Source organism: Vipera berus (assembly GCF_964194415.1).
Source record: "Vipera berus genome assembly, chromosome: 3".
NCBI lineage: Eukaryota > Metazoa > Chordata > Lepidosauria > Squamata > Viperidae > Vipera > Vipera berus.
Window position 1 is genome coordinate 192,729,482 of NC_138204.1, and position 71,933 is coordinate 192,801,414.

General features: G+C 39.6%; 3 protein-coding genes across 4 annotated transcripts; 2 read left to right on the forward strand and 1 right to left on the reverse strand.

The window, feature by feature from the left end:
- The first annotated feature begins 8,614 nt into the window (after window positions 1–8,614).
- On the forward strand, window positions 8,615–19,328 carry ERICH5 (glutamate rich 5). 2 transcript variants are annotated; one of them, XM_081324874.1, is made up of 5 exons: window positions 8,615–8,719; window positions 8,827–9,038; window positions 11,453–11,941; window positions 13,106–13,222; window positions 16,230–19,328. In XM_081324874.1, the coding sequence occupies exons 2-5, from the start codon at window positions 8,948–8,950 to the stop codon at window positions 16,250–16,252; spliced, it is 720 nt and encodes a 239-aa protein (XP_081181000.1). In that variant the 5' UTR covers window positions 8,615–8,719; window positions 8,827–8,947; the 3' UTR covers window positions 16,253–19,328. The 2 variants fall into 2 exon arrangements, with proteins under 2 accessions (XP_081181000.1, XP_081180999.1); XM_081324873.1 differs by having other exon boundaries at window positions 8,617–8,719; window positions 8,830–9,038.
- Window positions 19,329–19,586: 258 nt separating this feature from the next.
- RIDA (reactive intermediate imine deaminase A) lies at window positions 19,587–30,973 on the reverse strand. The gene is made up of 6 exons (XM_081324879.1): window positions 30,831–30,973; window positions 26,021–26,126; window positions 24,305–24,359; window positions 23,381–23,449; window positions 22,543–22,598; window positions 19,587–20,444 (listed from the first exon to the last, which is right to left on the reverse strand). Exons 1-6 carry the CDS (start codon window positions 30,893–30,895, stop codon window positions 20,373–20,375), a joined length of 423 nt encoding a protein of 140 aa, XP_081181005.1. The 5' UTR covers window positions 30,896–30,973; the 3' UTR covers window positions 19,587–20,372.
- Window positions 30,974–31,196: 223 nt separating this feature from the next.
- Window positions 31,197–57,165, forward strand: POP1 (POP1 homolog, ribonuclease P/MRP subunit). Its single transcript, XM_081325344.1, has 16 exons — window positions 31,197–31,295; window positions 32,280–32,426; window positions 33,655–33,726; window positions 34,339–34,514; window positions 35,007–35,255; window positions 36,318–36,405; window positions 36,852–37,039; window positions 38,288–38,538; window positions 38,634–38,727; window positions 45,165–45,276; window positions 45,787–45,903; window positions 49,357–49,469; window positions 51,117–51,308; window positions 52,104–52,258; window positions 53,491–53,826; window positions 55,782–57,165. The coding sequence occupies exons 2-16, from the start codon at window positions 32,282–32,284 to the stop codon at window positions 56,434–56,436; spliced, it is 2,943 nt and encodes a 980-aa protein (XP_081181470.1). The 5' UTR covers window positions 31,197–31,295; window positions 32,280–32,281; the 3' UTR covers window positions 56,437–57,165.
- The last annotated feature ends 14,768 nt before the right edge of the window (window positions 57,166–71,933 follow it).

Below are 71,933 nucleotides of genomic sequence, written 5' to 3' on the forward strand. Positions count from 1 at the left end.
ACTAAAAGCATCTTTTTACCTACTATCAGCAACTCTATCATAACATATCTTCCATGCTTATCTGCTTCAATTAAGTCCGCTGTTAAAGCACTTTTAAGATAAACAACCACTCCATTTTTCTTATTCATTGCAGAAGCAACAAATTGCGTGCCCAACCTTGAGTTCGATAAATACTTTTGGTCCACAACCCTAATATGCGTTTCTTGCAACCATATAACATCTATCTTGAATTGTTTTAAATATTAAAAAACTTTCTTCCTCTTCTGTGGTGAATTTAGTCCATTAACGTTCCAAGTTAAAAATTTAGTTGCCATGCATATCATCCCAAAGCTCTTGGAGCACTGCTTAAACAGGACTATCTTTTTTTTAGGCCGTGCTCCTCCCACTACTTGGCTGTAAGTACATTTTGGAAATTCCATAGACTTCTGCTGATCTTGTTCTTTTATTTTTATTTTTTGATCGTTTTAAAGCAGCACACGTCACCCTCTGCTCTCTAGAATCATCCAAAGAAGTTGTAGCTTGATCTCCTCCAACACCATTCTCCTCTGTCTGTCCATCTTCAGCCTCTTGGTGTTCTCCTTCTCCAGATCCCTTTGCAGCTTCCAGAAGTGATAGTGGGGTTGCTTTTAAAACGTTATTGTAAAAATCACGCGCCTGCATCACAGTGGTCAAACGGTACCTTTTACCTTCATACATCACCATCAACCCAACTGGAATCTCCCATCTGAACCTTATATCTCGTTGCTTGAGCTCTTGCACTAAAAATGTAAAATCCTTCCTTCTCCTTAAAATCTTTGGAGGAATTTCTTTTAGAACCAAAACTTCTTGGTCAGCAATCACCACTTTAGTACCATAAGCAGCTTGAATAACTTCGTCTCTAATTTCCCTCTTTACAAAATAAACCACCACATCTCTAGGTAACTTTCTCTGTCTGGCAATCCATGAATTCACACGAAACACTTTATCCATGCCTCCCTTTATTTCAGATGCTGGCTGACTCAATACTACTTCCAGAGCCTCAGAAATCAGCTGCTTTAGATCTTCCTTAATATTCTCTTTTAAACCTCTGATTCTAACAGCATACTGCATCTGGTAATATTGAGCAAGACTTAATTCTTTGTCCATTTTGTCTCTTAAATCTTCATTTTCCAGTACTTTTGCTTCTAATATGGCATTTTTTGAGTCAAATCTTCCACTTTTTCATCCAAATCTTCCACACATTCAGCCACTCTATACACTGAAGACAAAATGTCTACCTTCATCACTCTGAACTTCTCTTCCATCCTCTCTTCTATTCTCTCCTCCAGTTTCTCCAACTTCTCCTCCATCTTTGCAAATTTATCACCCATTGCTTCCAGAATTACCTGGGCATATTTTCCAAGAGCATCTTGTAAATCCTTCGGTGTCAATACATCAGGAAGAAGCAACGCTTGCAATGATGACTGTTGCACCGGAGAAGTTCCAGTACTCCAAAGAGCTTTTGGAGGAGGTTTAGCCGCCATCTTTACTTTCACTTACTACGCACTTTCACTTTTAAATTTATAAAATCCATTAAGCTAGAAAGCAGCAATAAAAGTCCTCTTCACCTTTTCCTCCTGTACCGCTCTGCCTGCTCCTTTTATTCCATAGTCTTTCCTTCTGGCAGGGGTGGTCGCAAACGCCTGGCTCCGCTCCAGAAATCACGGAGCAGAGGCGCTGACCAGCTGGGAGCAACCCAGGCTACGGGGGAGTTCGATCCTTCAGCCGCCCAAGCTTTAAGCTCAGGCGGCCCCGGAGAACTCAACCCCTACCTGGGGGCTCACCCCCTCCTCTTCTCCCGAGGAGGGGGCTTCAAATCCACCCGAACAGCTGATCGGCGCTGTTTCGGGTGGAAATAACACAGCTGAGCCGCGGGCAGCCCGAAAGGGCTGTCTCCGGCGCCGCGCCGCCACCGGAAGTCCCAATCCAGTCAACTTTTATATATAAAGGAGGTAGAATCTTACTTTTTTTTAAATTTCAGGCCACAACATGTCTTCATCTATTAAAACAGTTGCATGTGCACTGAGAAGATGATGCTATCAAGTTATTTTTTTCAAGTCTATGAGACTCTGAAGTCTGTTAGTTTGCAAATGGACAACAAGGGCCATTTAAGTTAGCTGTATTGTCTGTTCATTTGATCTACAGGTAGTCCTTGACATTTAACCATTTAATCATTTATTTAGTACCCATTCAAGGTTACTATGACACTGAAAAAAATGGCCTATGACCAATACTCATCCTTATGGTTGTTGCAGCATCCCCACATTCATATGAATTTGGACACTTGGCAATCATCATGTATTTACAATAGTTGCAGTGTCCTGGGGTCATGGGAACCCCATTAGCAGCCTTCCCAGTCAGCTTCCAACAAGCAAAGTCAATGGGGGAAGCAGAATTTGTTTAACAACTGCATGATTCACTTAACAACTGCCTTGCTTAGTAACAGAAAGTCTGGTTCCAATTGTGATTGTAAGTACAGGGCTACCTGTACAGTTTACCTTACTACTGCTACCTTTCAACTCAGTTTGGTACTTTATCACTATGAACATTGTTGATCCTAATACCATATTCTGAACCTCCCAAACACTGTAAAATTAGCAGATATTGGACATTTCTTTCATGTGTTTCTCTCATCAAACAAGCTAAAGGGCTTTGTTAAAATTACATTTTGGCAACCACACTAATTAGTTTCCATCCTATGGGATTAAAAGTGGCAGACTGAGGTTCATGATAAATTATCATGTATAAAGGAAGTGTAAACATGCTCATTCAATTACCTCTGATGCATGTACTGTCCTATTCATTTGGTGTCTAGGAACAAAATAAACCTCATTGTTCCAAATCCAACACGAGAATTTTGGAAGGTTGCAGTCTGCTGAATCAACACTGACATTTTTGTCTTTCTATCACCAATCAGAAAACAGATTTTAAAAATCTAGGAAAACAAAGAGCACAGAAGTATAGATAAAACCTAGAAAATAATAATCAACTCCTACTGCACATCTCAAAACATAATATAAAATTTGATATAGTATTAATTTGATATAGTATTTCGTCGCGATCTCAAGACGTTTTTGTTTGTTCAAGCCGGCCTAGCCTGATGGGGATTGGTGGGGTTTTTATTTTTTTGTACTCTTAATTTTATTTTTGGGGTTTTATTATTGTATTAATTGTTTTAACTTGGGCAATTATTTAATCTCTTTTTAATGTTTGTACTTTGTATTTGACTTTTGCCCTGTGAACCGCCCTGAGTCCTCAGGGAGAAGGGCGGTATATAAATATTATTAAATTAAATTAAATTAAAGTGTTGGACTCAAAACTAACAGATTATGAGTTCCTGTTCTTCCTTTGGCATTGAAACCAGCTGGTGACTTTGGATCAGTCACTCTCAGCCCAACCCATCTAACAGGATTGTTGTGAGGAAAATAGGAGTCAGCATTATGTACATTGCAAAAAAAAGGTAAAATACAAATCAAAAATATAAAATACAGCCAATAGATGGATAATATAACCTAACAAATACATTTGTTCATTTATTTAGAGTATATTACACCTCCTTTAATGGCTTGTAGTGACTGATAGAAATACAGTTAAAGAATTATTAAAACATTATTAAACTAAAACAATGTATATTTTCAAATAATTAAATTGTTTTGAAAATTAAAAAGTTAAAACAAAAGGCCTGGATTAACATATGTTTTGAGCCAATTACTCAGCTCTAATAAGGAAGGGACTTGTTCCAACTCCAATGCCAGTTTGTTCCACAGTATGACCTACATAATGAATCAAGCAGAATTAACAACTGGTGTCAGATGTATCCAAGGGAAGGATCAGCAAAATGTGTTCCATTGAATTAAAGGTGCAGAGTGGACACTGAGATTGGGTGGTCTGGTACCCATGAAAAACCTATTATGAACAACTTGAAATAGGCTTCACACTCAACGGGCAACATAGGAAGGCCTTCAGGAAGTATTACTCACAACCCATACTGTTGCATTCTGGGCCAGCTGCCATTTCTGAATTTCAAGAGCTGTTGCTGTCCCACAAAGAACACACTACTGTACAATAACCCAACCTTCAGGTTATCACTGTATAAGCCACCAAAGTCAAGTTTCTTTCCTCCCAACTGGATGTAGTTAAAGAACAGAACCTAATAAATTATCCTCCTTGCTACTTATATGATAAGGCTGTCCAGCATTAAGGATGGATCCCAAAATACCCACCAAATGTAAACCTGATCATTAAGAAGGAATGCATCCCATCCAGAATAGGTATTTCTTTTCAATTCCCAAGTCCAGCCCTTTCAATCAATAACAACTTGTATTATCTGCACTGAGTGTCAATTTATTTTTCCTTACTGTCTGGAGGCAATCAGAAGTCTTGTGGAATCTAATCCAGAGCCTGTAGGAAAGAAATATAACTGACATCACCAGCATATTAATAACAACTAGCTATAAACCTTCCCAGTGGCTTCATACAGATGTTAAATAGCATGGGAAACCAGATGCAAACTAACAACCAATCCATATGTACCTGAACTGAACTACTAAACCAAGCCTATTTATCCACAGTCCATAGGTATATTTGCAGGTCACAGCTTCATTTATTTCTCCCATCAATGTTCATCCAGAGATGGTTTATAATATGACCTGCAATCAGTCCCAGGCTTTCGGTCAGGAATAGCCCAATTATCTATACTAATATCCATATCACTTCCTGGCAAAAAAGAGAAAGCCATTTTCCCAAGACTTCTCAAAGGAGTAACCTCCAAGACAAGCTCCCTTGGATAGCTGGATATCTAAAGCGAACAGGGAGTGGGACACCATATGCTCTAAGTCAGAGCCTCTAAATATCCATCCATCTTTGGAAAGGTGTTCAGAGCAGGTGCCAAAAATATCCAAGGTATGCTGATGCAATGCAGGCTGTTGGCGGTGATAGAGCTGTAACAAAGGAGGTAGAACTGCTGGTGCTGAAAGACCTCCTTGAAAACTGCCACAAACCACCTTGCCAGGTGGCATAAATTTTGAGGAGAAACTTTTTAAAGATGTTCTAATATGCCAGACTTCATCCTTGTAAATGTCCATTCTTCATTTTGATCATGGCATAGATCATTGATTTTGATAAAACTGGATTCAATTGTGGACCACTAAATGCCTGATACAGATATTTTTTGTTCCTCAAATAAAATACAAATAAGATATGACAAAGTATTAAAGAGAAATGCATTACTCTGATATATTATTTAAACATAGTGACATACAGATGCTCTATAGCAGGCATGTCAATCTCACAACATCATGTGATGTCGCGCGACATATCGGGACTTTTTCCCCATTGCTGGCAATGGGGTGGGTCCGGTTTTGGCATGACGCATGCGGCCCGCGGCCCAGCAATTTGACATGCCTATTCTATAGGTAGCCGTCAATTTATGACCATTTGATTAGTGGCTGTTCAAACTCACAGTGGCATTAAAAAAAGTGATCTATGACCAGATTTATGACATTTATGATATCACAGATCCCTCCAGTCACATGATCGCAATTTGAGTGCTTGGTAACAGCATGTATTTTACAATGTTTGCTGGGTCCTGGGATCATGTCATCACCATTTGCAACTTTCCCAGCTGGCTACCAACAACCAAAGTCAAAGGGGAAGCTGGATTTGCTTAACGACCATGGAAATCACTTAATAGCTTTGATGATTCACTTAATGACTGTCTTAGTTGGCAGTGGAAATTACAGTGATTGTAAAAGCAGATGCAATTTTATCCATTTAGCTATAGCTATCTTTTCACAATAGTAGCTCTCAATTAGTACTGATAAGGAATCCCCCAAAATAATTGCATATTCATATTTACACTACTGATACAACACTACTACTATTACTACTATTACTACTACTACTACTACTACAATAATAATAATAATAATAATAATAATAATAATAATAATAATAATAATAATAATAATAATAATAATAGAAGAAGAAGAAGAAGAAGAAGCAGCCTTACTAGGAACTGCTTCCATCCATCAAACATCCATATCTGCCTATCCCAGGTCCTTGGTAAGGACTCAATAGGTAGACAAAAATGCCAAATCCAGTCTGAACATCTGGCTGACTGTGCGATGATTAATAATAATAATAATAATAATAATAATAATAATAATAATAATAATAATAATAATAATAATAATAATAATAATATAATAGAGTTGTAAGGGACCTTGGGGGTCTTCTAGTCCAATCCACTGCTCAGGCAAGAAACCCTATACCATTTCAGACAAATGGTTGTCCAGTTTCTTCTTAAAAAGTTCCAGTGTTGGAGCATTCACCGCTTCTGGAGACAAGTTGTTCCATTGATTAATTGTTCTGACTGTCAGGAAATTTCTCCTTACTTCTAGGTTGCTTCTCTTTGATTAGTTTCCATCTACTGCTTCTTGTCCTGCCCTCAGTTGCTTTGGAGACTAGCTCGACTCCCTCTTCTTTGAAGAATCCCTGAGATATTGGAACACTGCTATGTCACCCCCAGCCTAGTCCTTCTTTTCATTAAACTAGACATATCCAATTCCAGCAACCGTTCCTTATATGTTTTAGTCTTCAGTCCCCTAATCATCTTTGTTGCTCTTTGTTGATTGATTTGATTTGATTTATATTCTACCTTTATTTTGTACAATTCAGGGTGGCATACATAATGCTCCTACCTGTTTCCCACAATAAGAATCCTACCAGTATGAGTTGAGCTGAGAGAAACTGGCCCAAAGTCACCCAGTCATTTCTGAGTCTAAGGGAGGACTAGAACTCATGATCTCCTGGTTTCTAGTGGTTTACCACTGTCTCCTTCAAGGATATTTTTTTCAATTTCCGTTTAGTCTACTGGAATACTTTAGGGGTCTCCCATCCAAGTACTTACTCAATCAATCCCTGGTTAGCTTGTTAGATCTGTCAGTTTTTCAGAAGTGGTTTGCCATTGTCTGAAGGTTAGAGAAAGTGACTGGTCCAAGGTCCTCCAGATGGCTCTGGGTCTAAGGTAGAACTAGAGTTTCTAGACTGGTACCTTAACTATTATTTCAAACTGGTTCTAATAGTTACTATACCATAGCTGGACCTAATAGTTATTCCTGATATGAATAATGTTTACAGAATCTGTTTGATAATTTCAATGGAAAATTAGGTAGTTGGTTCCAGCTCTACAAAAACAGGTAATAAAATTTTTAAACATAAACTTTGATGTTTCTTAATGAAACACAAGAGTAAAAGATTAAGAGTGGATGGTAATGCTGGAAGTGGTAGCAAGATTGTTACCTAGACCACCCTTCTGCTTTTTTACATGGTTTTGGTGTTTAATACTTACTACTTTTTATTACATTCTAATGTGTGTGTGTACACACACAATAGAAAGTAATAAAAAGTAAAACAGAAATTTAACGAATTATACCAGTCAACTTGTAGAACCCAACAGATATCCAATAAATATTCAATAACTTCTGTTACTTTTTATGTTTATGACTACATCTGAAAGCACATGCCATGTACTTTGTCCGGTATTCACTAATGTTTGCGTTGCATGTGAGTATTTTCTAATCGAACAAAAGCTGTTTGCTTTGGATTACCTGTTTTGTGCAAACTTGCCTCCAGCTTATATGCTCCATACTTCCCATGTCTGGCTGTTTGTTGCAAATGTTCAGAAGGTTAAACAATTACTAGCTGCATCACCCACATGCACCACCTGATGCAACAGCTATTTAAGATAATTAAAGAACCTGCAATATTTGTTTTGCTTTTCTTTTACCAGGAAATAAACTAGTTTTCAAAACATAAATCATTATGGTTACCGTACCTGAGCACTGCAAACCAAGTCACCGAACAACCAAGTAAATGAGTAACTGTTTAATACAATAGTGCTGTTGTCTGTCAAGACCATATGGCATCCCACCATGGGCACACAACACCCACGCTCACAAAGCTAAGCTGCTCAATGCCCGTTATCAAAATATTATGGGGGGGGGGGAAATTACAAAAGAGAAGAAAAGTAATAATCAAAGGTAGTATTGGCTTTGTCAAACATAAATTTTAGGGGCGCCCTAAGTGTCCTTTATTGAGGACTGCACTGCCCATCTGCAGGTCAGCCCCAAATAATCTGAGGCCTTGTTTTTTGAATTGCATTCACCACCACGGCAGTCATACCAAGAAAGACGTTTGGCACTTCGGGATGTGCCCTTCCTGGCTGAGGAATTGCAGGCCCACATATCTGGCGGAAAGTTGGTTGTAGCTATGGATGCTCTTAGCACACTGAAGTGCGGTTACTTCAGATGATTCGCGGCGTTGTGAAAAAGCCGCGAAGAGTTGTTGAAAACGATCACTGTCGGGTCAAAAAGGATTTGGGGATTGTGCATCCTTGGAATCAACAATGACGGCAAGTTGGCGGGTGGGGAGGAAGGGGGGGGGTCGCTTGGCGAAACGTCCCAGGCAGACTAGGCTGCCTTCAGCCCATTTAGCAGAATCGCCGCGCGTGGCTTCCATTAACTCCCTGGCTCTCCTGCTGTCCCGGCTCTGGCCCGCCGCAGATGCGCCTGCGCCTCGCACCAAGACCAGGCATGCCAAAAGTCTGAGAGGAGGCATGTTGGAAACTACCCCTGACTGAGCCGTTCTTATGGCAACCGAGCCGGAGCGATAAACACTCTCCCGCGCGAGCGTCCAAGGGGTGAGTTTCTCTGCCAGCCCAACGCGGGAGTGGGTGTGGGTGTGTGTGCTTTGCTTGGGCTTTTTCCCCTGTCCGAGGAGGAACCACCTGTGCGTATTCCTTTCTAGCAGGAAGCGGAGAGCGGACTCGCCGGGGAGGGGTCTCACCTGCGGCCACAGCCGAGAAGACTCAGCTAGGTGCCTGGCGCCCTTGGGACCTCTGCGCCCCGGAGCCGGTGCTAACCACGCCATGGGGTGCTCGAGCAGCGCTCAGACCAAAGTCAAGGAGCTCGGCCGACAAACTCCCAAATCCCCGGAGGCCAACGGACTGCCCCAGTGCGGTGAGTTCTCGGCGGTTTTTAACGTGCGCCAAAGCGGAGGAATCGCCCTCGCAAGAGGTGTCGCTTCAAAGAAGCGGAGTTTGGGGGAAGAGGCTGTAAGATATTCAAGGCTGGGGGAAAAAAACGGGCTGATAAGAGGGCTAAATCAACGCGGAGAAGGAGTAACAATTTTAGGAAAGGCAGCTTCCCCCCCCCACACACACACACGATCTGAAGAGCTGCTTACGTTGTCTTTATTACTTCAGGACAGCCTGTACTTTGAGAGCTGTGTGCAACGAAATCTCATTTTAATGTATGCTGATTAGTGTACATTTAAATGACAATAAAGTATTCTATTCTATTCTATTCTATTCTATTCTATTCTATTCTATTCTATTCTATTCTATTCTATTCTATTCTATTCTATTCTATTCTATTCTCTGCCTTAGTTGACTTCTCCTTTGTGTATCCCATTACAGTATCCGAGGGCAGGTCATTTCCAGCCTCCAGCTGCAAAGGTTAAGCTTTGCTCTTGTCTTGCCCCCATTCATACCATTGTCCATTCTCTATGGCACTGAGAAGAAATCTGAGGACCCAGATTGTTGGGGGCAATAAGCTGACTTTGTAATAATGCCGCTTGGGGGGGCGAAAGCCCTAATAAGCAGGCATATACATAGGATGAAGGCTATTGCTAGGCACATTGATTTGTACCTTAGATTGTAAGCCGCCCTGAGTCTTCGGAGAAGGGCGGGATATAAATGGGATTTTAAAAAAAAAGAGGAAACCACAATCATTTGTTATGGATTGACCTAGTCATAAATTCTATTCTAGAAACAGGCAGTAGATCCTGGGGAATAAATTCTCACTTGGTTGAATGATTCTCTTTTAACAAATTAACATAGGACCGTTATCCTTATTTATAACTAATAAATAAGGACGTATTGCTCTCTCGGCAAGTTGGTTTGTCCTTAATGTTTATTTTCAACATTTTCTGGCAAATGAAGAAAAACCGTGGTTGAACTGGAACTGCTAAAATTCTGAGATGAATTGTACTGAAACTAATGAAGATTATTCATCAGTTTTAAAGAAAGCTATGTAAAGATATGCTTTCTTCAAAATCAACTCAGGTAGAAAATGTTGATAAAAATTGCATTTTTGTGTGCACTTTGATGTGATAAATTTTAAGTATGGCAAACCTTATTTCTGACTAATTTTACGATTGTATTTTAAAATAAGCATTCTCTACTTTTGTAATTTAAAGTCTTAAATCAGTTTTCTCATTTCTGTTTTTGAGGAACTATACAACTGCTAATATATGACAATTTTAGAAAAGTTTTTAAATGATTTTCTAACTCTTCTGAATTATCTCTTAATCCATTTGACATGCTTTGATAATACATTACGTGAAAGGCCAGTGTTACATACAATATATGATGTTAGGTCTAACCATTTTTTTATAATTGTACTGTCAGGAAAACAGCATTGAAATGTGAAGGAAAATTGCTAAAATCTGGTGGTTTTTAATGTTCAGAATGGTGGCTACGCTACAAACGACTCTGGGCAGCTTACAAGCCAATAATCATTATAATGATAAATAACAATAATAATAGTATCTGAAGTAGTATATATATTTATTCAGAATAATATAATTACAAATATTGCAGAAAATAAACCTGTTCACATGGGACCTGCAATAAAATGTTGGGTTATAAGTGATTTTGATCAGCTTTCAGATGCTTTAAGCATGTCTTCTCTTAAGATACTGCATTCTATTTCTTTTACTATTTGGATTTCTACCCGCAGCAGGTAATAATTTATATCTATGAAAATGTTCTTTAGGTTGCTTTTTTGACCTTCTCCTTCAAGGGTTTTTTCCCCTGATTTTGTATATTGTGGGAAACGTCCATCATATCCCATCACAGTGAAAGGGCTCCTTGTAGTTAGCGCGATATAAAGAAAAGCAACTGTAAGCAGATATAAAATCAAATAACAGTGAAATAAAAAATAAAACAATTAAATATAAAAGCGCAGATGCCTGAATATTGTACAATGCCTTCTGGAACAGTTTCAGCATTCTTCTGAACATAGAAAGAGGGTCAGCCTGATCTCCACAGAAACAGCAGACCTTAGCTCATTTACCTACATGTAAGCACAGTGATGTACACATATTTAAAACATACACAGTTCTGTCCATATTATTTCCCAGAGATTAGTTATAGCAAAGCAACATGTAATACTTTAAAGAATAATGTTTCGTAAGTTATAATAAATCGTATGGGTGGGATGAGATGTGAGTAAATAGCAAATTCAGAAAGAAACAAAATGCAAAACAGTCATAAAAATAAGTCCATGATTAAAAGTGGTCACAAATATTTATATCTGTTTCTCTCTCTTTCTTCTTTAAAACACACATTTGATCAACATTGGGAAATCAGATGACAGCTTGCCTATCACAGATAAAAATGACACAGGATCTGACCAGACTAAACTTGAATCCCTGGAGGAGGTGAAACTTGGATCTTGGAAAAAAACAGATGAGGATCTCCACAAAGAGGAGCCTGATGCTTTGATTCAGGAAATAACAAAATGTGACCTTTCTACCTGTCACAGAGTAGATCCCGAGGGTACAGAGCCTCAGCTAATGGCACCAGAAGAAAAGTTTGACAGAAGTCAATGCTTGTCTTCAGACTTCCTTGAAGCTGGTGGACCTCAGGCTGTGGAGTCAACAGAGTTGGCTAGCAATCCTCAAGTTGCTGCAGAAGCTGCTGGTTCTTCACCTTTAGAACCTCTCCAGGATAAGAAGCCTGAACCTATTGAAACCTCAGAAGGGGGCACCCCTGAGCCTTCAAAAGAGGAAATCAGATGTTTTGTAACCGAAATTGTGACGGAACTGCTTATGGATGAAGAGGAACAGCTAACAGAGGGTAATAAATATTCTCTTGCAATTTCAAGGGACAGGTTCTGCCATACATGCTCAAACAATTATTTTTACATGCAAATAGCAATAGCACTTATACACTGCTTCACAGTGCTTTACAGCCTTCTCTAAGTGGTTTACAGAGTCAGCATATTGCCCCTAACAAACTGGGTCCTCTGCCTGGAAGCAGAAACCTTTGTTCAGTGAATGTGAGCAAGTATTTGAGTATTTGAAAATAATAATAATTTATCCTGGAAAAGTAATTAAAGACTATAATAGCTGTTCAAGATTAAATGACCGCATGCTATTTGTTCCTCCTTCCAGTAACTATTACCAGATAAAGTGGTAATTAGATAGTAACTTTAAGTGGGAAAGCTCTAATGTATATTTAGCGAATGTACGCAAATGGGACAAAACCATCTCTATCATTGCTAAGGATAATATCGTATTTCAGACCAGATAAAATTATTCTGATCCTTGTATGTATTGTTGACCCAAAATATAGTACTGTGTTGTCTGGTTCAGACTACTGGAATGTTTGTTTTTGCCAAAGTGACATGTTGCATTGATTTATGTTAAGTCTTGCTCACTCTAACGATGTATAGAAATTGAGACGATAACGGAAAGGAGGAAGTAATGGTGATCCTGCATTTTTACATAAGACCTGACAAGCTCTTTTTTAGGATAATTGTGGGCTACAAATACAGATTCTTATACTGTACCAGTATGATGACAAGATCTATGAAAATGTGTCCTGCTGGAACAGCATCTGTAGTATTTTATTGAATTACTTTAACAAAGTAGATAAATACTTGGGGAATGGGAATTCCACCTATATGCATGTACATGTTTTGACTTGGACTGCCAATAGATCAAAGTGGTTTAATGCAGCTTTAGTAATTTAATTTCTCAATCGTTTTACCAATTTTTTTTTCCAAAAGAGCCAGCCACAAAAAAGTTAACATGAAGGAAACAGATAGTTGCAATGATAAACAAAAAGCATTTAGTGGCTGAATTTTTCAGAAACAAGGCACCTATATCTCAGCAGCAATACTAGGCATCTCTTGTGCTTTTTCCTATTTAAAGAAAATCTATGGCTGACAAAGTAATATCTATAATTAGTTGAGACACTCAGTGCTCTTTTCAGTATTCCTTGCCTTGATCTCTATAGTTACTGTACCAGGTGAGACAGGGGAAAAGATGGAAACTGAGATGCACCATGAGATAATACCTGGGGCCTTAGAAACAAAAGAAGAAACCAGAGAAGCTACACTGGTCACGGAGATAGGTATGTTGATGGAGTACATAAAAATGTAATATAATGTAATATATTAAGAACACAATATGTTGTATTGATATTCTTGTGTGTTCTACAGCAGAATTTCAGGGAGCAGCCAGCCAATTGATATGTACATTTGCTGGGGATTTCTTTGAGAAACTATTTCAGAAGACATTTATTTTTATTTATTTTAATTCCATTTATATCCCGCCCTTCTCCGAAGACTCAGGGAGGCTTACAAGCTTAGCAGTAGCCTTCATTCTATGTATATGCCTGCTTATTAGGGCTTTCACACACACCCCCAAGCGGCATTATTACAAAGTCAGCTTAATTGCCCCCAACAATCTGGGTCCTCATTTTACCTACCTCGGAAGGATGGAAGGCTGAGTCAACCTTGAGCCTGGTGGGGTGCGAACCTGCACATGATGGATATGTATATTCAAAAGAGAACTAAAGGTATAGGATGAATCATAGATGGGCATGACCTCAAAGTTAATAGTCTAACCTCTTGTTCAGTGCACTACAACATCCCCGAAGGATGTCTTTCTGCCCTGATGAAGACCTCCAGCGAAAAATCACTTTATGTGACAGCCATTTCCACTGATTACATATATTCAGAAATAGCTCTTCATATTTGCTTTGAATCGTTTTCCTTGTAGTCTTAACTTACTAGTCCTGATCTTGCCCTTTCAGGCAATGGAGAACAGGTGAACCTCAACTTACGACTGCTCGCTTAGTGATCATTCAATTGGGCAACTCCCAGACTAGTAACAACCCAGATTCAAAGTTCCAGCAGCTGCCATCCACCCCACCAACCCCACAGCCACATGAGCTTTGTGGGCATTCAGTAACCAGTCCACATTTATGGCAGTTGCAGCATCCTGCAGTCATCTTATCACAATTTACACTTTTTTTTAACCAGAAACTGGCATTTAGGTTTCTGGCAAAAGCACCCATTGCAAAAACCTACTTTCTTTACTTTTGCTTTTTGACTGCCACAAAAAGTCATAAAATCAGTCACGGTCACAATCTGCTTAATGACCACCACAACGCAATGACCATAATTCACTCAATGCTCAATAACACTCGTAAGTTGATGTCTACCTCTATAAGTCTACTACTTCTGTGTGACAAGTCTTTATTTGAAGACTGCTGTCATATTTCTCCTGATTTATTTTTTCTGTAATCTAAACATTCCCATATCCTTTAACTCTTCCTCAAAATGCTTGGTTTCAAGACTCCTCACCATTTTCATAGCCTTTTTCTGAATTCATGGTCTTTTTTGAACTGGACAAAAATTCTAAATGATGTCTCAATAGGGTAAAGTAAATGCTACAGTTAAATCCCATGATCTGGGGTCTATGCTCTTGTTAATACAGTGATTGCTTTTTTTAAGCAGTGCAGCACACCACTGGTTCATGTTTGACTTGTGACTGTTAGCTCTTTCAGATTTCTACCTTCCTACACTTGTACCATTCATTTTCCCCCTATAATTATTCTTCTTGTCACTCCCCTTCAAAGATTATTGTTGAAATTTTTTAGCATAACTTTCTGCACCATAGTAAAGAAATACTGTAATGGTTGTAGGGGACAGGCTTCATCAAAGCAAGCTGCAAGATGGACAGATTAAGCATTTGGTTACTATACCCTCACCTTATTGTTCAGTCAGGTTCCTGTTTTAAAAGGGAAAGCATTTAACATAGCCTTAAATCTTCTGATGTAAACCAATTAGCTGACAATAATAGGCTGAAAGAACTTGGAAAATGAGATGCTTAATTAAACACTCTTAATTCCATAGTTACTATTTGCCAAACTTGTTTTTATTAAGTATCAGATTATTGCTATAGCTTTGAGATTTCCCATCCTCACTCATCTGACTAGCTGGAAGTCAAAGCAGGTAAAAACAAAAAAGAACAAGCAAAAAGTTCTGTCGTTCAATATCTTTTTATTGTTCCTGACAGCAGAGGTTTCTTTCCTGAGAAACTTTACAATTATTTCAGGGAGGAAAAGCACTTTTTAACTGTCTCCTATCAAAGTACTAACTAGGACCCATGAGGGTTGGTTACGTGCTACCACAGTGCTGACATACACACACAAAAAACCCCACATTTTTATTTCAAATTTATTTTTAACGAACTACAAATTGTTTCCACTAGACCAGGGGTAGGCAACCTCGGCTCTTTTATGACTCATGGACTTCAACTCCCAGAATTCCTGAGTCAGCAGCTGTGCACTAGACTATATTCTATCACTCCCGCCCTGAGCGAAGGAGTGATCTCCTTTACCTGGTGAGAGCATATAGTCCTCCAAAGTAGAAGCCGGTCTTTGGTTATGCTGAGTAGAGACGCTGGGGACAGTAGTTCATAAAAGGGGTTGGGGTTTTTTTTGGTACCTCCAAATCTGTGCTGATTCCTAGCAACTGCCTGAACAAGTCCCTGCCATTTTCTTGGCAAGATTTCAGAAGTGGTTTGCCATTGAGTGCTTTCTAGGGATGAGAGAGAATGATTGGCCCAAGATCACCCAGCCAGTTTTGTGTCTAAAGTGGGACTATAATTCAGTCTCTTGATTTTTAGTCTGTTGCCATGTCTGGAGTGCTGCAAATTATCCACCCTTGATCTAGTTCAGGGGTAGGCAACCTTGGCTCTTTTATGACTCATGGACTTCAACTCCCAGAATTCCTGAGTCAACTCAGGAATTCTGGGAGTTGAAGTCCATGAGTCATAAAAGAGCCGAGGTTGCCTACCCCTGATCTAGTTGGATATTCTAGCTTATCTATTCAGCTTCAGAATCTCTTCTGTCTGTTCAGTTTTAGGATCTAAATTCTGTTTTAGGATTCTGTTCAGGATCTCCATTTCCAATCTGAAATTTATCTTTTAAAAGCTTATTCTATTGTATTGGGGGTTTTTTTACATGAAGATCACTAGAAAATTTTCATGGTATGTGCACATACCTTTACTTCAAAAATTCTCCACCTAAAAATCTTTATCACTTTTTAAATTCTGCCTTTATATTACAGAACAAGCTAATGAAGAAGAATGACCCGTGGCTTCTGGCTGGACTTCATGGCTGAACTTTATGGCTAGACCTTATCCTTGATCGCTCAATTAAAATTTATATTCCTGTTTGACAGAAATCTAGTTTTTATAAAAGCTTGTATAGACTTATCACAACTATTGAATACTAAGCGAAAACCATTTTAAGGAATTTTAATGGAAAAATCAAGTTGCCAAGGCACCACTGAAGAACTGCATTGTTAAACCATCACACCTGCCAGAAAGTGCCTTCTGCCTATCAGTTCACTGGAACTACAAATTACAGAACACTTTTACTTGCTTTAGGTAGAAAATAAATGTGAAGGATAATATAGCACAAATAATATAAATTGTAAATGCAAGTACAGGTAATCTTAGAGCTAAGAATGTATATGGTCTAAAATAGGGTGGAAATAACCAAATTCCAGTGGCGTTTTTGCAGTCATAGATTATTTAATTGCATTTAGTACATTTCTTAGGTGAAGTTTCTTGTAAACATGTTAGAATTGTAATTCTTATCTGGAAAGGGACAGGATGAGGTTAGGCTGATTTATAGTATTAATCTTATTTCTTTAATATAGTATAGGAAACAAAATATAAATTACATTTCCTGAAACTAATGAAAATGGTGATTGTGGTCCTCGAAATACTTAGATGAGCACTAGTATGAATTGTTGACATTTAAAAATTGGGGGAGATATAGCCTACTAAAAAAAACAATTACCTTGCAAATGTCAGACTAAAAATGGAATAAATGATTACAGTATTCTCTTAAACTATGCAACCAATAAAGTGAGCAGAGCTGTGCTTCACTCATTTTCAGAAACAAATTTATTCTTTGCTGCTATTTGTGTGATATGGCTGGTCTCATGCCTTCTCAAAAGTCTCTAAAATGTAATCTTAAACTTTAAAATAAATAATATATTTGTGGAATATGGTAATGTTGTCCAAATATAGGAGTCTATTCAGTAAAGGTCTACAGGTTTTATGGAAAACATTAAGACAATACTGTCTCCTGGGACCAGGGGTTGTAAAGAACAAATCAAGTTAGGCTATTTTTTTTTCTGACCTGATGATTGTGCTGCTAAACCAAGGGAATGATATGGATGGTGTGCATTGTGATTGCAAAGTATCTGTGAAGTCCTCTCATGTATGTGCAGCTAAGGTAAATAAATACGGTATATTGCAGTCAGATGGACTTATAGCTCGATGACCTGCAAGCCCCAAAGGATGCTCAGAAATTGTTCTGTATTTTTCAGGAGGGAAAGTAGAGTGACGTTATTGGCTGGTGCTGTTCAACACCCTTTTTAAAAGACCCACAAGATGGAAAGAATGGGATGCTGATCAAATGATACAAAATTAAGGGGATTGACATTATGGACAAAGTCACTATTCAAAACACTCAAATGCTGGACCAAATCCAATAGATCAGATGAATACTGTAGGTACAGGATTGGACAGAATTGATTTGGTGGGTAGGCATGTAAGATGCATCTAGGAATAGCAAGACTTACTAGCTGAACGTGAGCAAATAGTTGCATAGCAGCTAAATAAAATACAATCTTGGTTGCATTAATAAAAGCATTGTATCCAGACCCTTTCTCACTTTTCCTCCCTAGTTAACTCATTGACATGGTTGCTTTTTTTCAAAATTCTTAAAAAGCATCAATCAGTTGACCAATTCCTTGTTGATCAGGATTAAGTCAGGAGAGTTGACCTTGTTTTGCCTACCTTCTGAAAAATTAAACTATCAAAAAAGAGAAATCAAAAATTTGTTCCACTACTTAGTTTAGTTAGTTTTCCAGCAAATCTCAGATTACTTGGATAATTTTACAGGTAGTCCTCGACTTACAACAGTTCATTTAGTGACCATTCAAAGTTACAATGGCATGGAAAAAAGTGAGTTGCAACTGTTTTTCACACTTACGACCGTTGCAGCATCTCCATAGTTATGTGATCAAAATTCAGATGCTTGGAAACTGACTCATATTTATGACTGTTGCAGTGTCCCAGGTCATGTGATCACTTTTTGTGATCTTCTGACAAGCAAAGTCAATGGGGAAGCTAGATTCACTTAACAACTGTGTTACTATTTTAACACTGTAGTAATTCACTTAACTATGGCAAGAAAAGTTGTAAAATGGGGCCAAGCATCTCACTTAACATAAATTTTGGGCTCAATTGTCGTAAGTCAAGGATTACCTGTATTTAGGAAGATATTGTCCACAACCTCTGGGAGATTAATAGTAACCTTCAGCAGTGATACCACTTCTATTTCTTATGCTGTTCATCTTACCTGTATGCTTTGAATAGAATTTCCAATATTTATGAACAAGAATTCCCCAGGTTTGCTCACAAACAAATCCACTCTGCATCCCTTTATGCCAGATCTATGGTAGTCCTCAGTTAATGACTGCTGTTCAACGACCATTGAAACTTATATTGGCATTGAAAATATAACTTTACAACTGATCCTCAAACTTAAAACCACTGCAGCATCTCCAGTCACCGGATACCATTCAGGCATTTGGCAATCAGCATACATTTTAGACAGTTGTAGTTTCCTGCAGTTACAAGATCACTATTTGAGTTTAACAGACAGCTTCCGACAAACAACCAGTTGAGAAGCTGGCAGTCATTTGCAAATCATAGTCGCATGCTATTCCACTTAATGATCACAAGTAATTTGCTTAACAACCACAGCAGAATTGACATATGTCCAGCATTGTTCCATGATGTTTCATTTAATTAGTTGTTGGTCTCAACTGAGGACTATATTTGTTTATATGACAATGTGGTATAGTGATTAAAGACATCTGGCTGGAAACAGAGACAGTGAATTCTAATCCTGCCTTATGGTCAAATTACATGTAAGGACAGTATTAGTTTTCTGACATTTTGGCCAGCACGTCCCAGTTGTGACCAAAGCCCAGTTCTCCCTCATGCTGTTCTATACAAGCTAGAATCTAAATTTGGAGACCATTTTGTAAACCAATATGCTATTGCTTGTGTATCAATAACTATGATGCAGACGCAATAAAATCATGGGAAAAGTTGTGTAATATCAAACCCAGATTTTAGTCATATGAAAACTGGTAAAATGGTTCTCCTAGGGAGTGTCTAAAAAACTTATCTTAATATTGCAAAAATAATTGATCATTAAAAAGAAATAGGGTGCTCAGCATAATACTAGTGCTCTGTTTAAATTGCCTATTTATCTGGAATTTGGTGCAAAATTATTTGTGAAACTATCCCGTAATATCAATCAATCACACAAAGAGTTATACTGATTTGTTGTTGAAGATTTTTTTTGAATATTTCTGAATTGACATTCCAATTTGGACAGGCAAGTTGTTTTCCACTGTACTGAACTAGGATCCAAACCGAAACTTCTTAATTGAGCACATCCCTAAACCTGACTATTAGAAGATTTACTCAGAAAGCCCAAACACACTTTTACAACAGAGGAAAAAAATGTGATGTAATTAAGCATTTCCCTTCAAAAGCCAATTATATAAATACTACATAAATTATATAACTGGTAAGTTTAACAGCTAATTTTCTCCAAAAAAAAAAGCCAAAACTGATGTTATCAACACACTGATCAGTGTTACAGCAATTTAATTTATTTTTCATATATTTTTCTTCTAATGTTTTAAAATGTACAATTCTGCTTAATGTAGTCCACAGCTAGAGGTTAATCTCCCAAATTTTAGAAAATCTACTCTGAAAATATCTATGTCAAGTTTATCTGAAGAGTTCTATTGCTTTTTCTCTCAAAATATGCTTTTAAGCAGCTTGCAGTATTTAGTCTGGTAGTCTCCTTCACTCATACTATACTCCAATGTTTCTCAACCTTAGTGACTTTAAGATGTGTGAATTTCAACTCCAAAACTTTCCCAGACAGCACACATATTAAAAGTCACTTAGACTGAGGACATTGCTATACCAAGAAAGAACAAGACAGTCTTGATGGTACAGTGGTGTCTATGAGTCAATCTGCTCACCCAAATACACCTAAATGAGTCAGATTCACAATTCAGGAATGAACATTATTTGAAAAATCAGTAGAAGAACTGAATCCTATAGGTAGTGAGGATGACCATGGCAAAAAGAAATCAGAGCTACTAGATTTTAGCTGGTGAGGCATCCTGAAGGGGCCCCGAAATGGCAATAGCTTCAATCTCCACACAGGCACCCTGGAAAGAAGAAATATAACATATAAAATCAGGGCAGAGTTGGTTTGTTTAATGTAGGGCTCCTCAAACTCTTCAGCTCATTATGTTTTAGATTAGTGCTTTTCAACCTGTGGATGTCAGCTTCCAGAATTCCCCAGCCAGGCTTGCAGAAATTTAAAATATGAAAAAATAAATGCTATTTTGCTATAAATAATAGTAATAAGAAGAGTGTTGTCAAGCACTGGATAAATCAGGAAATCCAAATAGTTCAGATGAATTAAATGTTTGTTGCAAGCTTAAGCTCTTGTGGCTGGGAAAGGGACTAAAGACGGTTGGTGCATTTGATCCCTCCCTTGGGCTCAGCCTGGTCATCTCCTACGAACATTGATCCCTTGGATAGTCCCATCAATGTTTGGGGGTCATTATTGACTACTTTGAAGAACCCTGGTTTAATGTATTTAATTTGAATACATTTAATATGAGTTTACAAGGATAGTAAAACCTACAGTAAATTAATCAATCTCTCCTCTCACAAAATCACAGTAATATGCAAACCAAATCAGTAAAACATAAATGGTGACAATTATGCTCCAGAAGCCCTCCAGAAAAGCTTGGTTGCATCGGTTTCTGGAAGGCTATTATCAAAGAATCAATCTCCTTTCTGGGAAAGGCTGTACCATCACCAAAATGTAACATTTTCTGGCCTCAGGTCCCCTTAGTTCATGAAAATGGGACATCGCTACTAGTTTCTCTTAGAAGACATCTCAGACTGACATCACGTAGAACAAGAGTTCTGAACGTATCTTGGTACCAAGCCATATAGGGCTTCATAGTCAAAACTAGCATTTCAAGCTACACTTCAAATTCTACTGGCAACTTTTGAGGGCCTGCAAAACATTGTAATAATTTCAAAATAACAAGGAGTACTTAATAAGTGCTAATAATAGGTTGAACGAAATAATAAGTTGAACCAAATGCAGCTTCTCTGTGGACTTTAAAGGTAACCCACAAGTTTATTACAGAAGTTCAATAGATAGTGGTAAGTAAGGACATGAGTCACTGTAGCCAGGTCCTTCCATTCCAGTCACGTACACAGCTGGCATACCAGCTACACCAGGGGTGTCAAACTCAATTTCATTGAGAGCCGCATCAGCATTGCGGTTGCCCTCAAGGGGCCGGGTGGGTGTGGCCTACTGGGTGGGCGTGGCTAGAGTGCGTATGGCCTACTGGGTGGGCATGGCCAGCTCTACATCGTTCGCATCAAGGATGCCTATGGGAGCCTGGGCAGGAGTGGGACAGATCTGAGGGTCTCTGGCAGAAGGAGGGTTTCTGGGCCAGGGCCAAGGCAGTGGGGGCCGTTCCCTCACTGTTTCCAGGATGGCTTCGCGGGCCACATGAAACCACTTCGCAGGCCGCATCTGGCCCCCGGGCCTTGTGTTTGACATGTCTGAGCTACACATTCAGCAGAACTATGAACCAGGTTTGAAGACCTGCTTGCTAAGGAGCAGTGCCACCACCTTAAAAAACCCCAGAGCTAACAAAGGATGGTGAACAACAGCAACTTCATCTTTCTTGGGTTCAGTTTTAACTTGTTTTGACCTCCAGTCTCCAGGTCCTGGGACATAAAATTTAGCATTTCCAGCCTGATCTGGGATAGCAAGATAAAGCTAAATATCATCAGTATATTGATGGCACTGCACGTCAGACCCCAACACAGCTCATCCAAAGAGCAGAGGGCATAATGATCAATCTGAGTGCACCAATTTGGTTTCCCCCCCATTTCTCTCTCTCTCTTGCCCCCCCACCCCCCAAGTTTATATGGATTTAATCCTCTCTTTGCTGGTGCAAATCCATGAGTTATCCCATGGTGGTATTGTAATAACAGAAAATATTATGTCTTGTGCAAATTACTCTCTTAATTCAAATGAGGATGCAGAAAGACAGCAAGCGATCTCTGAATAAACACAGATAAGACTGCACTGATAATAGAAGTAGCTAGTTTCTCAACTTCCAAGTTATGTTTAAGAACATAACAAAAATGCAGAAAAGGGTTTGCCTTTTTTCTAATCTGGAAAACATTAAATTCCCAGTTTTTACAGAAATAAGAATTGATACTTACCTTTGGAAGAGCTACAACCTGATAAGCAGCTCTGGCTGGAAAGTTGCACTTGAAAACTATATGGAGTAGATAAAGAGCTCCAATTAATAAATGACTGCACAAGTAGAGAACCGTGTGTACCTGATCTATATTAAATAGTAAGTTATAAAGTTAGGTAAGGACAAAGCCTCCTGATTCTACATAGATTCATATAGAATGCAAGTAGATAAATCAGCAATCTTAAGAATTTAAATCCCCATTTTTTTCAAAAGGAAGCATTTTCCTAAACAAATGTGTTTGCAAGGTATGCACAATGCCAAGTGAGGTCTGACAAACCAGAAGGATTTATAGAACCAAGCAACAGAGTTTCAGTCCCATATAAAGCACTTTCTAGCTTTAGTCCTATATAAAGCACTTTGTAACCTAATCAACGGAAAAAGCCGTGGTGGTGCAGTGGTTAGAATGCAGTATTGCAGGCTAATTTTGCCCACAGCCAGGTGTTTGATTCTAACTGACTCAAGGTTGACTCAGCCTTCCATCCTTCTGAAGTCGGTAAAATGAGGACCCAGTCTGTTGGGAGCAATATGCTGATGCTGTAAACTGCTTAGAGAGGGCTGTAAAGCACTATGAAGTGGTATATATGTTTAAGTGCTATTGCTATTTGTATGCTTTTTAACAGATTATACACCTCAAATGATCCTTTAAAGTCTCTAATTAAGTACTGCTTTGTACTTTGATATAACATAATTCATAAACCTCTATAGTTCTAGCAGAAGCCTAAAGACATATTTGAATATATCTTCATCCAAACAAAAAATATGGTGAAGAAATTAAATATACAGCCATTAATCATACTTACATTGCTTGTAGACTTCATTAATATCATTAAAATCCTTCATGTCAGTCATCAGTACTGTAGTCTTTACCACTAAAAATGAAGAAACTTGTTTTTAATTGTGCTTCACATCACCTAGCTATATACATTTGAGAAATTGAGTAAATTAAGACTGAACTTTTGTGCATAAGAGTTGCCTTGAGGCGAGACGGGCAGAAAACAAATTATGTAAAATTATATTAGATGTTAGGTTTCATTTCCTGTAATTCCTCAGCTTGCACGGTTATGGATCAAGATGTCTAGATATTATTATATGTTATCTATCTTATCTCTGGAGAGTGACAGTTTGTGAACACTTACTCTACAGTAGAGATGTAAAATCTATGATCCCAAAAATGCACACATTCTCCCCAAATCTTAGATTTGACCCCTTGAGACTCCCAAAGAATTGTTACCAAATAGTAACATTTAATCAAAATGAGTCTGCCGAGTTTGGTGCAATGGCTAAAGTTGCTGGCCTAGAAACCAGGAGATTGTCAGTTCTAGATCTCCCTTAGGCATGAAAGCCAGATGGGTGACTTTGAGTTAGTCTCTCTCTCAGCCCGCCTCACTTCACAGGGTTTTTGTTGTAGGGGAATTAGGAGGCTTGTCACCTTGAGTTTTCCATAAAAAAGTAGGATAAAAATCATCATCATGCAGGGAACAATTATACTGGATTGAAAAATGTTCCCAGAAACAAATTTTAATTACCTTACATTGTTAATGGTAATTACCTTTCAGTGTTAATGAAGTGAAATTTTACTTCATTATCCTGTTATCCTGGGTACCATTGCAACAGTTATCCTGAACAATCAATGAATAGCTGTTCTTTCTCATTAGGCAGAAAATATATTTTTCTCTCTATAAATTTATAGATAAGTTCACTAATTTATTTGAGTGTAAACATACCATTGGAGGAGTCACAGCCAGCAGCTCTCAGAATTTCCCCAATGTTTTGGAGGGCCTAAGGAGGACACAGTTGAATTTATTTGAACATGACAACATCATCCCTTGGGCTCAGAACAGGGTACAATGCAATCATATGCAAACCTTAAAGTAAAACATCATGAAATACATGGAAAACAGCCTGTGATAATGAAAACATGCTAAGAAAACATTTAATGATGGAAGTCCCAGTGCAGAGAGATTCAGTTACCAATAAACAAAAATATATGTAGTTTAAGATTGAACTGAGGGGGTCCTTGGTGCTCTCTCAGCTTAGTTGTTCTCTTGCAGATGTTTCATTACCCTAAACTAAGTAACGTCATCAGACTAGCACCTTATTCAATATCTAGTCTGGTAATGAAACATCCGCAAGAGAACAACCAAGTTAGGAAACCACCAAGGACCCCTCAGAGATTCAATTAGTTGATTGAATTTAACTTTCTCAAGGTAGGAAAGTAAGTGTACAACAAATGGAAATTATATATAGTAGCAGCTGCATTCTTCTCCTTATGCTAGACTGCCATCCATAGGGCAATCCTTGAGGAAACACAATTTGATATACAGAAATAGTATGGAAAAGGGCAGGTATTTTACTTTGTGTTAGAGTTTGCAGTGCTTCCTGGAAGATATATAATTAACAGGACCTCTATTTTACATACCCAATTCAACTGTTTGTTTGCTTAGCATGCTCCTGTATGGATTTCATATGTATACCTTTTAACAGTCTATTGTAGCAATCAACATATACACAGATATCATGAAGTGTTTACCACTTAATGTTCAAAATCTTTAAAAAAGTTATATTAATACTTTCTTGTCTCTGGAAGGTTTGTTCATTAAAAAAAACCCCACAGGATATGATGCTTCTGTCCTGTGCCTTTTAAGCTGAACTCAGCAGGCATAATTGCCCTTTCACAACCACAATATCAGGAAGGTCATTCAGTTTTAATTCAAACATTTGTTGGCAGATAAAAGTTGATGATTTTGTCAATGGAAGTCAAAAGGCAGAAGCAATTAAATATTTGGCACTAGGGAATGGTGGGATTTAGTTCAGTCACTCTTTGTTTTGCTGACAGAGCGTCTTCTCTGAAATTACAAATAGGGATTTGTTTTATTTCAGCTCTGTTGAGCTCAAATAATAATGTCTATTTCTACAATGAAATAAAATACCAGATCCTCTGTTTTGAACTTTGTGGATGTGTTCTTTTCATACAACAAATGTTATATGTTCCAATATCTCAGGGGTTGCCACAAACAAGAGGGAGTCAAGCTAGTCTCCAAAGCGCCTGAAGGCAGGACAAGAAGCAATGGATGGAGACTAACCAAAGAGAGAAGCAACCTAGAACTAAGGAGAAATTTTCTGACAGTTAGAACAATTATTCAGTGGAATAACCTGCCTCCAGAAGCTGTGAATGCTCCAATACCAGAAGTTTTTAAGAAGAGACTGTACAGCCATTTGTATGAAATGGTATAGGGTTTCCTGCCTGAGGAGGGGGTAGGACTAGATGACCTCCAAGGTACCTTCCATCATCATCATCATTATTATATCATCATCATCATCAAGCAACAGCATCTGCCTATCCAACGTCCTAAATCCAATCTAAACACTTTGCTGACTATATGGCCAACCATAAAAGTAATATTAGACTTGTTAGTAGAATAAGTGAGGTCAGATTTCACCTGGTAAGTTTGTTCTTTTGCACCTCCTGGAACAAGTTGTCCACTGGAGGGATCCATACCAAGCTGCCCTGCAATATACATGGTCCGATCTACCAACACTGCTTGGCTAAGAGAGTTAAAAAGAAAAGGAAAAACAGGAATCAAGGAACAGAACAAGAAAGATTGATTGATTTGCTATTTGAATATATAATTAATAGTAGTAACAAAATCCTTACTGGGCCACCTTTAGAAACCTGGTTTATTTTCACCACTTTTTGTCAATGTTTGTTCTACACAGCAAGAATTTAGTTCAAAGTAATATGAATCAGAAAACATTAAAACTTGCATCAGAGTTATGAGTTAATAGATGTTAATAACCTCCTCTCAAAGTGGAACAATTATAGGTTACTGTATAAATATTCTTTTAAATGTAGCATTAGTCATATTGCATGGCTTACATGGCAAGTTAGTTACAGGTAGTCCTTGACTTACAACCATTCATTTAGTAACTCTTTAAAGTTACAACGGCACTGAATAAAGTGATTTTACAACTGGGCCCCACACTTAAGACCATTGCAGCATCTCCATGGTCACACAATGAAAATTTGGGCACTTGGTCTGTATTTATGATTGCAACATCCTAGGATCTTATGATCATCATTTGCTGCCTTCTGACAAGCAAAGTCCATGGGGAAAATGGATTTGCTTAACAACTATGTTATTCACTTAAGAAGTTTAGTGATTCACTTAACAACCATGGAATAAACATCATATAATTGGGTACAACTCACCAATCACCTTGCGTAGCAATGAAAATTGTAGGTAATAGTTTGAGGACTCTCTGTATATCTTTTCATTAAAAATATAATGGAACCATTCCCCCCCTCTGTTATTTATGGGGGGAGGGCTTGGTTGAATAAGACCTAATCTAAGTTCTGTTGAAGTTTTTGGTATTGATGTTAATGCTACTAGAAAGAAATAAACGATGTCAACTAATCAACTATCTGTAAAATTAATGCTAACAGGATTGAGATGAGTTTAAATATTATAAAATAATAGAAATTAAATAAATGGCTATTTGGGAAGTAAATTCCCAAGTTTTCTTATGGTTCTTCTAACCTGATTTCCAGCTGTTCAATAACACACCTTTGCCATTAACTCACATGCCAGCTCAGCAGGTATCTCTTAAATGCTTTAGAGCATTAACCAATTAATTTGCAGCAGCATTTTGCAATGCTCATATAGAGAAGCTTTCAAGTCAATTTAAATGAGATAAATACAGACTGGGACCAACATTTCTGTTTACATGACCGCATGCTGAAAGTTTAAAATAATTTTTAAAAATACACGAAGTCAATTTTGTATGGGAAAAATAAAGTTTCTTTCACTAACGAATGCATGGGACTGAGCTTACCTTCTAATAACATTCAAAACATGTTTTTGTTTTTTAAATTAAGCCTGTTGTTTCCCCATTATCATTTTTCTTATCCTATTCCTACAAACGGGATCTTCAACAAAACGTGCCTGTGTGGAATATCCATATTTCAATCATCTTTATTTCCTGACGTATCAATCAATACACCTTGTGAATCTTCATTTTTTTTCTAAGTTATGAATAGTCGCTGGCTACTGAACCCTCACTGAAAAATATATCATCTTTGTGTTTTCCCTCTGTAGCAAGTCGGTTCAAACCATGGCTCTTTCAAACATGGCCCTTTAGTAATGTGGCCCCACACAATCGTAAGAAAAAAGTTTATTTATATAAATTAACTATATTATATATTTTATATGTGGCCCAAGCTTTCATTTTTAACGCAGCCCATAAAGTTGGACATGCTTATTTTATAGTAGGTCACATTCTACTAAATCAAGACAGCTTAACTGAAACTCCAGTCATCTCATATTATTTCCCATCTGGGCCCGAACCTACTAAGGGTGGAGTTAAGAGCCGAACTTTCTACTATCGTAGAGATCTGATGAAGTGAGCTGCAGCTCATAATAATTAATGTCTTTTAATAAAATCTGTTACTTGGGAAGGCTGCTACCAGACTCCTGATTTTTGGTCACGATAGACTAGTACGGGTCTCTTCCAGTGTCTACGAATTGTTGGCGAGAAAAAGGTTTTGCCATACAAGCAACTTCGAAGGCTGTGCCTTGAGAAAGGATTAGCTCTTTTTTACACATTATACACATTTACACATTAATTAGTCTTTTGAAGTGTGGACAGCATCTGTAAAAATGACTGAAAAGTGCAACAACAGCAGGCCAGTCCTTTTACATAGTGAGTCATTTACTAGCACAATTTAGCTGCTTGTACAATTTTCCATTCTACAAATTTAAGAAACTTCGTCAGCAGTGATTACAATTCACACGTTGTTACTGGAAAGGTTAGAAATAAAGAAACCAAGCATGAATCTGGGCATCTTTGAGCAGGAAAAAAAAAGAATTTTGGATGAGAGGCAATTTGGAATCTCATCCCAAATCAAATATTGCAGAACGTTGGGAATGCTATGAACGTGCATTTTTATTAGTTATTTGAACAAATATTTACAACATTTTAGCCTGAACTAAAAACATTGAAAGTGGCAAAAGGCTATAACTATCTTTACTATATTTCAGACCAGCATTTATAATTACTACGTAACTGATTCATGTTTAGAGAAAATAATTATGAGTTTCATCCAAGTCTCTTTGAAAATACTAAAGTGAATCCCTAGTCACTAGTGAATACTCTGAATTAAAATCACGTGTCCTGTCAGGTGAGCTCAGTGAATTTGCAAAGCTGCTTCCTACCAAACTGAGTAGTTTCTAAATCCTATTTTCCAATTGGCAGTCACCCTCCAAGCATTTAAGCTCATACACTGCTGTTGTGCAAATCTTTAGTTTTGCATAAAAGAGGATATTGCTAAGTGTCCTGTCAGGCGAGCACAGTGAATTTGCAAAGCTGCCTCCTACCAATCTGAGTAGTTTCTAAGACTCTACAAGTCCTATTTTCCAATTGGCAGTCACCCTCCAAGCATTTAAGCTCATTCACTGCTGTTGTGCAAATCTTTAGTTTGTGCATAAAAGTTGTGCATAAAACAGGATATTGCTAATCAGAGTTCTGTATTTTTTAATATGAAATGAATTAAAGATTTCCTTTGAACTAAACATAGTGACCTTCCACAATACATTGATTTGGGCAACAGAGCCTAAAAAAACAGAAAAATAGTAATATAGTTATTAGAATTGTTTTATTAAATATGAAAATAAGATTGGCACAGTATTGTTTTACAAGTTTTAATCTGCACACTTGCAAGAAAAAGACACCGAGGAACCTGAATTCAAGCAAACAGGAGTGGCAATCTTTAACTTTATAGTATTCATTAGCTATGTCAGTTGAGCAACTCAAGGATTATTTCGTAAAAATACAAAGTAAGAGATAATGAAAATGTAAATTAAGAAAAATGAATCGTAGGTTATACATTTTTTTCCTAATATTAGGACCTAGATAATAGTTTATTTTGTTGATTCAACCATATAACAAGAGCAACAAAAATGCAGCAAAAATTCCAAAACCCTTGTACCTGGTCAGCAGAGATACCTTAAAAAAATCTACAATGCTACATTGAGGTTATAGGAAAAAATATATCACAATTTAAAATTTAACAATTTTTATTATGCTTTGTGGCATTCCTAGCAACACTGATAGAGAATTCCTATAACTCTGCTCAAAAATAAAAAAATTACTACAATCAGACCAGCTTCCCTCAGATATAGATTGAGTCTTAGTGAAGATGTGCTCGAAATAAGTGCAAGGCTGGTCTTATTCAGTCATTAAGTCATGTCCAACTGTTCAACAACACCATGGACCGTAGCACACCAGGCCTCTCTGTCGTCCACTGACTCCCGGAGTTTGCCCAAATTCATGTTCATTGCATCAATAACACTATCTTAAACATCTCTCCTCTGCTGTCCCCTTCTCCTTTTACCTTCAATCTTTCCCAACATCAGGGTCTTTTCAAATGAATCTTCTTTTCTCATTAAGTGGCCAAAGTATTTGAGCTTCGGCTTCAGTATCTGTCCTTCCAAAGAACAGTCAGGGATACAGAAATTTATTCAAATGTAAATTTCATTGACTTCAGGGGACTTTACTCCAAACAATTTGGTATTGCCCCTCAGAGAAAACAGAAAGCAGACTCCTGGAAAGTCTTCAAGATGCTTTTGTAAACATTTTGACAGCTGTTTGTTCTCCAAACTTGTTTCAATATAGTTTCTGAACGTTTTATTACCAAACTAGGTAACATCATCAGCAGGATGTTTTTGTCCTATTCTCCTTAACTTATATAAAAGTCTTGTGTGCCAGTGTGGCTGTGTGACTGGTTGCTCATTTTGTTAACCTTGTTTGGTAGATATATGCTTAATAGGCATCTTATCCATTACTTATAGGCTTTATACCTATGCATAAAAAAACCATTCTTATTCTTGTTTAAAGCTATACTAAACGTGGACATCATATTTCAGACGCTGCAATGCTTTTGAGAACCAGCATAAAAGCACCAGTTTTAGGGCTACACATTTTTAAATGTCTTACATTATTGCATTTCAGTAAAACAACTAAAGTTGTCAAATCAAGTTATTGTATAATACTACATGTTCAGTTTCTTCCTATTCTGGGGAAGAAACAGCCCATTTCACATTCCTCCCCGTGCAGAAGCTACGGTAATCCGTGCTCTCCCCGCTGGAACCGACCCGGGAAAAAAATCAATTGGGCAAAGGTCACATCTGGTGGCAGCGACTTCCACAGGTTAAGCTGTGCCAAAAAGCACTTTTCACTTGCCCCCCCCCTTACCTGTAGGGACCCATAGCAGCGGGAGCCCTTGTAGTACTGATGATTCTCTTCACTAACGCAGCCATAGCGGCAGAAGCAGCAGAACAACCCCTCCTTCAGCAACTTCCAAGCCAACAAAGCCGCCGCTTCGCTGCTCCCGAACTTTTACCCGCACCCGAAAACCCAGCCCCTGCCCCGCCTCCCTCGGCGGCACCGCCCCCTCGGCAGACAGATCCAAAAAGCGCGAGCGCTTTTTCCCAAGAGCCATATTTAGGGCCTTTCCCGCCCACCATAGGTGCCGCGAAGAATTCTGGGGCATGTGGTCTTCAAGATAGGAGGCGTTGCAGGAGCTGGTCTCGAAGGCGGCTCCTTTTCGGAGAAGCGGGTACCACGCAATTGGTGGAAGGAGAGAAGCGGATTCCAGGGGAGAAGCGCCCCGCCTTCTTCCGTCCGAGCTGGAAGCCTCGTGCGACGAGGGCGCGGTAGGTGAGTGACTCTTTGGCTCCTGAATGAGCAAAACGGTAGGGCGCTTCGAAGGAAGGGAATGGAGGCTTTGGTTGCTTATGAATGTCCGCAACCGAAAAACACTGTGTGTCTGGAGAGGCGCATTGCCCTTTCTCTGTGAACTGCCCTGTAAAGAAGCTGTCTTTGTGAGAGTGAGGACGGGAGAAGTGGGTGCAGCAGTGCTTTTGAGTGCTTGCCTACGTTCATGAATTGATGCCCAATTTCAGTTGTGTGATTGATTATCCAGTGCAATAATGTTCTTTGGGGCGAGTCCATTTTCTTCCGGATTGATGATTTTTGGGTGGTAGGAAATACCTTCATTAGAATCCTGCTGATGTTCTTTCTGTTGGGTACCCAGTGAGGCTGCAGAAATTTAAATGTTAGTGAAAGGGTGCTATGGTCCCCGTTTTTCAGCACCAGTCTGGTGATTAGCAAAATCCTTTCCCTTGTTGCTTCTTTGTTAGCATTAGTACTATACTATTCCTGTACCAAAGCAGCAAAAGGTTTAGCAGCACCTTTTTACAGTATTTGTGCAGCAGCATCAAGACAGATGCTGACATATTTCCCTGCAGCTTGAGGGTAATGCATGTAAATGCAAAAGATTGTTCAGTGCATGTGACTGCAAGAGTTATCATTCACTACAACTCATTTTTTAATTTTATATTTTTGTATAAATGTTTCTGACTGCTTCCAGAGATGTGAAAAGGAAGCAGTGTGTGCACTTTATAGTTTGGGTTAATGAATTTTATGATGTTTGTACATTAGTGTTATGGTGCCATTCAATTTTGGGAATAGGTTGTTACTGTTAATTCTATAATTTTTTTAAAGTTGCTCTTTTAGTAAAGAATGTTGAAAAAATGTAAATAATGAGCAGCTTTAAAATACTGCATGTGTGTTATAACTTCTATTGTGTTTTTTGAACCACTGAAGATAAAGGCTTTTATTATGCGGCATTTTCTGCTGCAGAAATGTCAAATGCAAAACAAAAAAGAAGGGGCAAGAAAATGAAAAATCAACCTGCTAGTGTGACCTATCCCTTTGACGCTGGGCCAAGTCACAATGAAGCGTATTTTTGGAATGTAGGTGAAAGAACTCCTCAGCTGAAGAAGCAAGGTATTTATTAGATTGAGTCGCTACATCTTTGAATAATGTTCAACTTCTTAAAATAACTTTAAGAAATTTGTCAAGAGGTCTGTTAGTGGTCATTGAGAATTATTATTATTATTGCTTGTTCAAATTCACTGTCTTATAGTCTTGGAATCACAGGTAGAACATGAAGACTGAGGCGTTGCCACTTAACATTCTTCCCACTTTCAAATTATTTTTAAAGCTGTAAGAACAAACAATGTTTTTCCCAAGTTTATATACATTTCCTGGTAGTTTATTGATTGATTAGTTTGATTTTATTTATATTCCACCTTTATTTTGTACAATTCAGAGTAGCATACATATTGCTCCTGCCTGTTTCCCACAACAAAAATCCTACCGGTATGAGTTGGGCAGAGCTGAAAAAGAGTTACTGGCCCAAAGTCACCCAGCCAGCTTCTGAGTCTAAGGGAGGACTAAAACTCAGGATCTCATGATTTCTAGAGGTTTGCTACTGTCTCCTTCCAGGATATTTTTTCAGTCTACTGGAACACTTTAGGGGTCTCCCATCCAAGTACTTATTCAATCCATCACTGCATAGCTTTTTAGATCAGTCAAGGTCAGATTTCCTTCCCCTTTCCCTCCCTCGACTCTTCAGCAAGTCCCTGCAGTTTTCTTGACAAAGTTTTTCAGCAGTGGTTTGCCATTGCCTGAAGGCTAGAGAAAGTGACTGGTCCAAGGTCCTCCAGATGACTCTGGGCCTAAAGTAGAACTAGAATTCATGGTTTCCCAGTTTCTAGACTGGTATCTTAACTATAATTCCAAACCATATTGTTGTTAGTTGCAAAGTCGTGTCCAACCCATTGCGACCCCATGGACAACATTCCTCCAGGCCTTTCTGTCCTCTACCATCTTCTGGAGTCCATTTAGGCTCACGCCTACTGCTTCAGTGACTCCATCCAGCCACCTCATACTATACCATAAGCTGGGTCTTATAGTTATTCTTGATATAAATAATGTTTTACAAAATCTGTTTGATCGGTGCTGATAAACATAACTTACTTGTAAAGGGTACTACCATACAAATATATTCCGTAGTGTGGCAACATGACGAAGTATAAATCATCTCAGACTTTTTTAGAAAATGACAGAATGTATTTTTTTATACTTAATTTATCATATAGACATTTGCTGCTAAATTTTTATGTACACACCTTATTTTATAATATAAAACTTTCCCCTGATTTATCAACAGAGTTGCATTTTGAAACGTCACAACAGGGCTTCTGTCAAAAACTTTCTCATGAAATGCCAAAATGCATTACAGGTGAGTATCCAACAATAGCCATCCATCTGTGAAACTGCAGGCCGGATGCGTCATGCCAAAACCGTGCCCACCTATTGCCGGCACAGGAAAAAAAAGTCCTGATACGTCATGACACGTCATGTGACGTTGTGAGTTTGACACCCCTGATTTAAATGCTATAAAGTAGGCAAGAACAGCCACTTCTAATCTGATCTGATCTTAGACTTTGCTATGCAGTTTGTCTCCACTCCCCTGCTGTATTTTATCTATAGACCTTCCTTTGTGTTGAACTGTAAAATTATCCAGAGCAAACCTTGAGCTCATCCTTAGGATGGCCACAAGAAAAATACTGGAAGTTTTGTTTCTAGTTTTAATCAAGCGTAGTTTGCTGGACTCTATATTCTTCAGCAAGCTGATTCTTAGATTACGCAAATAGCAATTGCTTTCCCAAAACATAAGCAGACATTAGCATTGAATTAGCAGCTGCTTAAATCAATGTTGCTAAATTGTAAATGGGCAAAAACAGAAATAAAAACAGGTCAGAGAATCTTTTTTCTTGGGGAAATCTGCTTCAGAATACAGAATACTGTCTCTTTGTCAAACTTCTTTTTAAAGCAAAATATCCTTTTCCAGTGTCTCCTTTTGTGCAAGCTCGAGCTGCTGAAATTAAGGCTATGTTGAAGGCTGTTAAACAGAAATCGTCCAATACTTTGGTGTTTCAGTCCTTGCCTAGACATATGAGGAGGCGAGCTATGAGTCATAATATTAAACGTTTGCCACGACGTCTCCGTGAACTTGCCAGAATAGAAGTGAGTTTTTTTCTTTTTTACCTATTTTAGCTTTCATAATACCTTGCACGCTAGGTAATTTTTGCACACTAGATGACTAGGGAATTGAAGTCCACATAGCTTAAAGCTGCCAAGTGTTATAAGCACTGATCTAGATATCCTTCAATCTTTAACATTCTCCAGCCAACATGGCCATGTTTAGAATTCTGGAAGTTGATATATAGAGTCACCCAGGTTTGCAAAGTTTGTGTCTAGAAGAAAATGTGGGATTTCTTTTTTAAAAAAATTTAATCAAAATTTAATCACAATAAAGTGTCAAGGCAGCCTCTGTGGAATATTCAGATATCCCCCCCCCAATCTCCCACCCTTTATTTTTTGCTGGTGATTCGAACCCTTTTTGATTTTGGGGTCATTATGGCTTCTTCCCTTTCCTTCCCTGATCACAATTCACAGGCTATCTGAATTTAATAAACAGTGCAGTGAATGCTATTATTCCTTGCTTCAACAACACAGGCAGAGAAACCTGAACATCAGAAAAAAGCGCTTCCAAAGAGCAAGTGCCGCAAAGCCAGGCGCCGTCATATAAACTTAGTGCTGGAGTTCAATCGCAGGCAGAAGAAAAACATTTGGCTGGAAACACATATCTGGCATGCCAAGCGCTTTCACATGGTGAAGAAATGGGGATACTGCTTAGGAGACAAGCCCACAATGAAGAGTTATAGAGCCTGCTACAGAGCCATGACAGAACATTGCCTCCTTCAGGTACTAGGAGTGTATCCTTCTTAGTTAGCCAATCAATTTGCTCTTGCAGAAAATTGCATTCCATGGGTTCTTTCTTTGCCATGTTCAGCTGTACGTGCTGGGCACAAAAAAAACCTGAACTAGGCTGGTCTGTATCTGAGAAATTCTATGTAGTGCTGTTTTTTCAGGTCTTCAGTCATATTGGCTATAGAGTTCTCAATACAGGTAATCCTCAGGTTACAGCTGGTCACATTTAAATTAAAATGGACTCAAATTACAGTCTGGATTCAAAGTTACGACAGCGTCTTCTCCCCACCTGCAATCATGTGATATTTTGGACACTCTGTAATCAGCCTGCATTTATGACTGTTTGCAGGATCCTGCGGTCACATGAACACAATTTATGATGTTCTTTTGCTGGAAACCAACATTTACTTCTGGTTTCCGGCAAAAAAATGTCCATTCCAGACAATGGGTTTGCTTCATGACCATGGTGATTTGCTTAACAAAGACTGTAAAAAAAAATGTAAAGTCTTAACGAATGGCATGACATATGACTATAATTCTGGGCTCAATTACAGACATAAGTACCTGTATTAAAAAGCAGAATGTTGTAAAATAGGTTGATGTTTATTTGCAACAATTCTTCAGACTTAATCATTTCCTCTGAATCTCACCAGTCCAGTTTCCTGATAAGGACATTAAACTGTATTTCTTCAGATTGATCAATAATAAATTAATAAAGGAAATAGACTTGAGTGCTTGCAGTAGGAGACTGGAATAATTTTATTGGGATGTCTCACCTCGAAATGCAATTCATTCCCTTCCATTGTATGTTTTCTGTAGCCAGTTAAAACATTCTCTGCTGAAAGCTACTGAGAATTAGCAGCTGTTTTTTCTCTGGGATATGTACGTATCACTGCTTTTCTTAGGGTGATTTGTTTTGTTTTTCTTTATTCTTAGAGTTGTAAATTAAACTGGAAAAGTATGATTTTTGTAAACGATCTAGTTTTCTTATGCTTCTCTAGCAAGCCAAATTTTATTTTTTATCAAGTGAAATTCTGTAGTTTTCTTTTATATTAGGATTTATCGTACTATTGTTGTCTGGAGTTGATTGGAAAAGAGGAGACACTTTTAACAGCCCTTGCTCGAATGTGTAATGTAGATACAGGTAATGTTTCTTCAAACTATTAATAACTTATCATAAAGGATATCTACAAGAATTTAGCAGCCTATTTTCTGAATATTGTTCCTAGGGAAGAGCTCAGCGTATTTTCTATAGCCCTTTGTATTCTGGCATTTATCCTTATTCCAATATACGGTAACTTTAGAAGAAGAAAAAAACCTCTTAAGCACTTTATTTCCCATTCCCCATGACTCCTTCCTCTCTTCAAAAATAATTTGAACAGAAATGGAGTCTATTTAAAAATATATTTATGATGGGTGGATGGGTAAAAAACAATCCCACATGTTGTATTCCTTTTCTCCCTTGGCCCTCCTTTACCCTGCATTTGAACTTTCAAGGGATAGTTTGGGATAATCATTTGAATCTAGATAGACACAGTTTGCAGTACTTAGAAGCTTATTTTGAAGCGTGCTTGATGTCTCCTTTGTCAGGACCAACATTTGCAGCTATTTCTTGCCTATCTGGAAAGCGTCAAGGTTCCCTTGTGTTATACCGAAAGGATCGGTATCCTCTGGATACGCTTGGTCCAGTTACTTTCCTTTGGAAACCCAGACATGGGTCTGGTGAGACTTCTGAAAACAGGCAACTGTGGGTATGGACACACCCAGCTTTTAAGCAGGTACCGTTATTCTTGGGTGAAATATTATGAATGTTATAAATGCTTTGGGTTGGTTCATTCAATTTGTCGTTAGCCCTTCCTCTGAGTGGAAGACTGATTCAGATTATTATTATTGTTTTTCCTCAGAGGATAATGTTGATGAAAATTTTTAGTCATCCAGGTAGAGTTGTCTGGAAGTTGTGTCATGAAGGAGCCATTTAGACAAGGAGTGAAACATTTCAAACCAAAAAGTCCGTTTGCCATGACTCAACTTCCAGACTTAAAAGAGAATCTTAGCAACCAATGCAGAAAATGTTATATACATATATTGTGAAGGGAACACTTTCACTCTCTACTCTGCCATTTGGATAGTTTCACTGGAAGTTGCCTTACACCAGGTCAGGGTATTGAGGATCCAGCCCACTAATAGCTCTTTTGATTGGTTAAAAAAACCCAAGAGGGTAGGTAGTCCTACATTTCACCTATTGGCTGACTGCCCATCCTTGATTAGCTTGGATGTTCCTGAGGGAATCCTATCAAAAGACCTTTTAGAAGTCATTTGGATACATATCATTACAAATAGCTGAACAAGGCTTCATGCTGCTGCTGATAGGCGTTTTTGGAGGTCACTCAAAGGAGTTCGTTGTCTCAGAAATACAAAGACAAATATGACATTTGTCTGTGTTGGGGCCCCCTTGATTCCATATCTTAAAAGGATGGATTAATTCTGCAATTACTAGATTCCCTGATAAGGAAGTAGGATTCAAAAAGTGGTATGCGCTTGGAGCCTGAAGTATGTGATATTCATGTATAACTATGTATAATAGATAATTGCATACCAAAACGTGTTGTTCTTTCAGGGATAAATATGAAGACTAAGTCCAGAAAAACATGGCACAGCTGAAAAATAATCATAGTCTTCTAGCTACAGAGCAAATATTCCCTTCCTGGTTTATAGTCTCTTCTAAAATAATCAGGCAGAAAAACTAATGCAAAGCCACTTTTCCTTCTGGTGCAGTTCCGCCGCAGGTTTTTAAAAAGGTGTTTTATTGTCAAGTACCAACTAATGCCTTTTGGAAACATGGCTTAGTTTGGAGCAGTGTTGGTAGGCTAAATAAGGATTCTGAGAATGAAGTCCTTATGTACTATAGGTCTTCACTTTCAACCATTCCATTCCTTCCAATTCATAGGACAATACTGTTATCCTGGCAGAGATACATTAAAGATGGTTCTCAGATTTATAAGACCTTTCCCCCTAATTCTCTGTAGGGTATCCTTGCTGAATTAAAATCAGTCTTCCAGTGTTCTGAGCCTGTGGAGATATGTGAACCTGAACTTGTGGTTCCATTTTCACAAGAGGAAGACAAAATGAACATTCCTGAACGTGTTGGCCACAAACGAAAAAGGAAGGATAAATCAGGAGAAACAGTTGTCCCAGTGAAAAAGATTATTGGCGATGGAACCAGAGATCCACACCAACCATATTGCTGGTCATCACAAGCTACTGGAATTACCATAAGGTAGATATAGAACATGGCTAACTTTTCTTGACTGTTTGCAAATTTAAGCTATTTAAACTGCCTGAATAGGTACATAGATTTCTTACCTCTTTCAGTGACTTGACAATGGAGATTCTACGATATCGTTTGATAGGTCCCCTCTCACACTGCGTCCTTACAGAGGCACTCAAAGTTGCATTTGTTCATACAGTAAGTAAATCCGTAATTTCAGTATTTTTTCTTTTCGTGTTCAAGATAATATTCGGTTACGATAGTCAGCACTGCATATTCCTAGTTATAATTGTTGAATTACAGAAACATACACCTTCACAAATTGTATAAGGAGCTCGAGCTTATTTCAAATTATCTATCATACTATTGGCTTTTTAAGGAATATAGGATAATGTTGACCTTGGCAGCTTGAAAATGACTTCAACTCCCAAAATTCCCTAACTGGGGAATTGCTGGCTGGGGAACTCTAGGATTTGAAGCCTACACACCATCAAGCTGCTAGGATTGAGGAAATGTGCTCTAGCTGCTAGCATTTCTGTTTAAAACCCGAGTTTCAGATTTAAAGAACTTTTTTCAGTATTACATAATTTTTGATAACACAAAAAGTGAATATCTGTTGCTTTCCTTATCAAGAGCATGGAAGCCCATGGGTTTTGTAATGCCGTATGGTTAAACCAATACTTTTGCTCACGTTCTCATATTTTTCCTCGCTCTCTGTATCAGAGAGAGGAGCTAACTTTATTAGCTGATTATATTCTCTGTTTGAAATTAAAAGACGCTCCTGGGGAGGAAAGCAATGACAAATCTAGACAGCACACTAAAAAGCAGAGACATCACCCTGTCAACAAAAGTGCGTATAGTCAAGGCTATGGTCTTCCCAGTTACAATGTATGGCAGTGAAAGTTGGACCATAAAAAAGGCTGAGTGCCAAAGAATTGAGGCCTATGAACTATGGTGCTGGAGAAGACTCCTGCGAGTCCCTTGGACTGCAAGGCGATCAAACCGGTCAGTCCTAGAGGAGATCAACCCTGACTGCTCTTTAGAAGGCCAGATCCTGAAGCTAAAACTCAAATGCTTTAACCACCTAATGAGAAAGAAGGACTCACTGGAGAAGAGCCTAATGCTGGGAAAGGTTGAGGGCAATAGAAGAACGGAACGACAGAGAATGAGGTGGCTGGATGGAGTCACTGAAGCAGTAGGCGTGAGCTTCAATGGACTCCAGAAGATGGTAGAGGACAGGAAGGCCTGGAGGAACTTTGTCCATAGGTGTTGTGATTCAGGGTCAGCCTGTGGGTTCGGCAGTTGGGTCGGATGACTCAGATGAGGGGGAGGAGGGGGGTGTTGAAGACCTTGCTGATGATAGCCCTCAGGCAGGCCCCTCCCACTTGGTCACCATGGAGACCCAGCTGTGTGAGCCTGACAGTGTGGATGAAGATGACCCACAGCTGGCCCTGTTCAAGGACGCCCGACGCAGGAGGCAGTCAAGTAGGAGTAAGCAGAGGAAGGCAATGGGGCTTCTCGGAAGGAGGGAGAGAGAAGCCACGCCCTGAACTCTTTATAAAGGACTTGTTTGGGGAGGGCTGGTTTGCTGAAAGCAACCGCTCAGATAGTGTTTCAAAGCTCCAGTATCTTGGTACGTGTCATGTTTGTTTTTTGTAGTAATAAATTTGGCAGACGTCATTCCAGCCTCTTGCCGTTTATAAAGGGGTTGCCTTTTCTGCAGGGCCGGTAGCAAGCTGGTACAGAACAGTTTGCTTTCAGCCACCCACCCCTTACTAATATTATGGAGCAGCTACGTGCTGAGAATGCCCAGCTCACCCAGCAACTCACTTTGCTGGCAGCTCAGGTGGCTCAACTGCAAGCTCAGGTTCATGCTGCACCCTCACCATCACCCCCACCCAGGAGAAAATGCCAAGTTGCAATGCCGGATAAATTTACAGGCACTCCAGAACTGTTTCCTGCTTTCCTGGGACAATGCCAGCTCTTTATCAGCGTGAGAGCAGCTGATTTCCCCACTGACCGGGATAAGGTGGGGTTTGTGTTAAGCCTTCTTTCAGGTGATGCAGCTCGTTGGGGCACGCCTCTGCTGGCTCAACCTAGCCCATTGTTGGACAACTTTGTGGGGTTTTGTGATCATATACGTCTGATGTATGAGGACCCTATAAAGATGCAGACTGCTACTCGACGCCTGAAAGCTCTGAGGCAGGGCTATATCAGTGATTTTCGGCTGCTTAGCCAGGATTCCGCCTGGAATGAGGCTGCGCTTGTGGATGCCTTCCAGGATGGATTGTCGGAGGAGATGTTGGATGAGCTGGCCCGTGTGGATATTCCCTCAGACCTGAATGGGCTGATCCATCTCTGCCTGCGGATCGATGCTCGGTTGCAGCAGCGAAGGAGTCGCCGTGCCACCCCACAGACCCCTGCAGCCCCTGTTGTGCGTGAGCCCCCAGTTCAAAGGGAGGAGCCAATGGAGCTGGGTGCCGCCAGGTCTTGTCTATCGACTGAAATGAACAGACGACGATCGGGGGGGTTGTGTTTTTACTGTGGGGACCCTGGACATTTGGCTGCTTTTTGCCCAAAGAAGCGACAGCGGGCATCAGTGACTGAGCCTGCCCCGAGAAAGTCCCCTACTTTTCTGTCGGGAAACGCCCCGAGCCCGATCTAGACAGTGTGATAGATCAGGCGTCCCACAACAACACTGAGCGACGTCTTTCCGATGCTGCCTGTGGACCTCCACGGCATTTGATTTTGGAGGCACGTCTGATCCTTCCTGGCAAGCCAGAGGGGATTCCAGTCCATGCCCTAATTGACTCTGGGGCCACCACAAATTTTATGGACTCAGCATTTGTGGCCAAATGGGCTGTTCCCCAGTGCCCGGTGGATCCGCCCATGTTAGTGGAGACTATCGATGGTCGAGTGCTCCTGTCTGGGCCTATTACGGCCGCCACGCAACCATTATGTATGGCCATCAGTTCCCATGTGGAGGCCATCCAGTTCTGTATCACCTCAGATCTGCATTTCCCCGTGGTCCTGGGACTCGCGTGGCTCCGGGCGCATGACCCACAGATCTATTGGTCACAGAACTTGGTCACCTTCCCAAGCTTGCAGTGTGTGGACCACTCCCGCCATATCTGTGCCGGCCAGGTGGAGGGTTCCCCAGGGGTTTCCTTGCCTCCTGAACTGTCCGACTTTGCTGATGTGTTCAGCGAGACAGAGGTGGATCAATTACCCCCGCACAGGCCCTATGACTGCCCCATTGATTTAGTCCCTGATGCGCCTCTCCCAGTGGGGCGTTTGTACTCCATGTCGGACCCCGAGTTGGCTGCATTGCGGGACTTTCTGGAGAAGAATTTGGCCCGCGGTTTCATCCGGCCCTCCTCGCCAGTGTCTGCACCCGTGCTCTTCGTCAAAAAGAAGTCGGGCGAATTGCGGCTTTGCTGCAATTATAGGAAACTCAACGCCATCACGGTGCGCAACCGTTAACCTGCTGCCCCTCATCCCCGAACTCTTGGACCGACTCCGGGAGGCTAAGATCTTCACGAAACTGGATCTGCGTGGAGCTTACAACCTCGTCAGGGTTCGGCCGGGTGATGAGTGGAAGACGGCGTTTGGTACTCGCTATGGACATTTTGAGTACACGGTGATGCTGTTTGGCCTGACCAACGCCCCCGCCGTGTTTCAGCATTTCATGAATGACATTTTCCGGGATTTGTTGGATCAGTTTGTCGTGATCTACTTGGATGACATCCTGATCTACTCCCCGTCGCGTGAGGTGCACCATCAGCATCTCCATCAGGTCCTGCAGCGACTCCGAGAACATCGGCTGTTTGCCAAGTTGGAGAAGTGCCAGTTCTACCGGGTGACCATCGATTTCCTGGGTCACCGCATTTCTCCTGAGGGCATCGCCATGGAGCCGAGTGAGGTTGAGTCTTTGCAGAGTTGGCAACCCCCGCGTCGCGTGAAGGATGTTCAGCGACTTCTTGGATTTGCCAACTATTACCGAACTTTCATCCCTGGGTTTGCTGCCTTGACAGCCCCCCTCACCCGGCTCCTGCAGAAGAAGACTCGGTTCCAGTGGAACGCTCCAGAACAACAGGCTTTCCAGACTTTGAAGGAAGCCTTCATGAAGGAGCCCATCTTGAAGCATCCTGACCCGCAACGGCCGTTTGTTGTGGAGGCGGACGCCTCCGACATTGCCATTGGGGCAGTGTTACTCCAGGCAACGACGCCCAGCGGTACCCTCTTCCCTTGCGCGTACCATTCGCGAAAACTGAACCCTTCGGAGCGCAATTATACAATCTGGGAGAAGGAGCTGCTGGTCATCAAAGCGGCGTTCGAGGCCTGGAGGCATCATCTGGAGGGAGCGCGGCATCAAATCGAGGTCCGGACGGACCATAAGAATTTGGAAAGCCTGCAGACCGCTCGGAATTTGAACCAACGCCAGATCCGGTGGTCTCTTTTCTTTGCGAGGTTTGACTTCCGGGTTCGGTACATACCTAGCGGGCACAATCAAAGAGCAGATGCTCTGTCCAGGAAGCCCGAATATTCCCGAGCGGAAGACAAGCTTCTGCCCAGGACAGTGATCCCCGTCGAGTCTTTTGCTGCGGTGCGGGAGCCGGTTGATATACGGGCTCAGATCTGGGAGGCACAGCAGCAGGAGGTGTGGGTGGCTCAGCGGAAGGAGGAGGTGGGGCCAGATTCTCCTTGGACGGTCACGGATGGACTCTTGTATTATTGTGACCGGCTCTACTTTCCGGGAGGGCCACTCAGGGGACTCATCCTCAGCCAGTGTCACGATAACCCGGCGGCGGGGCATTTTGGCCTGTTCAAGACCCTGAACCTGGTCTCCCGTACCTTCTGGTGGCCCGACACGACGTCCAGTCCTATGTCACTTCCTGCATCCCATGCAGGCAGGCCAAGTCAGCGACAGGGGCCCCGCCTGGATTACTGCAGCCCTTGCCGACACCCAAAAGACCCTGGGGGCTGTGTCCATGGACTTTCTGACGGATTTACCCCCATCCTCTGGTTTTACGACAGTGTATGTGGTGGTGGACATGCTGACCAAGATGGCGCACTTCATCCCCTGTCGCGGCTTACCGTCAGCCCGCGCCACTAGTCGTATGTTCATTCAGCAGGTTTTTTCGGCTGCACGGCCTCCCTGATAGAGTCGTCTCTGATAGGGGGGCCCAGTTTACAGCCCGCTTCTGGCAGGAGTTGATGCATGCGTTGGATATCAAGATTTGCCTCTCGTCCGCGCATCATCCTCAAACTGACGGGGGAACCGAGAAGGTCATCGGTATCCTGGAACAATATCTGCGCTGCTACGTCAATCTGCAGCAAAACAATTGGGTGGACTATCTGGCCATAGCTGAGTTTGCATTTAACAATTCGCAGCACACCTCCACACAGATGACACCGTTCTTGGCCAATGTGGGATATCACCCCCAGTTTTTCCCCCTTTCTCCCGTGGACTCACCGGAGCCGGCAGCAAACGACTTCATGGCAGAGTTACAGGCGATCCATCGATTGGTGCGACGTCAGTTAGAGAAGGCCAAGGCCGATTACAAAAGGTTTGCTGATCGGTCAAGACAGGATACGCCTCCACTATCGGTGGGAGATCGGGTCTGGTTGTCCACCAGGAACCTACCGTCAACACGGCCGGTGAGAAAGTTAGATCACCGATATTTAGGACCGTTCCCAGTCGAGGCTGTCATCAATCCGGTCGCCTATCGCTTAACTCTGCCACGTTCCCTGCGCGTGCACCCAGTCTTTCATCGGTCTCTGTTGGTCCCCGAGCAACCGGCCTGTCCACTCCGCCGAGCGGAACCTCCCCCATCAGGACCTCGTGATGGAGGCAGCACCCCCGAGTACGAGGTCGCCAGCATCAGGGATTCCCGTTGGCTGAAATGTCGTTTCCAGTACCTGATTGAATGGAAAGGTTACGGACCAGAGGACTTCACCTGGGAAGACGTGACCGCCGTTCATGCCCCGGCGTTGGTGACCGCTTTTCATGAACAATTTCCATCTCGACCGCATCCGGATCGGCAGACCCAGGGGAAGGGCCCTGCGGTGCGGGATAGTGTTGTGATTCAGGGTCAGCCTGTGGGTTCAGCAGTTGGGTCGGATGACTCAGATGAGGGGGAGGAGGGGGGTGTTGAAGACCTTGCTGATGATAGCCCTCAGGCAGGCCCCTCCCACTTGGTCACCATGGAGACCCAGCTGTGTGAGCCTGACAGTGTGGATGAAGATGACCCACAGCTGGCCCTGTTCAAGGACGCCCGACGCAGGAGGCAGTCATGTAGGAGTAAGCAGAGGAAGGCAATGGGGCTTCTCGGAAGGAGGGAGAGAGAAGCCACGCCCTGAACTCTTTATAAAGGAGTTGTTTGGGGAGGGCTGGTTTGCTGAAAGCAACCGCTCAGATAGTGTTTCAAAGCTCCGGTATCTTGGTACGTGTCGTTTGTTTTTTGTAGTAATAAATTTGGCAGACGTCATTCCAGCCTCTTGCCGTTTATAAAGGGGTTGCCTTTTCTGCAGGGCCGGTAGCAGGCTGGTACAGAACAATAGGGTCGCGATGGGTCGGAAATGACTTCGCAACTAACAACAACAAATTCTCTGTTTATTCCTCTGATCACTAGGACCTGGATCCTACAGATCCTGAAATTAATAGTTGGTGGGTAGAAAACTGCAAAAGTTCTAATTGGGTATCTCTCCATCATCGTCAAGAGACTATCTTTGAAATGATGCAAGGTAAGTCTAATAATATTCCTTATATCTTTCTATAGGTGAAGCCATTAGTGGATTCCTAATATTTTTAGGATAGCTCTGTGTAGTAGAGGGCATTATAGCAGTCTACATGAGATGGCTAAAACGTAAGTGACAAGGAGCATGACTGAGAAAAATCTGTAACTGAGACCCAAGATAAAGCTGTGCAAAGGCCATCCTAGCTACATCTGTGATTTAAGGCAGGAACTGTGAATTCAGAAGGATTCCTAGATTATGAACTGATCCTGGAATCAAAAGCCTTCCACCCTTTAAGCCACTCTATTGCTGGGATTGAGCCTCTCTTTTGAAACAATCGAATGGCAGAATGAGCCAATTGGGATTACTGTTTTGGGTTTAATTTTGGAAAAAGTCTTCAATATCACAGCAAGGAAAAAGTTACTTATCTGTTCTTCCTCTTTTGCTAGGTACAATCTATGTAATATAAAGTTAACAAATGTTTATTTTTAAATTTTCATCTATTTTGTATATTTTAAGGTTTAGCTTCCTCAGACATTCCATCCGGCACTGTACTGGGCTTGACCGTTGGCGACCCTCGAGTGAATTTACCAAAGAAGAGATCGAAATCCATGCCAAATCCAGCAAAATACCAAGGTTACGTATCGTGTCCACAATGTAACAAAATATAACCTGTATCATATCAGGTTAAGTTTATGTGTTTTTAAAATTGCCATGGGACATCTTAAGACCTCGAATTCAAGTAGATGTGTCCAGGCCCGAAAGCATTATCTAGAGAACAGAGTGGTGAGGAAGGGGCGTGGCACCAAACTGGTCTTGTGCTCAGTGGAAGCCTCTGTTAAATGATACAGATGATCCAGGTTCGAATCCTGGCGAGGCCAACAGGTGCCATCACCCAAGATAATAACTCTTTGTTTCTATCTGCTTAAATTATTCCAGAAATAGATATTTTAAGAGAAGTCTTAAGAGTTCCTGGCAGATATTGCTTGCTTTACTGTAGAAACTTTTTCTTTTCTATAATTGGAGTAAATAATCATCGGTTGATAATGGCAAGCTGCAGCTTGGAATTAGATTCTTAAGACTATGATTTCCCTTTTAACATTTATTTGCTCACAGTAGCTCATGGTTTATTTAGCAGTGCAATTTTAACAATCTGTTTACCCTTTTGCATTTTGCCATCTGTCTTCCTAAAGGTATCGCTACATTACTTGTTATAGGTAATTGATAATCAAAGACAATAATACAGTGAAATCTGCAGTGCAATCATAAAGACTGAAGTAACCATTAAGGCCACCATGTCCAGGCCTTTGCTCAGTGCAGGAATAACTGAGGATCCCAACTCGATGTTCCTCTAGGCTGTGTCAAAAGTCATGCAATGAAGACGTTACCCTACTTTCCAGCAATGCTTTACATCAGCTCTTAATTGCTCTTAATAGTTCGGAGATTTTTTCCCCTAACATTCTACTTGAATCAGTTTCCTTACATCTTACATTACAAACTTTTTAGACTTGGAACCTGCAGTTTGTTCCCCCATTCAGGTAGATTGGCAGAATATTTTCCATCTGTTTTAGGGGTTTTCAGGGTTTTAAATATGAAAAGGAGTGGAATGCTCTGGAAGGCAAACAACTACCATTTCTACTCTTTTAAAAAATTCTCCCAAATCAGACTAACAAAACGGTCAAATTCTAATGGTGCTTTTCATCCCTGGGTGAAAGGAAGTTTGAGGGTATAAATTGGAGTGGCTTGGTTGCCCATTTATTGTTCAGGACAAAAGCATCAGTGAAATCTTGCCTTTTGCTACCACATATTAGCTGTGTGATTTGAGACCTCAGCAATGCTGCAGCAGGCCCTGTGTTGTCCAGTTTGGTTGATCTTAAACTAATATTCCATTTTTCCCCCCTGTAAAATGATAGACAACAGACCTTAGCATCTTCATTATACCATTTTAGATATTAGAAATGCAAATAGAGCCCTCTTCAATTTTCTCATTCCTGGTTCCTTCAATCTTTTATTTAGAGCAATGGCCCGCAACCTTTTGGGCACCAGGGACCAGTTCTGTGGAGAGAGGTTTTTCCGCAGACCAGGGGGTGGGCGTGGTTTCACATGCTGCCTGCACCCCACAGATGGGGCTTCCCTTGTTTGTGTGGCTCGGATTTTGACATGCTGCAGCCCGGTATCTGCCCATGGCCCGAACTTTGGGGATCCCTGATTTAGATCACTTAGTTTCTAGTCTCCAGATCATCTGAATTACCATTCTTTGAATCTGTTCCAGTTTGTCTGAATCTGTTTTAAAATGTGGTGCCCAGAACTGGACACAGTACTTGAGGTGGGTTCTAACTAATGCCGAATAAATTATGAATTTCACTTTCAAGATTTGGAAATTGTACTTCTATTACTGTGGCCTAAATTTGCATTTGCTCTTTTTGCAAATTTATTTTGTTATTCAATCATCGTTCATTAACCACTTTTGCAAATTCTTTTTCACAAGCGACATTATCAGGCCAAGTATCCTCAATTCAGACTTGTGTATTTAATTTCTCTTTCCTAAGTAAAAGACTTGGCATTTGGCTCTATCATCTATTACAGGTAGTCCTCAGGTTACAACCATAATGGGGCTTGCTGATTATAGTTGTAACCAGGGCTTTTTTTCTCATAGAACGCTCAGAACGGAGTTCCGGCACCTTTTTTGGATGGAACCTTGTAGGGTAGGCAAGGCAGGTTGTATGACGTGTGAGTTCCGGCACCTTTTTCTTTTACAAAAAAAGCACTGGTTGTAACAATCATTTTATGAGTGTCTTTATGATGTTCGTTAAATGAACCCATGATTTGCTATGGTATGGTTTTGGCCAAAAATGAAAGTGACAGTTTCTGGCAAAACTGTTGTAAAACATGGTTGCATGTAAACAGCTGTAAATGTTGCTGTGTTGCCATGTGTCTGAAGTGTGGTCAAATTACCATGGTTAAGATTCCAACCATCTGATATTCAGATCCAGGTTGCAAGTCCCCCTTTTCAAGTAGGTCATAACTTCATAATTAGTGATCGGTTGTAAGTCAAGGACTACCTGTATTTCAGTCTTTCTCCAATCAGCAAGATTATTTTAAATTTTATTTATTCTTTCTAGAATACTAGCCATCCCACTTTATTTTGTGCCACCTCTATATCTGGTCCATCTTCCTCTCCAAAATAATTAATAAAAATACAGGATCCTGACTCAGAGCCGTATTGCACTGAGCTCTTCTTGAGCATAATTTCTGACTCTTCTGTGTATCTCTTTAATTGTCATGCATCCAAGCCCATATTTAATTAGTTTGCGCATCCTAATTTTGTGCAGTATCTTGTCAAATGATTTGTTGAAATTAAGGTATTACAGCATCCTGGCAGTTTACTGAAGAACTTACCTAACCAAAAGTGAAATAAATGCAACAAGACTTGTTTTTGATGAGTCATGCAGATTTTTATTAAAAACTATGTGCTGACTGATTCCTTTATTATCTTAGAATTTCCTGAGATATACTGTCAGACTGATTGGTATGTGGTTTTCAGATGTTTTAAGATAGGGACAACATTTGCTGTCCTCCAGTCATCTGGCATTTCATTCACTCTCTATCTTTTTGCACAAAAGCTTTTTTAGCTCTCATCTGAGATACTTCAACTAGAAAAACAAGGATGACTGTTGAAGTGTTTAAAAATTCACTTAATGACAGAGTATTCGCCAACACATTTGGCTATGTAATTAGGAAGGAATACATATAGTCTTCATATCTTAAATGCTGAAGGTCAGAGGGGCACTTTTACTGGATAAAGCTAAAATTGAAGTCACAAATTCCCATTTTTTAATAGCTGCAATTAAAAGTGTTATGTAGAATATATACTAACTTCAGAGTGCACTGTAATTAAGATGTCAGTTCTACAGCAACTTGTAAAGTTTTTGTGGAATTAATGAGGAATCATTAATGAAGAATCTACTAGAGATACATATATTATCAGAATTATTTCTCCTAGCTACTAATTTGCATACTTTTCTACTTGTACAATATAATGGTAGCCTTTCCATGATGACAAGATTCTCTTTTTTTCTTTTCTTTTAGAAGATAAAGTTAAACAACTGATGTTAGAAGGTGTATCTGAAGAATGTGCTCAGAGCTTTCTTTGGGACTCCAATGTCCGTAAGAGCGTCACAGACCATAAAATGTCAGAACAGGTAGCTTTCACTATATTAACAATCCCCATTCCTAAATCTCCATGTTTATGCAAAAAATTATAAGCTGATTTTTTTCCTAGGTAATTTGCATTTCTGTCTAGTGGGTTTGCTGTAATAGATCATTGAACTTAGATTTAAAAAAAATACAGTAAAAATCTTGTCTAGTCCGCAAGCTTTCCTTGGGTGAGTGAACTTGTGTTTCTGTAGCTCCTTATCTGAGTCTACACAAAAGTTGTTATAACGCCATTCATGTGTAACATGGCTCTGTTCAATTTGCATGTTATCCCACTTTCTGTGGGTCTTTTGTATCTTCCACAACATTAAGTACTGTTTGAGACCTGCAATGTCTATTAATATGCTTATAAATCAAAAGTTTCTGTTACATTTTACATGTCTCTGTGGGTGTTGACTAAGTTATAGTATGATGTCCTTTCCGCCCATCTAATCAGTTGGTTAACCTCCATCAACAAGAAATACTTCTGCTGATTTAAGCATTACATTCTTCCTGTCTTGCCTCTGAGGACTCAAATAATATATATAGGACATCTAAATAATACTGGTAACCAGACTCATACCTGCTCAGCTACAACATCTCATGTTCTCCCCCATCTATGTTTTGTAATATGTTAACATGGAAGTTGCACACTACAAAGAACAGTTATGTTCACTGGAGGACTGCCAGGGATGACAACTACGTTCCAACCATATATTTGCAGTGTTTTGTTCCCTTTCTCTCTTATATTTTTCAGTCCTCTTGCAGGTAGTCCTCAACTTATGACCACAACTGAGCCCAATATTTCTGTTGTTAAATGAGACATTAGTTAAGTGAATTTTTTCCCCATTTTAGCACCTTTCTTGCCACAGTTGTTACGTGAATCACTGCAGTTGTTAAATTAGTAACACACTTGTTAAATGAATCTGGCTTCCCCATTGACTTTGCTTGTCAGAAGGTTGCCAAGGGTGATCACATGACCCCTGGGATACTGCAACAGTCATAAATATGAGTCAGTTACCAAGAGTTTGAATTTTCATGGGATCCTCCAATGGTTGTAAGCGTGACAAATGATCGTAAGTCACTTCTTTCAGTGTCATTGTAACTTTGAATGGTCATTAAATGAAAGGTTTTAAATTAAGGGCTATCTGTACTAACTACACTGGGTAATTCTGGGAGTTGCAGTTCTCAATGTATCACAAGAAGGTTGGGCAAGGCTGCTCCAGCCAATCCAAATGCATTTGTGACTGCCCTGTTTTTTACCCACATACTAATGTTATAATAAAACCTGCTGAGTGTTTTATTTTCATATAATATAGCTGCTAATCAGTACTGGTTCCCAGAAAATACATTCAGAATGTCTGCTTTATCTTTGTGCCCCAGCTTCTGAAATTAGCTTTGCTTTAACTTCAGCAACTTATAGGGATATCTGTGATATTCAGTATCTCTTAAGAACTTTCATGGAGGCTAGAGGCAAATGAAGCTTTGCATACTTGCCTGCCTCTTTGGTGGCCTGGTTCCTGTGGCCTGACAGCGGTCCGCAGCCCCAGGGTTGAGGACGCCTAATATACAGTGCACTTAACAAGCTCTGATTTATTTTTGAAATATCTTTGAATCCAAACTTCACAGCACTTTGTCCTCCTTTTTCCTCCCAGGATTTGAATAATCTGAGAAGTAAACTTTTGGTACCAGGATCTCACCTTGATTTGGGTCTGCGAGAATCCAAGATTCCTATACTTCTGGTTCAACAGCCTGGAAAAATGCTTGGAGTTGATCGATTAGGATGGGGAAGTGGCTGGGATATTTATCTGCCCAAAGGTTGGGGCATGGCCTTCTGGCTGCCTTTTGTAAGTGATGTTTCAAAGTGAAATAAGGAGAAATTAACATAAATTATGTATTATGTAACCTCACGATGCTTGGTGCTCCAAGAAGAGTTTGCCTTGTATTTTCCATTGAAAGTTCATATATACTTTTACATATGACTGTAACTTCTTTTCCAATTTTATTGTGGAAACAAAGGGAAGAACAGTCTAACATGCATGCATGCATGTATTTATTTTCTTAAATCAGGTGTGCTCCTTTTTCCACAGAAAAATACAGGGTAACTTTAAGTTAATGTAAAAATTCTTTACATTCATAAAATTGTAAGTTAATTCAAAAGTTATTTTTATAATATACAGCATATACACAATGCAAACATTTATTGGCAAGCTGAGCATCCATATTTGCAAATATGTTAGTAAATAACAATAGAGATTTTCCCCATAAGATATAAAAGAACTTCTGTATTTCTTTATCTAACCCATGCTTGCATATACAGTAGATATTATAGTGTAAGTTTCGTGAAGAAAATCTAAAAGTGCAAAAATGCAACCCCAAAGTAGCAACAGATATAAATCTAGAATAACTGTTTTTAATTTAAATGGAGTATTTTAAATGTAAATAATTGTACTCAAGAATGTAAGTAAACTGAACATGTGAAAAAAGTAACATACTTTTTCACCACATTTTTTAACCTTTACCCATGGAACATAGGTAAGAAAACCAAAAGTGAAGGCATTTTGTTGATTCCATATTAAACTGAGTGAGAATAATTTTTATCTTACCAGCATCCGAGACCATGTCATTGTCTTGCCTTGTAGATATATCAAGGTGCAAGAGTCGGTGGCTTACAAGAAGCTTTGAAACACTCCCTGTATAAGGGGACACCCCATGTTCCTCATGATTATCCAGACTGCCCTGCTGGAAGCCAGTTTGCAAAAGAACTAGAGGAGAATCTCCTTGAGAAGTTTAAAAGGTAAACATCTCACTGAGGTGTTACGATCAAGACACCTGGTCCTGCAACATGCAGTAGCATTTTATTAGCCTGTTGTGTGCACTAGAAGGATGATGGTGATGATGATGTTTATACTTTTTCCCCTTCCAAATAAAGAGCCCTAAATGGCTTGGGTCCGGGATATTTGAAGCTCCCTTCGTCCTGTGCGCTCCCACAGGGAGGGCCTTCTCTGTGGGTGCGCCTGCCCTTTGGAACCAGCTGCCCGTAGAGCTCAGGACTGCCCCTGACCTTCGTTCATTCTGCCAGGACCTGAAGACCTGGCTCTTTGAGCTTTCCGGCCAGGACTGAGAATTTTAATTTTAATTTTATTTTAATAGGGTTTTAATTGGAGTTTAACAGGGGTTTTATTTTATTCAAGGACTAAATTTAATTATTTTAATTGTTCTTAACTTTTGTAATTTGTATTGTTATTTTAAATACCTTGTGAACCACCCTGAGTCCTACGGGAGAAGGGCGGTATATAAGTCCAATAAACATAAACATAAACATAAACATAAACATAAAGATAAAATAAATGTAGACAGCCATATTATGGATGGTATCATGAGCATATTTATTTGGAAATTAGTCTCTAAAATGTGCTCATTTGCAATAAGTAGCTACAAGTCAATTTCTTCCTAGTTTGGGAATGCTTGGAACCCCACTCTTGAAGCTATTTGGGGATTTTTAGAAGTAGTCTGTTGGGTACCACATGAGGGCGGACATAATTCCTTTTACATTTACAGAATTTATGTGAGTGTATAAAGTAGCCACTTAGAGGTTTCCACTGTGTTTTTATGATGGAGCCACACGCATTAGTGTGCCATAACATCTAGATTCAGCAGCTGTTGGGATCAGAGATGATTTAGAATGAGCCATAGTAGTAAGGAGTGAATTCATTCTGGCATATTTGGAAGTATCTTAATATGAAAGCCAGCTCAGTGTTGAGAAAATGAAATCTCGCTGTTCATAACATAACTAGGATATGATGAAAAATGTCCAGTGTTAAAGCTTCTGATTTTATCAGGTATCTGCGTGGACATAAAAGATTTTTTTTATCGTCTGTTATACATGCAAACATGTGTCTTGCAGCTCAGTATGTAGCTGAAGAGGAAAACAATTTTAAAAATATATTTATGTTTTTGTGGGAATAGATAACTTCATATTGTATTATGGGCTTTGTTGCAAAATAGAAAGTTTTTTTTTAATCATAGGCGACCTCCTGCAAAAAGAGCCAATTATATTAAACACGGGACCTTGGCTCCATTCCTCTGTCCATGGGATAAACTCGCACAGGATTGGGAGACTAGATACAAAGTCCCTACGAACACTATGCAGATATCAGCTGTGGACAGGGAAGACTGTGTATCTGAAGAACAGGTCCTTGGTGGTCCCAGCTCTACAACAAGTATGGTAGATGCTCCAACAAGCAAAGCAGACCAGCAAATAGATGCATCCTGTCAAATCATGCAAATGGAAAATGACGAAAAGGCAATAGATCCATGCAAAACAGATGAAGTCATTTCAAATCCGGCCTTCTGTATTCTCAGGTATGTAAAACAAATGTGTGCCGTATCAATCACTCTCGGGTAATTAACTGCATTGAATCCCTACAATGCAGAGCAAATGTAGAGCAAATCATCATCTTCAGGATACAAAATTTTCACTTTAGCCTAGGTAGATCTTTCTGCTTACTGACTTTTCTTCAGTTGTCTGAGTTAAGGAACTGTTGTAAAATGTTGTCAGAATAGCACAATTGTTGAGTTTCTGCATCTTTTCCCTGCCATTCCTTATGCACATAAAGAAATACCTTAGGATGGAATGTCAATAGCAAGAACTACATACTCTTTGCTACTCTTTAGATTGGGGTCCCCAACCCCTGGTCCGTGGACTGGCACTGCCAGAAACTGGTCCGCGCAAAAAGGCAAAGCCCCATCCACGGGATGCAGGAAGCACACAAAACCACGCCCCCTCTGGTCTCTCTGTGGAACCAGTCCCTGGTACCCATAAGGTTGGAGGCCTCTGCTTAGATATTTTAAAGGTTGAGATGCCAAACTTGCACCCATCCATTTTACTAAATTCAAACACGTACTTAGAAATGTGAACTTCATTTGTGCATAGAGCATATACTATTATTTTATTATTTACCATGTATGTTAGTACAGAACAGAGGAAAGCAACATGCAGGTCACATGGAACTCTGTCCTTCCCACATTTGCCACCCCCAAGCCCCTTAGAGTGATGCAGTTGAGGTTGATGGAGGAAAGGCCCAGCATGCCAAAGGATTCACTCTACACATTGATCTAGAAATTAATGATATTTTGCCCAGCATATTGTGTGAAACCAGATTATATGTTTACCTGTTGAATAATAGTAATTAATAATAATCTGCAATGATACCTTTAACACCATAAGACCAGAACATCTGCCTATCCTAGGTCCTTGGGAAGGACTCGATAGGTGGATAAAAATGCCAAATCCAATCTGACTGACTGTACAACCAATCATAATAAAGTGGTAGTTACATTTTATGTCTCCTTTAAGAGTTCAAGATGGTGTACCTAGCATCCTTTCCTCCATTTTCCACACAGCAATCATCTTATGAGGTAGTTGGACTAAGAGTAATTGGGCCAAAATCTTCCAGTGAGCTTCTGTCCCTGAGGGTGGACTTGAACCGACTCCCCCTGGTTCTGGTTTGTTGAGTGAACCCAGAAAATTAGATTAATTCATAAGTCTTGATTTAGTTAACAATAGGTCACAGCAAGATAAAAAAAATATCAATGAAATATTTTAAACTTTGAACAAATTCTCTTCCCTGAAGTCAAAGTAAATACAGTCTACACATATGCAAGCCTAGAAAGTTTGGAAGTAATATTGTAACAATCTTTAGCACTTAGACTTATATACTGCTTTACAGCACTCTCTGAGCAGTTTACAGAGTCGGCATATTGTCTTCAACAATCTGGGTCCTCATTTGACCGACCTCGGAAGGATGGAAGGCTGAGTCAAGCTTGAGTCGTTCAGAATCGAACTCAGATGTGTGGGCAGAGTTAGCCTGCAATATTGCATTTTAACCACTGCGCCACCATGACTCTTATTAATATCTCATACAATGAATTCAATTATCTTGAGTGCTCATCCTCTTATTTTATTTATTATTTTATAGCCAAAAGAAGCGTTAATGGCCTATGGAGCATCCAGGTTTTCCAGAAAGAGAAAAACACTTTACATTTTATTATTTTTAAGTGCAGTTTATGTACCACTCCATCTCCCTATAGGTTTTACATAATTTAATATATTTGGATATAAATGCTGCACATGAGAGTACATGAAGAAGAAAAATACAATGAAGTGAGAAGGTGGAAACATGGAATAAATTATTCTACAAAAACATAGTTGGTTAGAGTCTGAACTGAGAGCTTTCCATATTCTCCCAAGTTCTTAAATGTTTTATTTTATTTTTTCTTAAACTAGAAAAATATAATCTATTATATCCTTTCAACAGGACCAGAAAATTATTAAGGCAAATATCATTTTGGTGTCATCCTACATCTGGCAAAAGGCGGTACCGACAGCATCATGCTTCTAAGTTGAATGAGAAAGAACTGGCTGAAGATACCCTATTGTCTATTAATCAACATTATCCCAGGGCCCTAGTGTGGGTGAGCTTGTCCCTTCTCAGAAAAGGTAATCCTGAATTGCACACAATGATTTGCATTCCAGCAAAGGATGACTTGCTTCAGCTCGACAGAGACCAGCACTTTTGTGGCCCTCAGGAACCTAAGCACAAGGACCAATTTAAAAGCAAGCTGTTGAAACGAAAGGAAAGAAGAAAGAAAGCAAATGATGGGAAGGTAACAGAAAAGAGTGCCTTGAAACCCTTGAATGGAACAGCAGATAAACAGGAAAATCTAGTTTTGGGGTTATGGCCTCACCCTCTACCAGATGTTGTATCTCACTGTTCCAGAGTTCTCTTAGGCTTTGTCACTCAAGGGGACTTCTCATTAGCCTCTGGCTGTGGTGAAGCTCTTGGCTTTGTAAGTCTGACAGGTTTGCTGCAAATGTTGATTGATCAGCCGGCAGACAAGAAGGGGCTTGTACTGTTGAGAAATCCAGCTTCATTACAGTACAGATTTGCTAGGCTTACTGTTGAAGTTTAATCTGCCTTGAACTTCAATATAATATTTAAGAGTACTAAAGACAACGTGCAGTAAACATACAAAGTTTTCCTCATTTAGACTCAAGCCTTCCAAAAATGAATGCCACCTTTGTTTATATGTAACATGAAACAGGCTTTAAAAACCCGTGTCCATGTTTGATTCAAGTACCCATTTCCATTATTCAGGGGGATATAAATTTTCTGAAAATATATACATGCGTTTAAAAGTTGCTTTAAAAGCAACTGGCATTCACTGTATGTTTAAACAAGGGATACCTCCCCATTGCCTGAAACTGCTAGCATTGACATTTTAAATAATATTCTTTTGAATATATTGCTAGAGCTGGGATTGGATTATGAAATCCATGTAGAAGAGTTCTACCCGAAAATAGCACGATGGTACAATATTACTTTTCATATTTGTCTGAATCTGACACAACATTGAATGAAACCAAAATTAATAAAGTTATGGACTGCTAACTGCATGAAGGATTGGGCTACCCATTTTAGCCTTAGCTGTTCTGAACAAATTATACTTACCTATGTAGTTATCTTCTATTCTGGAGAAGTCTTCACAATGTTCAGGAGAAGATAACTTGGCTTCTCTTTCAAACTGTGCCATTTTTCATGATTGGAAAGTGAAATTGCATTACTTGACTTTAAAGGCAAACTATTTTGTCTGGAATGATCAGTACCATTCACCAGTCAGCATTAGAATGTTTTAAAGGCAATAAACATTCTTACAACAGAAGATCAGTGTCTGTGTCTGTGTCTGTATGTGTTGTATTTGAATTCTCACAAGAAGATAAATTGTGAAGTTTTCGTCCTCCTTCCAAGGATGGCTCTGTTACTTGGTATAGAAATGGTTGAATTCCTTACATGATTTCAAGTTGTTGAATTCTGATCTTAAATAATATTTGAGGTTTTGTTTAAGATGTAGAAGAATTACCAATAACATGTATGTGTGTTTGAAGATTTGAATCAAACCATAATGGAAAATATATAGTAGAGGCACTGTCACATTTTAACAGCCAAAAAGAATGAAATGAACCTTTCTATGATGTTGGGAATTTAAGTCTTACTTGAATCATAAGCTTTATTTTATATTAAGATGGATAACAACACATATGCATGGACTCTTGGTTTTAAATATTTACATTCATTTTGATGGATTTAACTTTTTTGGCCTTGATCTTCCTTTGATGAAAGAGCCACTTTTTCAAACAATGTTCAGCTATTTTTTAGTATAATTCTGTAAGGACATGTTTTTTTCATTGGCAACACAAATGTATGCTAAGACAGTACATGAAACAGATGTATCTTGTTCTCTTTTTAAAGATTCTGTTAAATTTTTATTATATAAATACCATAATTTTTGTTTAAATAGCTAGCACCTTTTGTAAAAAGTTCAAATTATTTTTTAAAATATATATAAGATAAGTAAGCTTTCAAGCTCTGAGCTTGAAAAAAACAGATTTACTTATGTTTTTTCCAAGAGTTTGTAGTGATGTATATGGCCCTCTCTTTTTTCTGTGTAGCAACAATTAGTTATAAGAGGAGATTGGCTGGATTCCAGTATTCCGCTAAGCCATAACAGCTTTGCTTGGTTTTGACTTCTGTGCTCTATAAATTGTGGTACATTGCTAATTTTAGTGTGTGAACCTAGCCAGTTGTGCATTGATCAATGAACCATAGTTTAAAAAGCATAACATGTCCAACATGTGAACCATTGAGTGATGGACTATTGGTTCAAGGAGAAACACTGGCTGAATTGCATTTTGAACATTTTGCCCAGACTTCAGATTGGTCTGAAATTGGATTCCAATTTTTCCAATGTTCATGCTATTTGAGAATTACGGTAGCTTAATTTAAATCCCTCACATCCCAAGAGAATCAGCTTGAGGAAGGCTGCTATAGGCATACCTCATAAGCTGAATCAGAGTTTTTACTGTTTGAGCTAAAGGTATTGCTTCTTCATATTTTAATTGCAGTTTTAAAAGAAGTGTAGATATTCTGTAAGGACATGTTTTTTTCATTGACAACACAAATGTATTTAATTTAATTTAATTTATTAATATTTGTATACCGCCCTTCTCCCGAAGGACTCAGGGCGGTGTACAGGGCAAGAATAAAACACAAAGCTACAAAAATTAAAAAGTAATTAAATACATGCCCAACAATAAATACATTAATAAAACCCCAATAAAGTGATAGTAAAAACCCCACCAATCCCCCCTCAGGCCAGGCCGGCTTGTTCGAACAGGTATGTTTTCAGATCGCGGCGAAAGGAGCGAAGATCGGGCGCTAAGACAGTACATGAAACAGATGTATCTTGTTTTCTTTTTAAAGATTCTGTTAAATTTTTATTATACAAATAGCATAATTTTTGTTTAAATAGCTGGCATCTTTTGTAAAAAGTTCAAATTATTTTTTTAAAAAAATATATAAGATAAGTAAGCTTTCAAGGTTTGAGCTTGAAAAAAACAGATTAATTGAATGCAATCATTGCTTAATTTAAATCCCTCACATCCCAAGAGAATCAGCTTGAGGAAGGCTGCTATAGGCATGCCTATTCCATAAGCTGAATCAGAGTTTTTACTGTTTGAGCTAAAGGTATTGCTTCTTCATATTTTAATTGCAGTTTTAAAAGATGTGCAGATATTTTTTTTTTTTTTTTATTGAAAAGTTTTAAAATACAATTTTCCTTTGAAAAACCCCCCTTCCCCCTCCCTCCTCCCCTCCCTACCTCCCCCCTATCTCCCCCCCTCCCCCTCTCCCTCCTCCCTCCCCTGCCTCCCACCCCTCTACTTCCCCTCCTCCCCCCCTCCCCCCCCCCACTTCCCAGAGCAAAATGCAAGGTATATATCTAAAAAGCAATCATAAACAATCATATACTAACAATTATAAACTCTAAAATCCATCACTCTCTAGCTTATATAGAGTAAACCAATCCTTAACAATACTAAATATGTATAAAGAACTAAAATAAAAGAAAACTAGCATCATTCCCATCTATGTTCTTCCACAATTCACTATTACCTAGACATATTCTCACTTACACATCACAAGCACCTATCCCTATTAACCTCTCTAGCCAAAATAGGCTATAATAGATAGTTCTTACACAAATTAACCCGCATTAACCCACAAAATTTTCTTCCTCTTCCTCTGTAGTAAATTGTCCATTAATTCCAAATTGAACATTCTGTTACCATAGATATCATCCCAAAACTCTTAAAAACACAGCTACCACTTGACTATAAGTATATTGTGGAAGTTCCATAGATTTCTACTGGTCTTATTTTTTAATCTTTTTTGAGCGTTTTAAGGCAGCACGCGTCACCCTCTGTTCTCTAGGATCATCCAAAAGAGTTGCAGCTTGATCTCCTCCTGTACCCTTCTCGTCTATCTGTCCATCTTCATCCTCTTGATGTTCTCCTTCTCCAGATCCCTCTGCAGCTTCCAGAAGTGTTGATGGGGTTGCTTTTAAAACATTGTTGTAAAAATCATGCACTTGCTTCACAGTACCCAAACAGTACCTTTTGCCATCATACATGAAGCTCAACCCAGCTGGGATCTCCCATCTGAACCTTATATCTCTTTGCTTGAGCTCTTGCACAAGAAATATAAAGTCCTTCCTTCTCTTTAAAATCTTTGGAGGAATTTCTTTTAGAACCAAAACTTCTTGACCAGCAATCACAACTTTAGTATCATAGGCAGCTTGTATAACTTCATCTCTAATTTCCCTTTTTACAAAATAAACCACCACATCTCTAGGCAACTTTCTCTGCTTAGCAATCCAGGAATTCACACGAAACACTTTGTCCATGCCTTGTTTTATTTCAGATGCTGGATGGTTCAATACCCCCTCAAAAGCCTCAGAAACCAGCTGCTTTAAATCTTCCTTAATATTCTCTTTTAGGCCTCTAATTCTAACAGCAAACTGCATCTGGTAAAATTGAGCCAAACTCTGTTCGCTATCCATTTTGTCTTTTAAATCTTCAATTTCCAATACTTTTGCTTCTAATATAGCATTCTTTTGAGTCAAGTCTTCCACTTGATCATCCAGCACCTCCACACATTTAGCTACTTTATGCACTGAGGACAAAATGTCTACCTTCATCTCTCTAAGTTTCTGCTCCATCCTTTCTTCCATTCTCTGCTCCAATTTCTCCAATTTCTCCTCCATCTGTGCAAATTTAACACCCATTGACTCCAAAATTAACTGGGTATGTTTTTCAAGATCCTTCGATGTCAATACATCAGGAGAATGCAACGCCTGCAGTAATGATTGTTGTTGCACCGGAGAATTTCCAGCACTCCGAAAAGTTCTAGGGGGAGGTTTAGCCGCCATCTTTTACTTACAATTGTGACGCACTTTCACTTTAAGTTTTAAGCATAGTCCATCAAGCTTGAGAGTAAAATAAAATAATCCTCTTCATCTCTTCACCTTTTCCTCTTGTACCGCTCTGCCTGCTCCTTTAAATCATAGTCCTTTCTTCAGGCAGGGATGGTTCGCAGACGCCTGGCTCTGCTCCAGGAAGTTCGGAGCAGAGACGACGGCCAGCTGGGAGCAACCCAGGCTTCGGGGGAGTTCGATCCTTCAGCCGCCCAAGCTCAAAGCTCAGGCGGCCTCGGAGAACTCTACCCCTACCTGGGGCCTCACCCCCTCCTCTTCTCCCGAGGAGGGGGCTTCAATTTCGCCCGAACAGCTGATCGGCGCTGTTTCGGGCGAAAAAACAAACAGCTGAGCCGCGGGCAGCCAGGGGAGGCTGTCTTCGGCGCCGCGCCGCCAGCGGAAGTGAAGATGTGCAGATATTTTAAATCATTTGTATAATTTTAAACTCTGCTATAGACTTTAAAAATAGGCCAAAGCTTGTAATCAAATAAATGTATTCTGGGAAGAAATTACTAACAGTCTTTTCCAGAGTCTGTCTTTGCAATTTTAGATAAGCTTCTTAGTACAATTATTATCTACTAATTAGCTGCTTTATTTTTAAGAAAAAATTGTGTTTTTCTAAGTAACCAGCTTTTCTATTTAGTTTAATAAAGGATATTTCTCCTTGTGGTAAACCTGTCACAATTCATCTACAGTATGTATGCCAAACTCGCAACGTCACATGATATCACGCTACGTATCGGAACTTTTTCCCCATTGCCGGCAATGGGGTGGGCGCGGTTTCCTCATGATGCGTCCGGCCTGCGGGCCAGCAGTTTGACACCCCTGATCTACGGTATAGACAACAATATAAATGAGAACATTAATTATACTAATTTAACATGCTTTGAATTAACAATATCATAGATTAGTTGCAAGCTGGTATTTGGTAAAAACTAAAATCTTTTTTTTTCCTTTTACAAAAGTGGCAAGAAGGTGTTTACTGCACTTTCATGCATATATAGTTAATTCTTCCAATATCGAAACAGGCCACAAGATGTCCCCATAGGAAAAACAATGCCCTACAGTATTTTGGCTCTTATGTTTGCAGGCAAATGCATCAAAAAGATGTATGCAAATAAATCTTTTTAAAAATACTTTAAAAGTGTTTCATATAGTAACAACGATTGCATTCAATTAATCTTTCATATTTCATTTTATTTGTTGATGGTTCTTTCCTTCCTTTTTCAATTTACTACCTTAAAGAGGCATTAAAATAATTTTCGAAGGCCTACTGCAAGGTTTTTCCCTTTTTCCATAGCCAATTCTCAGTACAGGAATGGATGAGTTGAAGTAAAGGAAAACAGTTAAGGTGAGATAAAGAATAAGGTTGTTTTTCCTATTTCTTGTATCTTTCCTATTCATTGCATTTATTCCGTTAGCTTGCTTTTCCAAAAAGTGCTGTTTTTCAGGTATGTTATTACAATTTATATCATCTCAAGTGAGCTTGCAGCCTGCTTTATACTTTTTCTTAATTGGAAAGACTGGTTAAAGATAAACATAAATAAGTTAATTCATGTAAGTTTTTTTCCAAATGTTCTCTGCATTTTTGTTGCAATTTAGTGGTTAATCATATTTTTGCAACCCAGGTAATGATAGAATGTAGATTCCAAAATGGATAAAATATAAATATATGAGGGATAATATGGGCCAGTCATGATTTATAGATTTAGGCCAAGGAAGCCTAAATCTATACATTTAAGGAAACAAGTATGCTAGGAGTAATGATTATTTCCCCCCCCCTCCCTTGTGCACCTTAATTGTAAAGTCTTTAGTGGTTCACATTAAGGATTCCCATTCTTTCAGACCATGTAGCAAGATGACTCAGAGTGGTTATAGGTTAACTATTGAGATTTCTTTAAAAAGGTATCTTTTTCTGGGCATGAGCATTAGCTCTGATCCCAGAAAAGTATATGTTTGAAGTAAATATAAATTTATTTAAATTTCTTTAACTTTATTTTCCAAATGTTCTTTGGAAGCTGTTCAGAAGTTTATTTTCTTTCTCCTTAAAGTATATGCAATAATATAACTACAAATGCTGTAAAGTTTCCAAACAACCGTTGAGTTCATATTATTATTTTTTTTAAAAAAAATATTCTGAGTCTTGTTTAATCGGTCTTATAAAAAGTAAATCCTTGAATGATGTATTTAAAACCATCTTAACAAAAAGAGGATTTTTAAATATAATAACAGATAACATTACTGGAACATTATCAGATATATATGTGCATTCAATTAAAGATTAAAATACCTAAAAAATATTCCAGCTAGGAAGAACTCTGATTTGGAGCTGAGAAAAAAATTTCCTCACGGTGAAGGATTTAAAACTCTCATATCTCATTAAACATTTAACATGTAAGTTTATATGTGGTTTCCACGTATGGGAATTCATTCAGTTGGAACAATATTATGGTATAACAGGATCATCACTTGATTAAAATCTTCAAGTGAAATGAAGAAAAACATTCAAAATACCTATGTTAAAACATCTCAATGTTCCTTTAGTCACAGTAATTCAAACATATTAAAACATTCAATAATTAATAGTAAAAAGATGCCCTTCTAGGCCCTTTATTATTTTACTATAAATTTTAAGACTTGTTAATCAAAATTACTATATCCCTGTGCAGAGTGATTTTCAACTAATATATAGATGATGAATTCAGCTGCTAGCCAAAATTGTTTTTTGTGCAGAAGCATATGAATTTCTTGTTAAAAATAAAAAATCCAAGATTTTCATGCTTTAATTTGCCCAGTAAGTATGAAATGAAACTTGAAAAAAATCAACAATCTAAAGCTACGTGAGCTGCATTGGCTACCAGTTGTCTTCCGGGCGAGATTTAAGGTGCTGGTACTTACCTTTAAAGCCCTACATGGCTTAGGCCCGGGATATCTGCAGGACCGTCTGCTGCCGGGGACGACTTCCTATCGCCCAGTGCGCTCACACAGAGAGGGCCTCCTCAGGGTGCTGTCGGCCAGACAATGTCGGCTGGCGACCCCCAGGGGGAGGGCCTTCTCTGTGGGAGCGCCAGCCCTTTGGAATCAACTCCCCCTTGAGCTTCGGATGGCCCCGGACCTCCGGTCCTTTCGCCGCGACCTCAAGACGTTCTTTTTCCATCAGGCTGACCTGGATTGATGATGGGTTTTTAAAAGTTTTAATTTTAACTGTGTAATTAATATTTGGGGCTGTTATTTAATTTTCTCTTAACTTTTGTACTGCTGGTTTTTTATTGTTGTTAGCCGCCCTGAGTCCTCTGGGAGATAGGGCGGCATATAAGTCCCATAATAAATAAATAAATAAATAAATAAAAAAGTAGTCTTTAAAAAAAACAACCAAATAAACAGAACAAACAGAAAGCTACAACCCCCTATTATTTCTGGATGAAATAAACTGAAAATAGAACTGAAGAAGCTTCTTGGATGAAAAGAGAAACATTTTAAAAAAGAAGAAGAAGAAAGACCAGTTGCATTTTGGAAAAAGCACCTTTGGGACCATTCCAACATATTTGTGCCAGATTAAAAGAAAATATCCTGGATTAGCTTCCAGTCGCAATAAAGTATTATGATTTTTTTTGTCTTTTATCATTGGCACAGCTGATGGCTAAGTCTTCAAAGAACTATTTTTAAAAACTGGCACCTCTTTCACATTGGTTCCTTTAAAGTGAGGCATTCTGCATGATACAACGATGGACTTTATGATTGCAAATGCACAGTTTAGAGTTCATGTTGCCTATCATCCACACGTTGATTTCAACTCAGCTTAATCAGATCGGTTTATCTGATCTGAATTTATGCTTTATTTATTTGGAAGTAGTTTTTGGGAGGTGTGCTAAGGCCAGGACCTGTGTTAGTATTTTCAAACATATTGTGACTTTCTAAAGACATGACTGTCTTCTGTAGTATTGCACATTGTGGCATTCTAGTCGGTTGCTAGATTAAAGAGTTAACAAAAGTTATAACTTCTTTCTGCAAGCCATTTTGTCAGCATATTAATTGTATCCAGGCTTTCTAAATACTTTCAGAGTGCAATAGCTCTTGTAAGTCAGTTGGCAAATATATCAAGGGTCTCAAAATTGTATCTCAAAAAATGTATCAAATTAGCTAAGAACTATAACCAGATCTTTCCAAAAGAAAGCAGATGAAAAAAGGCATGGGAACATTGAGGAAAGCCCAGAGAAGCAATTCAACATATTCTGCAATCAGATTTTTTAAATCTACTTTTAATCCTACAGGAAGTATGCTGATTGTAGCTATAAGCAACCTTTTAAACCCATTTGTTGGCCCATTATCCAGGGGGACTTGACTACTAATGTCAAATGCATGTGGAATCTGATTAGCTGAGTTGTCTGTATGAAATCTATTTTTCAAGGTAACTTTGTACATTAATGGGAACAAGGGACTGGAAGTACATCCATCCATTGCTTTCCATCCATGGGCTGCCATTCTCTGATGTACCAGAAGGACAGATATAAATAGTTAATGACTCTGGTTTAACTCATTAGAGGGAATTCAAGGGATCAGATTCATGGACTAAATCATATCTCTTTCTCAGTTCCCATATTTCTTTACCAGGTCTTGCAGATTAAAATGGATGTACAACTGTGAAGTTGATAGACTGAGTCTATATTCCAATAAAATAGTAAGCAATAAGTTAATACTGTGTTTCCCCGAAAACAAGACCTATCCCGAAAATAAGCCCAGGCTTGATTTTTATGTGTGCACCTAATAGAAGCCCTATCCCAAAAATAAGCCCTAGTTAAGACCCTGCCCACTCCGTCCCGTCTGATTGTATGAGGTATAAAAATCAAGCTAGGGTGGGGGTGGGGGGAGTGGAGCTGCCCCCCACTTGCCTCAGGGCCGTCACAGCCAAGCCTCCCACAACCAGACACCTGCCTTGCCTCGCAACAACAGCAGCCCTGTCCAGCAGGAGCCTGCGTGGCTGCTGGCGCACTTCTGGTTGCTGGCAGCTGGTCGCGGCAGGACGCCACATGGTGTGTCACGCTGGCACTGCCACTTGTGCATGCCAAGCACAACACGCCACATGGCATCTTGCCGCAAGCGGCAGCACCAGCACAACACACCACATGGTATCCTTACACAATCAGCGGCTCTGGCATGATGCGCCACATGGCCTCCTGCCACGACCAGTGGCACCGGCACGATGCGCCACATGGCTTCCTGCTACAAGCAGCTTCAAGTGGCTGCAGAAGAAGTCAGGTGGAAGTGTGACAGATGTTGGGCGTGGGAGGCCTAGCTGCAGCGGTCCTGAACTAAGTGGGTAAGAATCCCCCCAAAATAAGACCTAGTGCCACTTTTGGAGGCAAAAAAAGTATAAGACTGGGTCTTATTTTCAGGGGAAAATGGTAGTAGCATCGAGAGTAATGAAGCAATAGATTAGTGATAGCATTGAGGGTAATGCAGGCAAAGAATTCTCAGGCAAATAATAACTATGACCAAAGAGAATTAGGATACCAGAAATTGGGAATTAGGGTGGAGCAGTACATAAAGGCCACAATTCATGTATGTAACATCATTTAAAGAATGATTTCGTATTTCCTATCTGTCCATTGTTATCTAAGAAGGAACATCATCCCCCAAATGTCTTCACACAGCAGAACTTTGTTGAGACAATTATTAGGATTCCTACATACCAACTTGTCCAGTTCAGTGCTCTAAAACTACCTCCACTCCAGTGGCTGAACTCTTTCTCTTCCTCCTCCCTCCCCCTAAATAATCTTGCCTCTGGTCCATTTATTTCCCTTGCATTTTTCCTGTTTGCACACCATATCTAATCTTGGGTTTGGCAATAATAATATGCATTTTTTTCCTCTTCCAACAAGCTGCAAAAGAGCCTTAGACAGAAATAGGCCACATATATTTGGCTACTTACAAGGGGCAATACAAACAAAACAACTTGTTCTACTCTAACCTTGAAGGGAAGAAGAGGTGAATTAAGAATATGAAAATAGCCCAACTTTCATATCAGACTCAGATATGATGGCACCGAAGGAGATTATCAGGCACGAAAAAATAACACCATTGGGTCAAGAGTCAAAAATGACTGAACGACAAAACCGTAAGAAGGTCATCCTCAATTTACAGTCACAGTTGGGACTAGAATTTCCATTGATAAGCAAGGCACATGTTAAGTGAGTTGAACCCACTACCTTTTCTGCCACGGTAAGCAATCAGTGTACTTGTTAAATGAATCATATGGTTGTTAAGTGAATCTGGTTCCCACCCCCATTGACTTTGCTTGTTGGAAGCCATCTGGGAAGACCCAAGTGGTGATCATGTAGCTCTGGGATGCTGCAATCATCATAAATACATGCTTATTGCCAAGAGTCCGAATTTGAACATGTGATAGTGGGGAATGCTTTGATGGCCATAAGTGCAAGGACAAGCCATAAAAGCTACTTTTATCAGTGCCATTGTAACTTTGAATGATTGCTAAACAAATGTATGTTGAAGGCCACCTGTATCCTGCAGAAACAAAGCATTGATAGAGAAGAGGATGAACATTACAATTTTTCTTTTAAGCAGCTTCCAAAGCAAAAGAAGTATGCCAGACTATGCCAAGATATTGTATCTTCCTATACAATACCCTTGGATGTGGTAGCATTTCCCCATTCAAGAGTGGTGTGCATTCTGGTGGTTCTGTCAAACTCATAATTCTGCTTGAAGAACAGGTGACACTATGGCCAAGGGGATCTTTACAGTTGCACCCTTTCCTGGACTGGGTAGTTCTTCAGATAGTCACCCATTCCCTAGTCACAGTTTGACTATTATAATGTGCTGTATGTGGGCTGCTCTTGAAAAATAACCAGAAGTCTCAACTGATCCAGAATGCAGCAGTGCAAGCATTAATGGGCATGCCTGTATACAGATAGTCGTTGACTTACAACAGTATATGTAGTGACCGTTCAAAGTTATAACAGCACTGGGAAAAGGTGACTTATAACCATTTTTCACACTTAAAACCGTTGCATCCCCATGGTCATGTGATCAAAATTCAGATGATTGCCAACTGGTACATACTTATGATGGTTGCAGTATCCCGGGGTCATGTGATCATTTTTTGCGACCTTCTGACGAAGGTAAGTCAAAAATGGGGCAAAACTCTCTTAACAAATGTCTCACTTAGCAACATAAAATTTTGAGCTCAATTGTGGTTATATGTCAAGAACCACCTATACCAGTGTGACACCTTTGCTTCATGAACTACCTTGCCTGCCAGTAAATTTCTGAGTGCAGTGGAAGGCATTGGTCATAGGCATAGGGCGGGGTTATTTGAGGAACCACCTATCTCTCATAATCTCAGCCAGGCTGGCAGTGCTATCTATTGGGCCAGCCTCATCTGTTTGCAATGCCTGCCCTCTGGAATGAGATCCCCATAAAATCTGTGTGGCTCCCATCCTGCTGGCATTCTGTAGAGCCCTAAGGACCTGAGTTTTCTCCAAGGCCTTTGATTATGTTGGATGGAGACCCTTGTTGGATGTGTTTTTGTTTTTGTGTGGAGTGACCAGATCTCATCTTGTTTTGTTTTGTACTGTATTTTTGTTCCTTACATTATGAGCATCCAGACTTGGACGGCACCCGAATTTAAATAAATGAATAAATAGCCATGGTTGAATCTTGGCACCACCTTAGAGATCTACATATGAGGAAACCTGCTGCTTACTAATATAGATGGTTTATCTACATCTGCTGGGGAATATGCAAAGTACTTCTTTATTATTGCATAAGCCTTGAAAACATGTAGATTTTAAATTCCCTGAAGGACAGGAATGGTTTACTTTGAAAGGATAGATTTGATATAAGCCTTCTATTAGGAAAACAGGCTTTTTAAAAAATTTAAAAGTGGAATTTTAATTGTGTGCTATATTTTATCTTGTAAAAATATCTCCATTTGGTCCTCTTTTTTATTAACACAAATGCATCAATTCCGCCTGTGGCTACATTGCTGAATAATATTGTAGATGAAGCAAACAGACAAACAGAGCACATCAGAGCCATTTTTATTGCTTGAAGCAGCCAGGGAAAAGCTGCACTCAAGCACTGCCATCATAAATTTTAAAGCAAAAGCATTAAAATACTTACTTGTCCCAGTTGTGCCTTAGAACTCTGGAGAAGGGCAATGTTAGCATATGTAGATAGGTCTGTCTTGAAAATGAGGCAATGAAAAACAGCAAAAGGTTTTTATTACCAACAAAGGCTTATATGGTAGGCATTCTACAGCTGCTTTCCCTTCAGGTTTATAAAGCTAATGGAGAGTCCAGTACATGTTATAGATTCTTCATCTGGGACGCTTCCTAGGACGTAAAGAGCACATCACCTCAAAAGGACTATAAATTATGGTTTCAAAGAATAAAAGGTGCCTCAACCTGTTCTCCAGAAAATATGTACATCGTAATAACAATAAAAGAACAAAAGGCATATGAACAACATATATATCAACAGCAGTAATTGAGAGCGATCTAGGTGTTCTAGTGGACCACCACTTAAGTATGAGCCAGCAATGTGCTGCAGCTGCCAAAAAAACCAATGCAGTTCCCTCTGCATCAACAATGGGATAGCATCAAGATCACGAAAAATCATAGTACCCCTCTATACTGCAGTTGTAAGACCACACTTGAATACCGTGTCCAGTTCTGTTTACCACAATACAAAAAAGCCTTTGAGTGTCTAGAAAGTTCTAAGAACAGCCACAAAGATGATTAGGGATTGGAGACTAAACCATACGATGAATGGTTGCAGGAATTGGGAATGACTAGTCTAACAAAGGGACGCAGTGGCTCAGTGGGTTAGGACGCTGAGCTTGTCGATCAGAAGATCGGCAGTTTGGCGGGTCGAATCCCGAGTGCCGCGTAGCAGAGTGAGCGCCTGTTACTCGTCCCAGCTTCTGCCAACCTAGCAGTTCGAAAGCACGTAAAAAAAATGCAAGTAGAAAAATAGGGACCACTCCGGTGGGAAGGTAACAGCGTTCCGTGCGCCTTTGGCGTCTAGTCATGCCGGCCACATGACCACGGAGACGTCCTCGGACAAGCGCTGGCTCTTCGGCTTTGAAACGGAGATGAGCACCGGCCCCTAGAGTCGGAAACGACTAGCACGCATGTGCGGGGGAACCTTTACCTTAGTCTAACAAAGAGGAAGATTAGCATGTCTTCCTCTTGATAGCAATCTTCCAATATTTGAGGGGCTGTTCTCCAAAGCACCTGAGGACAAGACAAGAAGTAAGAGATGGTAGTTTAACAAACAGAGTTTGTAGATTCTCCTAGAATTAAGGAGAAATTTCCTATCAGTGAAAACAGTTAACCACGGGAACAGCTTACCTCCAGAAGTTGTGGATGCCCCATCACTGCAGTATTTTTTACAAAGTGATTGGGCAGCCATTTGTCTGGAATGGCATAGATCTCCTGCTTGAACTGAGGATGGAGTAGAAGACTTCCAAGGTCCCTTCCAGCTCTATTATTCTGTAACTTCTGAAATACTATGATGTGTAGAGTAGCATCAAGAAAGAACTGTGCATATTACTAGTTGCTTGTGTTTGGACATGCTGGTGTTATTACAGCCTTATTAATTTGTGCCAAGCCCAAATACATCCCTTTCAAGGCAATTATTTGTTTCTTACATTTCCTCATCTCCTTTTAATCAACAGTATTTAAAACAGATGAATGATAGTTAACATCTCCTTTTACAGAGAAAATTGGGAAGGGTGGAGATCCCTTGAGGTAGAAGCCACCATGTTCCAAGGCCTGGAGATCAGTGGGAAGATTCGTTTTCCCTTCTCACTACCGTATTGCAAATCAGTATTCTTATACTTGTCTCACTAATGTGCCACAGAAGCTGGAGACACGCTGGGGAAAGTGAAGGCCCCCAGTACATTCAATTTGACTTCAAGCACCTTCAGAATATCAATAGAGGAGAACAGTAACTCCAGATGTTATGGTTGCTGCTATGAAGCCTTTGGTGATGGATCTCCCTTTCCAACCCAAAAAATGTGAAGCATGTAATATTGTCTCAAATGTCCTTCCAGAACTAATAAGCAAAAGCAGATTTTAGGTCCTGGTTTCTTCAGTGAGGGAGGGGAAAAACAAGGACCTCTTAAGGCTGCTGGCTGGATTATAATCTGTGGCAGCCTTGAATTCTCTTACCTTAGCAGGGCAAAAAAGCTCTGCTAGCCAACTATTATAGCTTGAGGTTGTTTTTTTTTCCCCAAAAAAGAAGGCCCTTTTAATCTTGAATACCTAAAAAAAATGAATAAAATCTTGTTTCACTTTGCACTTTTAGTTACTGGTTCTTTCCCTGTCCCTCTTTTCAAGAAGTGAATGAAATGCACAGTGAGTTGCTGTACTGATTAGTTTACTCATTTTGCCCCATCATGAGACAATGCTATGTTTCACATTTGAGTCTGCTTTGACTCCTTTTCATGAATTTCCTTTGAGAGGTTCTCGTAATTAAACTTGGCGTCTATATTTGACACTCCCTATCAGGAGTTTGAGGACCAGAACGCCTGCTCAGGCTTTCAGTGGCAGAGAGAAACAATGTGGCTCCCATTATTTAGTCTTGCATAGAGTTTTTGAAGACTGGGTAGCTTATCCCCTGCTGATCATTTTTTTAAAAATTCTATTTTTCCGCTCTGGGAATATATTTTACAGAGAGCTGGGAATACTAGTTAAAACCTATGTAATAGAGAGCATGATAAATGTTCTCAGTTTGTGAGTGGCCAAGAAACTGGAGTTTTTTCAGAAGCTTTCATGTATATTTTTGAGTAGCTGTGATTTTGAAGAAATTAAATAGGTTAAGCTACTGCTTCGGATGAATATCAAGACCAGGATCTGTGCATATATTGTTGGTACATGGCTGTAACCAGAACTTTTGCCTGAATCAAAGCATTTATTCATTTTTAGTACTCAAATGGTCAATGGACTAGATTAATTACAAAACCATCTGGTTTCCAACAGTGCTCTCTCTAGATTGTTATAAATCAGCTTCTGAAATGGTGAAAAACACCATCAGTAAACCATCTCTGACATACTGATTTATCTATAATTATTATG

What these genes read in the sequence shown, in the direction of transcription:
- ERICH5 (XM_081324874.1), top strand. Translation starts at nt 8,948, where the DNA reads ATGGGGTGCTCGAGCAGCGCTCAGACCAAAGTCAAGGAGCTCGGCCGA. An exon ending in CAACGGACTGCCCCAGTGCG is followed by an intron (nt 9,039 to 11,452) that starts GTGAGTTCTCGG and finishes TTGGGAAATCAG; the next exon opens with ATGACAGCTTGCCTATCACA. An exon ending in AGAGGAACAGCTAACAGAGG is followed by an intron (nt 11,942 to 13,105) that starts GTAATAAATATT and finishes TGATCTCTATAG; the next exon opens with TTACTGTACCAGGTGAGACA.
- RIDA (XM_081324879.1), bottom strand. Translation starts at nt 30,895, where the DNA reads ATGGCTGCGTTAGTGAAGAGAATCATCAGTACTACAAGGGCTCCCGCT. An exon ending in GCTGCTATGGGTCCCTACAG is followed by an intron (nt 26,127 to 30,830) that starts GTAAGGGGGGGG and finishes TAACTCTCTTAG; the next exon opens with CCAAGCAGTGTTGGTAGATC. An exon ending in CAAAAGAACAAACTTACCAG is followed by an intron (nt 24,360 to 26,020) that starts GTGAAATCTGAC and finishes TGTCCTCCTTAG; the next exon opens with GCCCTCCAAAACATTGGGGA.
- POP1 (XM_081325344.1), top strand. Translation starts at nt 32,282, where the DNA reads ATGTCAAATGCAAAACAAAAAAGAAGGGGCAAGAAAATGAAAAATCAA. An exon ending in TATCTTTGAAATGATGCAAG is followed by an intron (nt 45,277 to 45,786) that starts GTAAGTCTAATA and finishes GTATATTTTAAG; the next exon opens with GTTTAGCTTCCTCAGACATT. An exon ending in ACCATAAAATGTCAGAACAG is followed by an intron (nt 49,470 to 51,116) that starts GTAGCTTTCACT and finishes TTTTCCTCCCAG; the next exon opens with GATTTGAATAATCTGAGAAG.